Here is a 72,089-nt window from a genome sequence, read left to right on the forward strand (position 1 = left end):
TCTCTCTTCAAATTGTGTCCTACTTCTATGTTAATTGCGGTCTCAAGTGCGATATTTCTTGTGAACCAAGCTGTTGAGACACAACCTGTAGCTTTTGAGTAGAATTTGCTGGTGATTGGTAACAGTTCGACATGATTTAATGAATTACTTTATTCATCCAAAAAAAAAAAAGTCATTGTGATTTTAGTAGCTTAAGAACCATTTGACCTGACTTACATGTTAGGACAGACGGTGATGCCTTTCTGCGTCTGCCGTCTAGGCTTAAAAGAGCCCTTACCTCTTCTTTGGATCTGTGTTAATCATGTCTTAGTTTATTTTTGTAGTCTGATGCACTTTTTGCTGTGTCACAGGAAGCCAAGCTACTTTGGGAAAGAATCCAAGAAAGACAAGGGGTGAATAAGTGGCGCCCAGATCTTGAAGAAGAGTATGAAGATCAAGAGGGCAACATCTACAACAAAAAGACATACACTGATCTACAACGCCAGGGATTGATTTAAATGAATTTCTGTAGAGCTCTCATTCCATGTGGCGGTATGTTGCTTTATTGGTTTTAGTTGACTTGGGTGGAAATTTTCTGCTCCTTTTGCTTATGCATTTTCTTTTTCCTAGATGATATCGGGCAGACCAGATGTCTTTGTTTTGGTTGAGCAAGCACTTGTTTTCAGTGAGCGACTGTTGATGTATTCACCTGGTAACTCCTCAGAAGTTACTTGGAATTTCGAATTCACTAAGTTCGGACCTGGTTACTCCTCAGAAGTTACTTGGAATTTCGAATTCACTAAGTTCGGAAACTGAGGGACAAGAGAGAGAAACCTCTTTTTGGAATGTATGAAATGTCACGCATTGGTAGTGACGAGGATGTCTTTAGATGGGCTATCGATGTTGTTAGATTTAATTTTTGAAACAAACTCGTGGTCGTTGGTATTTGATCGTTCTGATGAAGACATCCAAATATTTTTGTATGCATCACTGTTTCTATACTTTTATAAGTTACTAGTTTCTCGACACATGCGCCGCACGTGTATGCCGAGTCATGCAATATACATTTTTATGAAATAAAATCAATATTGTTGATATAAAATTTTTGTTAAATTATTCATAAAAACATTAAATAAATACAAGTTTTTGCAAATGATCAACATGGATAATCGTGTGATGACTTGTTTGTCAAGGTCGAGAAGATTTGATCTCATCTGGACTTCTGAATACAAACAACAATCAAATTAAAATTTAAATCTAGGTTGAAATAGATGTTTGTTTAGTAGTATTTTTTGCTACTTTGATCACCATTATAGTTTAAAATTATATACTAATAACGCGATCAATTGAGTTGGTATCACTTTTTCTCAATCGGTCAAAATTTATTTTGGATTTACTATTATGCGTTGTGTGTACTGTTAATTATATGGTGAGTATAAACCTTTATGCAACAAAGTAATGTTTGAAAGATAACAGTTCTTTTGAAGGTGAATATCTCAACAACATGATTTAAAAGTAAACATAAGCTATGGTCGGTTATGGTTGCAAATGTTTCGCGTCTTAAAATTTTTGCCTTGTTTTTAAGAAACTTTAGCTTGTTTCTTACCGCTTCATACATATCAAGAAGTAGTTGTCGAATAGAAATTTAGTAAAAATAGAGGTATCACCCAAATTGTGTGATCGAGTAATTAAGTAACTTGTTTATAATTGTTGTAATATTAAATATATAAATTTCAAATAAAAGTTCATTTCAAACAGACACCAAACTTTATAAATGAAGATTAACTTAAGCCAACTAATAACTCGATGACCGTGTAAAACCTCCTCATATACAGGAGTTCGGAGCCTAAAGGGTATAAAAATACACGGTATAAACCAAAAGGGCATCATCAAAAATTTATATACCAAAAGGGGTATAACGTGCGCTGATCCGCGTTATACCCCAAAAAACTTTTTCCGTTGTCAGATGCCATCAACGAATTTTTTTTTTTTTAAAAAAAAATTGTATAACGTGGACTGATCCACGTTATACAATATATTTTGTATAACGTGGATCAGTCCACGTTTTACAAATATACTTCGTAAAACGTGGACTGATCCACGTTATACAAAATATATTGTATAACGTGGATCAGTCCACGTTATACAATTTATATTTATAACGTGGACTGTCCACGACTCTTCATCTTTATGCCCTAAAATTCTTTTACAATATTTATAGATGCAATGTCTATACAAAGCTTAAGCAGGACGACTGTTCAACACTTATATTATGCAAAATATAAACTTGCTATAAGAATCAACATTAAACAATTGTGTAAGTGGGCTTAGCTTGAAGTAATCAAACATTAACAACTACTCCTTTGGTTCAAAAAAGAGTGTCTACTTACCAAATAAAAAAAATATTAACCTTGTTTTTTCAAATTTACCCTTATTAAGTGAAGTGACCAAATCCCAATACTTAATTAGAGGTAATTCAGTCAAATTACCTATTTTTGTCTAGAAGTTAGTATTTTCTTAAGGGGTGTGCAAATAGCTAAGTGAACACTCTTTTCGAACTGGAGGTAGTATGAATTTCGGATCAATTTGTTAGACAATGAAAGTGATCACTAACTTCATATTAAATAGGAGTATATTAGAAGTTTGCTGCAACATACATGTAGGTTGAATACTTTACATATGCAAGTGGAAATCTAAAACTCGATAACATTCACAACTTTTTCAGTACCTACATGGAGTATAATATAAGACACATATTCCATGCCATTTTGCAGTCTCCACGTGTTTAATTACTCCTAGAGCAACCCATCAGCATGAAATATATTTTAGGGCATAAAGATGAAGAGTCGTGGATAGTCCACGTTATAAATATAAATTGTATAACGTGGACTGATCCACGTTATACAATATATTTTGTATAACGTGGATCAGTCCACGTTATACAATTTTTATTTTTATTTTAAAATTTTTCGTTGATGGCATCTGACAACGGAAAAAGTTTTTTGGGGTATAACGTGGATCAGCCCACGTTATACCCCTTTTGGTATATAAATTTTTTATGATGCTCTTTTGGTTTATACCGTGTATTTTTATACCCTTTAGGCTCCGAACTCCATATACAGAATGTTGATTAATAAGAAACTAATTTTTTAAAAAAGAAAAACGATTGCAAATATTTCATGACAAATTGATTCATTTCTCAGTAGTGCTCTATCACTTGAATATATCAATAACATGTATTAATATCTTTTAGAATATGAGTTCTTAAATTTTTACTCTTCGCAATACTAATGATTTCAAACGGGAACATATTGTGTATTTCCTTTACAATTTTGTCCATTTGGTTACTTCATTTGTATATTTAATAGGTTATTCAATATTTTGAGTTATCCAGGTGCCATCTTTTTTCAGCACATTGACTATTTCAATAAATTGATCGTCCAGTATTTAATTTGTTATCGCCAGATCAAATACCTTATATAAAAAAATATTCACAAACCCAAGTCGAACTAAGTCGATTTTGAGGAAAAAATAATTCATGTAAAACGAACAAATGGTAAAAGAAATTCAAAGAAGCAATATAATCATCAATTGAATTAGACAAAGATAAACATAGAAAATACTATAAAGTATTCTAAAATCTAGAACCCAACAATCTAAAAATAGATTAGAAGAAAGAAGAAAATACAACGTTAAAGTAAATGCAAGTTTATTTCGAAGCATTGACTTACCCAAAGTGTGTTTTGAAGCTTTTACTTCAATGACGAACCATTGTCCCGTTATGCGATATTTCTAATCTCTTGCTACCTTCGTCCAGGTAAAAACCACAAAAAAAAAAGAATTTGTGGGAGTATGTTTTAAGTAGGGTATTAATTAGGTTACTTAGAAGGGTATTTAGAATAAAGTATGCAGGCTTTATCAGGAAAAAATCACTTTTTGTATTGAAAGTAATACGGTTACATATGAAGTACAAAACTGTGATTAGGTAAGAAAAAAAACTACTCATAATTGCTTTTTCAAGTAACTATGGATCTAACTGCAGGAAACTTACTTAGGGTAACAATCCAAGTTCTGAATATTCTAAATCATCTCTATTGCTGACACATAATAAAAAAAAGCAACTCATAATTTTAAGGTGTTTTCTGCGCAGAAAACATCCTAAAATATCAATCCCTTCAAGCAATTGAATACTTTTCATATCACCGGGTATTTGCTATTTCTGTCACACCCCTTTTTTTTGAAAAATAAATATATTATATTAAGTTCACGTTTATATTTATTAGAAGGGTTTTTCCAATTAAAGTGATGTTTTGAAAAGGGATTATCTATTTATTAGAGAGTCGCCACTTGGAATTGAGTTTTGGTGTTCCAAGTCACCTTATTGAATCCCTAATCAAAAGGAAATGACTCTATTTATAGGTCTGCGAAACAAAAGATCGGGTAAGGAATTCTGTTGACCGGGGAGAAGGTATTAGGCATTCCCCAAATCCTGTGATTCTAGCACGGTCGCTTTATCGCCTTATAGCTGGCTAAAATTAATTCTTGGATAAAATCATGCTTGCCTTAATTCTTAACTACGTGCCCAATTTATTCGCTTAAACTGTGACTTATATTTTTGGCCTAGGAGCGTAACCGCATACAAAATGTTTTTTAAGAGTCGACCAAGGAGCGTATCCTCACACGTGGTTGAACTCGAATTGATTTAATTTATTGCGGTCTTCTCTTTTATATACTTTATTATTTTTCTGCGACGAGTGTACAACTCGTCTCACTCCCTCACGCATATTCTTTCCGCTCTTTCTTTTATTTGACAACGTGATTGAAATAAATTTGTATCCCACATCGCTCAAATTCAAAAGGATATTTCTTTTTAATAAGAAAAGCAGCACAACGTTTGGCCAAGGCTAATTGAATCCACTGCTTGCCCGATTATAACGTAAAAAATACTAACGAAACTATAATCAAATTTATTCATCACCACCCAACTACTTTTAATCAAATAAAATGGAACATGCATTTATCTCAATGAACAAAAAAAAAAAAAAATACTTAAAGCATGAAGGCTTCAACGCCATATGATAAATAAGTACAGATTGAAGTTGTGTGTTGTTAAACATGCATATTAAATTTAAAATAAATATTTTGGACCGTTTAATACAAGTAATAAACTTTAAATGTCTTAGTAATCTCAATAGCTAACAGTAATAGGAGACACGCTATACATTTAAACACTTGAAAATAATCCACATATCAATGACAGAAATTCTTATAACTAATAATTTGTTACTCATTGACTTGTTTTACATCCTGAAACTTAAAAAAAAAAAATTATCCACTTAAACATCTATTTCATTTAACTCAAAAGTTCCTAATCAATAAATATTAAGGCAAAGATTTAAACATATAGACAGGAAACCCCATATGAAATATTAAAGATAGAAAATAGCGAGAAAGAACCTTCAAATTCTTTCGATTAACAACTGAAAGCAAGTACAATCTACAGATTCCCAAAGCTAGCAAAGCTAACTTTAAAGCCACGAACTCGAAGCCGCGAATGAAAACCTCAAACTACAACTTACTGTTCTGTGCTTTGTGCGTGTGTTTTTGTCTACGTTCTGTTTATTTTTTTTGGTGTCTCCCCTTTGTTCTGTGTTGTGGGTTTATATTTATGTTGTATGTGTGTGGGTGTTCTTCATAATTAAAGGGACGTGTGGGAGTGGAAGGTTAGAGGATAATGTTTTGGGGAGAGTTTAAAGGGGTGAGGGGTTTAAAAGAATTGGGAGGATTGGTTTTGGGATAAGGATTGTGGTAGAAAGACGTAAAGGAAATGGGACTTAGGAGGATTTGAATTTGTAACAGATTAGTTTGTTTAGGTGAGTATGGATACTTTTTTTTTTTTTTAAAGATAAAAATGCTAACTAATCACTTTTTCAAAAAAATATAGAATAGTTAAATAGCTAGTCCAAAATAAAGAAAATGTAACTAAGCGAAATACTAAAACCACTAGCTTATTTATCAAAACCTAAGTTAGAAGAAAACATATATATATTTTTTTTTTGCAAATTTCTTTTCTCTTAAAAATAAAAATGAAAACAAGATTTATTCTGAAATGTGACTCTACTTTTAAAGTTTTCAATTTTTAAAATAAAACTAACTAAAATTGACATAAAAATCAAAATATCTAATCTAGACTTAAAGAAATATTTAAAGCTAAACATGGTGTAAAAACTTATGTTCGGTCAAAAATTAGGTGTTTACAATTTCAAACAAACACAACATAACCTGATCAAAATAGCAGGTAGCTGCAAATTAATACTCCCTCCGTCCCAAAAAGATTGTCCTCTTTTGACTTGACACAAAGTTTAAGAAATAAAAGAAGACTTTTGAAATGTGTGGTCCAAAATAAGATATTTGTATAACTGTAAATCATCTCATAAAGTTAAATTGTTTCTAAATATTGAAAGGGGGCAATCTTTTTGGGACAGATTAAAAAGGAAAGGAGGATAATTTTTTTGGGACAGAGGGAGTAATAAAATTGATGATAAAAATTGCAGTAGATGAACTTGTATCTATTATGTTAGTATTTCTTAGGAAGAAACTTCATGTTGTATTAAAGATGATTAATAAAATTAGTTCCCCCAGAACGTCATAGAGCAATTTATGATGTATCCTTCTGTATATATGCGGGTCACTGGATAACCTTTAATCCAATGGAAAGATGACATTGCCCAGGTTGTCAGATCAAGGCTTGATGGATTTCACTGATAAACTGAAGAGTCCGGAACCAAAATGCCCTCAAAAAATCATTTTGAATCAAAATACTCCAATAAAAAAAATGTTACAAAAGTACCTTTAGCGCAGTACAATACTGCGCTATAGCACTTCACGGAGACGGAGCCGTTAAGTGCTATAGCGCAGTAAAATAATACGCTATACAAATGTTTCTCTCACCTATAGCGTAATATTTTACTGTGCTATAGGACTCTTTCTCTCACCTATAGCGCAGTAAAATACTGCGCTATATGACCCAACTAAAACCCCGTCGGGTTCCACCACTGGTCCCTCCAGTGGCAAAAAAAAATTGAAAAACGCCATTGGAGGCGATACCAAGGTGGTCCCCACATTCAAAAAACGTCGTTTTCTATTAAATTTCGTCCAGAAAGTTTAGATTCTCGGTATATTCAAGTCAAGGAGCAAGATTCTAAGTTCGAATTTTGGGAAAAAGCGGCGTACAACTCAATTAAAATAACTCTACAAAAAATCTTCGATTAAGGTTTTCTACTATGAACTTTTGTTATTATTTTGTTATATACATTGTATTCTAAGCATGCTTAACATTTAATTCTTGTTATTTTCCAAAATAAAAAAAATTAATTTTTTTTTTGCTCTTGTTCGGACTGGGCAGTGGCTTTTGCCATTGTTACGATTTTTTTTTTATTTAATTCATTATTTGTTAAATGTTTATGAATTGTTAATTTGTTAAATGTTTATGAATTGTTAATTTGTTATATGTTTATGAGTTGTTAATTTGTTAATTATTTATGAATTTTTAATGAATTATTATTTTGTTAATTGATTATTTGTTAAATATTGATTATGAATTTATTAGTTGTTAACTATTGTTTATGAATTGAAAGAAGTTGATTGGTAATGAATTATTATGTTGTTAACACTTTGTTTGGATGATAGTTATGTATTGTTTTGACATTTATCGTATTGTGTTGTATTGTATAGGACCAAATCAGTGGTTACATAAAATAGGACCTTTCGTCGTTACATAACAATAAAATTAAAGTAACAATCAAAGCAAACATTTTATTTAAACTAATAACATAATATAATACAATAGGTAACAACCATCCAAACAAGTTGTAAATGATTATGAAATGTTAATCTATATAATTTTAAAAGCGTGAATATATATGTTAAATAAAAAAAGATTATCTTAAAAAGAATAGTTAAAGTTCTTCTTTTCATAAATACATAAGCTAACGAAAAAAATGTAAAGTTTGTAGGAAAATATGTGGTCGACGAATATACTCTTTTAGTTTAATTTTATCGTAGTTGTGTTGGCTATTTGGTCAACTAAAAATATATCACATATACAAAATAGAGTTCCAAACAAATATTACTGCTGAATTTCGATTCGCAAACTAATTAACTTAACAAGTCTTTGCCATCACATAATTCAAAAGTAATTAACTTAAAAATCTTTGCCATCACATATGTGTCCTTACTATCACATATTAAATTTACTGCATATCCCATGTTAATTATTCACAAGATATAATACTACATAATTCACATATTCCCTACAAATTATTAATTAGTTAATATAATTTATCTTTCATTTCAAGAATAATGACTAATTTAGTTTGTACAGACGGGACTCTTTCATGTATCCGAATGTTTCCCCTGGGCCCGATGTTCCCCCGGCACCCGATGCTCACTCGGGGCCCGATGATCACCCGGGGCCCATTGTACACCCGGGGCCCGCTGATAGATCAGTATTGTCTTTGCAAGACAATCATAGGTCAGAGTTATTATGGGTCGGTACTATAGGGATATCTACTAGGCTCCGTCCCCGTAGGCTGCAGAGAGCGTGGGCTCTTTTACGCGAGCACCCCCCACACCCTCGCGTGTTAGAGATATTGTTTCGGGGCAGCATCTACCATTGCGTGTCCGTTGGTCGGGTGCAACATGATTGGGCTCTCATCACGGCCATGGTTGAGCGGTGGAGGCCAGAGACACATACCTTCCATATTCGCACTAGTGAGGCCACGATTACACTTCAGGATGTGGATGTTACACCTCGGAAAATTTTTTCGTTCATGCACAGTGAATAGACTGACGAAGGGTACGACGTATGCGATGTTTTGATGAGTAAGAAATAACATTTGATGATTCTAAATGAGATTTCAAAGACATTCGAATTAAGAGAAGAAAGCTGCCAAGAGGAGGCAAGACATATGAGAGGTGTCGGAAAGGATTTACGAATAACGAATTAACGATGACTTAATGATGCTTTGGAGAAGAGTTATAACGTCCCCTAGATTGTTAATGAAGTGATAAAAAAGTGTCAAGAAGGTTCTATAAGGATTGGAGATCAAACGAGTCGACGAAAATGATTTTCGGAAAACTGTGGATTGTACGGTCCATTATACGGACCGTAGGTATGGCCGTATATTTAGCCAAGATGGGCAGTGTTCACTGGAACCATTATACGGTCGCACATACGGACCGTATAAATTGTACGGACAGTATGTGTGTCCGTATAAATGGGCCGGGACAGAATTGTGTGTATTTAATAAGGGACCAAGTTCATTTCATTTCATTTCCCTTCACTCCCCTTCTCTCTAAAACATCTCTCTACACTTCTCCAATAAGAATTCAAGGGATATTTGTGATCAATTACATCAAACCAAGTGAATCAAATGTAAGAAACCCATTAAAGTTCATCTAAGACAAGGAATCCAAGTGAAGGTGAAACTAGGGTTTTGCTCAAGTGAAGTGCTTGCACTCAAGGTTCATTCCTATACCATCTAAGGTAAGTTTTATGGTATTTACATGTTGTTTAAGTTATCTGAAAGTTGAAGCACTTGGATTGTGAAAGGATATAGAAAATGGGTCATGAAAGTGTGAATAGTGTCAATTTGAGTGATAACTTGAATTGAGTCACAATTATTGATGTGTTGTGATATGGTTATGTTATAAATGATATTAAGGACATGGGATCAGCATTATATGTGAGAAAATGCACTAGTATACTATGACTATGATTATGGATGAATTGAAGTGGAATTATGAAACGAGGGTAATGTAGATGAATGAAGATTGTTGGTTATGATATTGTGAACATTATTATGAATGTTTGGGAGTTGATATACAATATGGGAAAAGTTGTATAAACAAAGGAAATGCTGCCCAATTTTCTCTAGCTCTAGTAGGCAAATTCATATAATCAATTAGCTAATGTGAATGCGAATTCTCTTGAAGGTAGAAACGTGAGCATTGAAGGAGAACAACCAAGCGATGGAAATTGTTAAATAAAAGAGGTATGTAAGGCTAGTCCTTTCTTTCTAAGGCATGAATCTTATGATATGAATCCTCCTATCTCTCCAGGATTTTCCTACATATTGGGAACTATGAATCTACGAGTATAAAGGTCTTCATATGAGATAAAGAAAAGAGATACATTACGAACATGACAATACCGATGATGAATCTAAGTCTAGAAGTCATAAAGCTCATGATATGATATTCTTACGAAGCTAATGATCCTTATATGATTCCTATGATAGTATTTTCCTTACCTCTCCATGACTTCCCTACCTTCCGGAAAACTAAGAGCCTATGTTCATGAATAGCCATATGGGATAGGATAAGAGGTATGTTACGAATGCGATAATGATGATGATGAGTCTAAGTCCAAAGATTCTAAGGCCTATAATATTGTGGTTCTACAAGGCTAATGATCCATATTTCGATCCATTGATGTTGTTCATTGACTACACTCACCTTATATGCTAATTCCTTCAAGGTGGGGCAAAATGCTTATGAATGCTCCATAAAGGAATTAGGGGTTCTTGACCTTATGTCACCCCGACATTGTTATATATTGTCTATAAGCTCTATTGCATGTCCTATGACCAATGTTCCGAAGAGTTACGGGTTTAGGTTCATAAGGGGTTCCATATGAGATTAAGGTAGGAGATATGCCATAGATATGATGATGGTAACGATGAGCCTAAGTTAGAGATTATAAAGTCTATTATGCGATGTTATTACGAAGTTCATGCTACGGATACGATGCGATTCTCATAAATTGTCTTTAAATCCAAACGTATGCTCTATGAAAAGTTATGATAAGTTTATGAGATATATGTGATGATAATAATGACGATGTCGATATTGATGACGATGATAATAGTGATGACGCTAAAGATATTTATGGGATTTTATGTATATATGTGCCTATGTATGGCTATTATGAAACCCCGAGCTTATAAGGCCGGGTAGGATATGTATATATTCATGTAACGCGTGCGCACCTCTGCAGTTGGGTACGGATAACCCTGAAGCCTTGGTTGGCCAGGTATGTGTAACCCTAAAGCCTTGGTTGGCCAGGTATGTGTAACCCTGAAGCCTTGATTGGCCAGGTATGTATATGATATAAATATGTATATGATATGGATATGTACATGAATATGATATATGTAGGAAAAGCCCGGAAAATATGTATGTGATATTGTCAAGCCACTACGTGGCCTTATACAGATAACGTTTAATGTGTATGAGCAGATGCGGTGTTGTGATATATATATATATATATATATATATATATATATATATATGTATGATACGACGATGTACGAGCTATGATGATACATGTACCGTGATATTATATGATATAGGCATGAAAGGTATCCTTCCTTAAAAGTTACGCAGGTTATGTCTTCATCTTATGTCTTATGATTCTCTATTAGGTTTATTTCATTTATGCCTTACATACTCAGTACAATATTCGTACTGACGTCCGTTTTCTTTGGACGCTGTGTTCATGCCCACAGTAGACAGGGAGGCGACCCAGATTTATAGAAGCCGATAAGTAGAGTTTTGAAAGCACTCAATTATTCCGGAGGTGCCATTGATTTACCATTTTATGTACATGTATGTTTGGGGCACGACGGGGTCCTGTCCCGTCCATATGTCTAGTATTCTAGTAGAGGCTCGTAGATACGTATGTGTGGGTAGTATGGTCTCACGATTTTGATAAGCGTATATATGTATATATGTATGTGTGTATTATTTTGATAGCCGAAGGGCTTATGTATATAAAGGTAATTATGTTTCCAAATGAAAAATGATTTTCTATGACTTGAGGATGAATTTGATGAATGAACGTTTAACGAGTATGATAAGTAGCAGAATGAGCGGTGCTCGGTGGATAGCCCCGGGTACCCGTCATGGCCCCTAGTCGGGTCGTGACAGGATGTGGAGGTCCTCTTTGGATTGCGGGTAGATGGAGAGCCACTATACACTCGGTACGAGCCTCCTCCTGGTCAGACGTGGGTGATAGAGTTGACTAGGCTCACCCACTTCGTGCCTGATGTCGCGGCCTAGATATCGGGACAGAGTCGGGTTCAGCTTAGTGCACTCTGCACTTATTTGGAGGGTATGGATCCAGTTGTGGACGACACCCCGCAGGACGATGTTGATCGTCATGCCCGTTTGTACCTGCTTATTATATTCGGGGGCATCTTGTTCCCGAATTCATCGGGTGCCTTTGTCAGTTTACGTTATTTGGTTTTTTTGGAGCATCTGGACCGCTTGGGAGACTACAGCTGGGGCGGTGCTGTTTTGGCGTATCTTTACAGATGCCTGTGCCGAGCGTCTATTGGTGCTGTCTGAGATGTGTGTGGATTTTTAGCTCTTCTCCAGGTAATATTTTAAGTGTGCGTTCCTTTAATGTAAACAATCCTCATGAAAGGATGACTAAAAAATCGTATTTTCTAATATCGCTTACAGTTATGGGCGTGGGAGAGAATGCTGCCTTTTCAGCCCGTACCTAGGCATCACCTCGAGATTGACATGCCTTATGCGAGGAGGTGGACAGCGGGTTTTGACCAGGATGTGGATACGCACCACAGTATTTTTCCATTCCGGGACCAGCTTGATCACATGACGGACGATGCGGTAAAACTATTTAAATTTACATTAATAATTTAATTAAACGTCTTTTCTACTTGGTGATCACTGATTTGTATTTATATGTTATGCAGCTATTTATATGGACGCCGTACGCTGCTATATTAGATGGTTTGCCACCTTTCTGTATGGCAGGTCAGGGGGTTTGGAGGTCGCGGTGTCCATTGATACACCTGGACATTGTAGAGGATCACATGCCCGAGCGTGTCTTACGACAGTTTAGGCATACACAGAGTATACCCCCTGATGTCCGTCATGAGCTCCGACACTATCAGTGGGACGATCGGGCTGCCGTTGATGACGATTTTTTGGCTTTCATGGATGTCCAGCTCCACCGTTGGGAGAACAGGTTGGGCACTTTAGCGGTGGTCGGCCATTTGACTCCCATTGAGCATTACATACGCCGGTATCATCAGATCACACGCGGATTGATTGGCAACTCAGCTTTGCGTCCCCCTAGGGATGTAGGATACTCAGCACTCGCGGGGCAGTACGAGGCATTGGTAAGTTTATCGTATTTAGATTTATTTAATTGCATTAATTGTTAAGTTTTAAAAATAAACTTTTTTTTTCTGTTAAACACAAATGCAGCTGGTGGCCGTACAACGTTTACGCATCTTGGGGTTAGAGCATAGGCCTTACCCTGGGCTTGCCGCGGAGATGGTACGGATATCCGAGGATGGTATCCGGCAGGCAGGCGAGATTAGGCGCATGGCGGAGCCTGAGTATCAGGCAGTACCGGGAGGAGGACCGGGTGCTCCCAGATGAGGAGGCCGTGCTGGCAGAGGACGATGTGCTCGTAGAGGACGCGGCGCTGCTGCTAGAGGACCTGGTGGTGGAGGACACCATCTGGTAGATGAGGCGGATGAGGCCGATCCCATTCCAGAGGGCATTCACGGTCTAGTCCATCCACAGCCGTTCCAGGCCGATGGCAGCTCACCTACGTTTACGCCGACGCTCTTACTTGCTGAGATACCCGGGTCTTCATCACAGCCGAGCTAGAATGCATACATGGAGGAGCGTGATAACGTTGATTGGGCAGCGTTACGCGCTTCATTAGCTGATGAGTGGTCTGTGAGGAATTTAGAGGGAGCCAGGATTCTTGACTTCGATGAGTTTTTGATCCCGGTTAGTATTTAAAATACTTATTTGTTCCTTCAAAATTATTTATTTTAAATATATATATGTTACTCATTATTTAGTAATATTTTATATTGTAGGATTCGGCGCCAGTGGGTTCACCAGAGCCACCCACTCAGGAATTTTCTCATGGGCCTGCCGAGCCAGCGATGTCTTCCCATGTGACTGTCGAGCCACATATAAGTTTTTTATTAAAATTAGTTTTATTCAATATAAGGTCAATATTTAATATACATATTTGATTATTTAAAGTACTTATTTAAATATGTATGTTACTTATTATTTTATTGTTTTCATATTTTAGGATTCGGCGCTAGTGGGTCCACAGGAGCTACCCATTCAGGAGCATTCTCATCAGCCTGCCGAGGCAGAGGTGTCTTCTCATGAGACTATCGAGGCGCATGTAAGTTTTTTTACTTAAAACTAATTTTATTCAATATAAGGTAAATATTTATTTAATTTTTATAACCTTTACTTGGACTTCGAACAACATCTCGTCCAGGAGACTACCTCATATTCACCACCACACCCATCTCAGGAGCCTACAGACCCATCCCAAGAGCTTACTCAGGCGCCCGTTGACACACATGTTTGATTAAATAAATAACGTTAATGTATTCAACATAAATAAGAAATGGTACTAATATTTATATACTTTTCAGGTTCATCCTTCGGCGCCTGCGGTGGCGACTCCCGACGAGGAAGAGGTCGAGTTTCCAGACCCAGCTCAGCCTGAGGTTCTGAGTGTGCCAGCGGGACTAGATCCCAAGAAGAAGCACGTTCTAGTTAAGGGCGCAAGGGCTAGGGGAAGAGGAGATGATCATGACTTGGAGCGCCCGGTTATTAAGAGGAAAAAGGGCGATGGAGACGATAGCGAGGGCGGTGGGGATGGTATGAGCCTTAGGCCTAGGGATAGTCTCCGACATATTACATGCGGGACCCATCCTCGATAGTGTATATACATTAGTGTTGTACAATTTATCGTAAATATTATCTATTTTTTGCATATTTATAAATATTATCTTAGTCTTTATTATTGTTTATAGTTTCACATCCTAAATTGATATTAAAAAAAAAAAACGTGACACATTCGAAATAAAGTTACGCATTAATATAAAAATAAGACGAAACCCTAAAAGATAAATAACCTAAAGCTAATGACTACAAGTCTTCAAACAAAAAAGGACTTCGAGCACTTTTCAACCACTAAAACGACAATCCGCAGTATTGCGTATTCTTGATGTGTTGAGCCTATTTTATTAATTGTACAAATATAACTAAAGTTCTATATAAAATATTGAAGTTCCGGAATCTCAAAGCATGATTAATATACAGCTAAACTACATAAAAAGGAGTGAAAATGTAATGTTGTGGAAAATGGCGGAGTCCTATAGCGCAGTAAAATACTGCGCTATAGGTGAGAGAAACATTTGTATAGCGCAGTATTTTACTGCGCTATAGCACTTAACGGCTTCGTCTCCGTGAAGTACTATAGCGCAGTATTTTACTGCGCTAAAGGTACTTTTGTAACAATTTTTTTTATTGGGATATTTTGGTTCAAAATAATATTTTTGGGGGCATTTTGGTTCCGGACTCTAAACTGAATCCATATGTTTTTTTCAAAGTAGTCTAAAAATTATTTATCCTTCAAACAGACTTTGTCAAGCACATGTTGAGCAAACCTTACCAAGTATCTCATAACCAACACCAATTGAATAATATAATAATAGCTATTCTATATTTTTTTTTTTTATGATAGAAAGTAGGAGTGTATAAAGTAAACCGACAAATCGCACCAAACCGATAAACCGAGAAAAAAACCTGGTTAGTGGTTTGGTTTGGTGTTGAAAAAAAATATTCGACCATAATTGGTTTGGTTTGGTTTGGTTTTATTTAAAAAAGGTCAAACCGAACCAAACCAACCCGACATTACATGTATTCAATTTTTAAAATATTTTATACATAAAAATATTTATTTGTAATGTAATTTATAAATATTTCTTAAATTTTTTCGTAATTTTTTTTATCTATTATCATATTATTCAAGCTTGAACTTAGAATTTTGAATGTGAATAAGTTTTATATCTTATGAATGTTAGTAATTCATATAAAGTCCAAACTAAAACCAACTCAACACTAATACTAACAAAAGAAATTCAATTTACCACTAGGAATGACAATAATGTTGGATATATATTCTTTAGTTTTGCATAATTGGTTTAGAGAGTGAAAATACATAACTTAATTTTTTTTCTTGTCATGTAATTAATACTTCTTATTAGCCGTACTTAGTTTAGCATGACTTATTATTTTTAGATTATGGTCATTTTCTTTATGGCTTATTAATTAGCAATATTTATTTTAACCGATTTTATTATCTTTTGTTGAATATTTTGATACAATGTCATCACTCTTCTCGCATTTTGTGTTATTTTCTTATGAAACACCTTAATTACATAGTTGTATCTTGCTAGGACTAAAGAAATATTTGAAGTAAAAGTTACATGTTTTGTATCAAGACTATTTTGGAAAAAAAAACCTGAATAACCCGAGAAAATCCGAGGTTGAAAAACCCGAATTTTATTGGTTTGGTGTATAAATTTAAAAATCTGACGCAATTGATTTTGGTTTGGCGTTTAAAAAATCTGAACCAACCTGATTCATGTACACCGCTAATAGAAAGACCTCCACTTTATTGTTTTTAACTGATGCATCTTTTTTCTTGGGGAGGGGGGGGGGGGGGGGCTTCATTGCGAGTAACGTTATTATCTTAATTATCACGTTGTTATAAAATGATGCTAAAAGAGTCACAATATTAATGGATGAAAACCATAGAAATAGAATGACAAAAGAGGAGAGATTTTTACTATTCTTCCAAAATGTGTTCAAGTATATACCATATGAAAACTTATGCCTCTATTTATAGTGCTACATATGCATTCAATATATGAGATAATGGAAGATAATGGAAGAACCATTAAGATGGTGGAAGATCCATTAAAATGGTGGGATAATGGAAGAGGCATTATATTTGTGTAGTGGACATCCATACTCTATATTTACTATATTTCATAACACTCCCCCTTGGATGTCCATATATGTGCCTCGTTACACATTATTTGTTGCCTCGTTAAAAACCTTGTCAGAAAAACCCAATGGGATAAAATCTTGACCAAGGAAAAAAGAGTGCAGCGCGTATTTTCTCCCCCTGATGAAAAGATCACTTTAATTCTCGAAGACGACGCATTCCAATCTTGTATATCAGCTTCTCAAATGTCGAGGTTGGTAATGCTTTAGTGAACAGATCCGCCAAATTATCGATCGAGCGAATTTGTTGAACATCTATCTCACCTTTCTTTTCAAGATCATGAGTAAAAAAGAACTTTGGTGAAAAAAGAACCTTCAGTTGAGCAATACATGCAGCATTATCTTCGTACAATATAGTTGGAATATCCCTTTTCAAAATAAAACCACACATTTCCTGAATATGTTGAGTCATTGATCTCAACCAAACACACTCCCGACTAGCTTCATGAATGGCTATTATCTCCGCATGATTTGAAGAAGTGGCAGCTATTGTTTGTTTCATTGAACGCCATGATATAGCTGTACCTCCATATGTAAATAAATAGCCTGTTTGAGATCGGGCTTTATGTGGGTCAGATAAATATCCTGCATCTGCATAACCGATCATATCTGACTTGGATTCATAAGAATAAAATAATCCCAGATCAATTGTTCCTTGAAGATATCTGAATATATGCTTAACACCATTCCAATGTCTTTTTGTTAGGGAGGAGCTGAATCTTGCCAATAAACTTACTGCAAAACATATATTTGGTCGGGTATTATTGGCTAGATACATCAATGCCCCAATTGCACTGAGATATGGAGTTTCATCACCAATGAGCTCTTCATCATTATCCTTAGGTCGAAATGGATCTTTATTTATGTCAAGCGATCTCACAACCATCGGGGTACTCAACGGATGTGATTTATCCATGTAAAAGCGCTTTAAAACTTTTTCAGTGTATGTTGATTGATGGACAAATATTCCATTTGTCAAATGCTCAATTTGTAGGCCAAGACAAAATTTTGTCTTACCTAGATCTTTCATTTCAAATTCTTTCTTCAAACACTCTATAGCTTTTGAAAGCTCTTTAGGAGTGCCAATGATGTTCAAGTCATCAACATACACAACTATTATGACAAATTCAGACCCATATCTTCTTATAAAAACACAAGGACAAATAGGATCATTTTTATATCCTTCCTTTAGCAAATATTCACTAAGACGATTGTACCACATCCGCCCTGATTGTTTCAATCCATATAAAGATTTCTGAAGTTTTATTGAACAGGTTTCCTGCGAACTTTTGTATGCTTCGGGCACTTTGAATCCTTCAGGGATTTTCATAAGAATTTCTTGGTCCAATGAGCCATATAAATAGGCTGTGATAACATCCATCAGTTGCATATCAAGCTTTTCACGAACTGCCAGATTTATTAGATACCTAAAGGTAATTGCATCCACCACAGGAGAATATGTCTCCACATAATCAATGCCAGGCCTTTGCGAAAATCCTTGTGCCACAAGTCGTGCTTTATATCTTACGACTTCACCTTTCTCATTTCGTTTTCGCACAAACACCCATTTGTACCCCACTGGCTTGACATCTTCAGGTGTTCGGACTATTGGTCCGAAAACTTCACGTTTTTCAAGTGAAGTCAATTCTTCTTGAATTGCGTCCTTCCATTTTGGCCAATCATTTCTCTGTCTACATTCATCAACAGATTTTGGCTCAAGATCCTCATCTTGTTGCATTATCTCAACAGCAACATTATATGCAAAAGTATTGTCGACCACAATATCATTTCGGTTCCACCTTTTCCCCGCCGAGACATAACTTATCGAGATCTCTTCACTATCATTATTTTGAAGTATCTGGACCTTCTCTGTGGGCTTATCATTTATTATGTCTCGGGCCTCTTCTTGAGCAATTTCCCTCACAGGATGATCATCTTGATCATTTATTTCTTTTCTTTTTCGAGGATTTTTATCCTTGGAACCGATTGGTCTACCACGTTTCAGACGTGGCCTGGAATCATTTGCATTAACCGTTTGTCCTACCGGGACATCAACTCGAACTGGAGTATTTGCAGCTAGAATATGAGATTTAGTAACTCTTGGAAGATTAGTAAATGCATCTGGCAGTTGATTTGCGACATTTTGCAAATAAATCATCTTTTGAACCTCTTGCTCACATTGATTTGTTCGAGGATCTAAATGAGATAGTGATAATGCATTCCAATCTATCTCCTTTTCCAACTGCTTATGTTCTCCCCCTAATGTTGGGTATACTGATTCATCAAAATGACAATCGGCAAATCTTGCTGTAAATAAATCTCCAGTCATCGGTTCTAAATATTTTAAAATTGAAGGAGATTCATACCCAATATATATCCCCAACCTTCTTTGGGGACCCATCTTTGTGCGTTGTGGTGGAGCAATTGAAACATATACCGCACATCCAAAAATTCGAAGATGGGAAATATTTGGCTCTTGACCAAAAGCCAATTGTAATGGGGAGAATTCATGATAACTGGTTGGCCTTATACGCACAAGTGCTGCTGCATGCAAAATAGCATGTCCCCATACCGAAACAGGAAGTTTTGTCCTCATTAGCAATGGTCTAGCTATCAATTGTAGGCGTTTAATCATTGATTCTGCCAGACCATTTTGAGTATGAACATGAGCAACTGAATGTTCAACTGTTATTCCCGTGACCGTACAATAATCATTAAAGGCCTGAGATGTAAACTCACCAGCATTATCAAGACGAATTTTCTTTATCGCATTATCTGAAAATTGTGCTCTTAACCTTATTATTTGAGCCAACAATCTCGCAAAAGCCATATTGCGAGTTGATAATAAGCACACATGTGACCATCTTGTAGATGCATCAATCAAGACCATATAATATTTAAATGGTCCACATGAAGGGTGAATTGGCCCACATATATCACCTTGTATACGTTCCAGAAATGCGGGGGATTCAATCCCAACCTTAGTTGCTGATGGTTTAATAATCAATTTTCCTTGAGAACAAGCAGCACAAGAGAATTCCTTAAATTGAAGAATCTTTTGGTTCTTCAAAGTATGCCCATGTGAATTCTTAATTATTTTGCGCATCATACTAGAACCGGGATGGCCCAACCGGTCATGCCAAATGATAAAATAATTAGAATCATTAAACCTTTTATTTACTACAACATGTGTTTCAACCGCACCAATACTTGTATGGTACAACCCGGAAGAAAGTGCGGGTAATTTTTCATGCACAAACTTTTCCCCAGCTTTCATTGTAATAATATAAAGGCACTCAACTTTTCCTTCATTGGCAGTCTCAATGTGATAACCATTTTGGCGAATAACCTTGAAACTTAATAAGTTTCTTCGAGACTTGCTGCAATATAGTGCATCACTAATGGCCAATATTGTTCCTCCAGGTAGTAATAAGGTCGCTTTTCCAGAGCCCTCAATTAATTTTGTACTACCAGATATTGTATTAACACAAGCCCTTTTCATAACCAAATGAGAGAAATATTTCTTTTCTCTTAATATAGTGTGAGTTGTAGCACTATCCAAAAGGCACATATCTCTATTACTCATCTTGGATCCAATTAAAGACTGGGGAATTTTATTTATCTTCATAAAAACAAAAATACATCGTAAGAAATACGGAAACTAACAATATAAAACTTAATTACTAATCCAGAAGATAAAACAACATAGAGAATTTAAGTACTTCTCGAAAATAAAACAACATAAAGACAACTTAAAACACATAAATAAAAATAATAACATAACACATTCCCCAGTGAAACGATCAAATCTCAATTTCGATCTCCAAAGAAGTCTTCAACTTCCAAATGAGTAATATCATCAAGCCCATCAAAATCATCATCTTTCAAAGCCAAATTAGCTTCAACATTATCATCATATTTTTGTGAAGGCCCTGCCTCATCGTTATTTTTAAAAGTCATGTGTGACTCCACCCGGGAATTAGCAGAAGAGGCACCACCTCTATTTGCCTTTCTTTTGAAGGAATTTTGATAAAGCCTGACAAAATGTTCAGGCGCCCGACATTCATTTTTCCAGTGACCTTTCAAACCACAACGATGACAGTTGTTCCTTGAAGGATTGCCTTGATAACCCATATTGTTCTCCCTTTTATGGTGACCACCACCACGACGATTATTATATCGTCCCTTGCCCCTGCCACGCCAACGCTCATTATTATGGCCTCGATTATTTTGTCTTCTTTCAGTTGGGCCATGTGTTGCTACCACATTCGCTTCCGGGAATGGAGCAGTTCCAGTGGGACGGGCTTCATGATTTTTCAATAAAAGGGTATTGTGCTGCTCAGCCACAAGAAGACATGATATCAAATCAGCATGCTTTTTAAAACCCCTTTCACGGTACTGTTGTTGTAATACCAAATTGGAGGCATGAAAAGTCGTAAGAGTCTTTTCCAACATATCCTCGTCAGTTATATTATCCCCACATAATTTCAGTTGGGAAGTAATTCTATAGACAACAGAGTTATAATCACATACAGTTTTAAAATCTTGTAACCGTAAGTGAATCCACTCATAACGAGCCCTGGGCAATACCGTTACCTTAATGTGGTCATACCTTTCCTTCAAACCAGTCCACAATTCAAGTGGATCTTTCACTGTCAGGTATTCAACCTTCAATCCTTCATCCAGATGATGACGAAGGAAAATCATTGCCTTCGCTTTGTCCTGACTTGATGTTGTATTATCCTGAGTAATAGTGGCACCAAGACCTTTGGCGTCTAGGTGAATTTCAGCATCAAGTACCCATGATAGGTAATTCTTTCCCGAGATATCAAGTGCCACAAACTCAAGCTTCGACAAATTCGACATGATGATCAAAACTATCATAGAAATATTTGAGTTAGATACAGTTAAACAACATAATCTCAAAAATAGTAAGTTTAATTTCCACAAAACAATACCTTTTTACAAACACAGTACCTTCCTTTTTTTTTTTCACAAAAACATTATTTTTTTTTTCAAACAATACTTTTTTTTTATTTTTTCATAAAACAACCTGTTTCTTCTCTCAAACTTGTAGTCAATATAACCCAATCAAATTAACAGTAACATATAATCATGGTCTTATTAAAAGAACAACTAATCCACAACCACCAACCAATATATATATTTAAAGTACTGTTTTATAAAAATTACCATATTAGTGTTGTTAACTGTTAAATGTTTACTACTATAGCACATAAAGATTTATTATTTCATGAGAATACTAAAAGCGAATTGGCAGCGGAATATCAATTGACAGACCAAATGTATGGTACAAAAATATTTGCATAAAAATAGAATTGGCAGATGACTTAGAAGCTAATTAACTTTCTATTTGCATAACTTATATTAGAAGGGTGGTAAAAACGCATACCAGATGAAAAAGTAGATTCAACTTGGAGTGATTGGAGCGACGGTAATGAAGTTAGAGACTCGTGCTGATAACGTGTTATAAAATGATGCTAAAAGAGTCACAATATTAATGGATGAAAACCATAGAAATAGAATGACAAAAGAGGAGAGATTTTTACTATTCTTCCAAAATGTGTTCAAGTATATACCATATGAAAACTTATGCCTCTATTTATAGTGCTACATATGCATTCAATATATGAGATAATGGAAGAACCATTAAGATGGTGAAAGATCCATTAAAATGGTGGAAGATAATGGAAGAGGCATTATATTTGTGTAGTGGACATCCATAATCTATATTTACTATATTTCATAACAACGTGATAATAAGCCCCTTTTTTGCGTGCATTTTTATAAACCCTTCTATCTTCTGAATCATGGCATCACGCTCAGATGCCAAATCGCATAATTTCCCTCCACGGAGTTTTTGCGATAAATAGTGGAAATCGGTGAAAAAGGTTATTCTATGCCTTGTCCGTGACTATTTAGGCCGAAAATCAAAACATAACAGAGAAATAGAGAAACAAAGTAAAAAAACTTAAATAGATGGACGAATAGTAGCAGTGCCGGAAATCTAACGACCAAGGAGAATAGGAAAAACCTGAGAGAAGGAGATGACAATTTGATGAAGGGAAGGTTAACAAAGAATATCATGAGGAGAAAGTGACAGCAAAACGCTGGCAACTCTTCGGATGACAACTTATTACAAGTACGACGACTCTCTTCAAATCAGGGTGTAAAGGCTTGTGGCAACTGTTCCTACAGCAAGAAGCGTTTAGGTCTATCTGTACTTCTTTTTTTATAATTAATAAAATAGTAATAAGCAATTAATTAAATAGGAAAATTAGTTAAATAAGAAGGGTATTTACGTAATTTAACTTTCAAGTTAACGAGTTAATGCTTTTAATATAGTATAGATAGATAGATTGTAGTACAGGCATGCTGGCGCGCGCGTCTGCATTGCCGGGTCTAGTTCATCAAATTCTTGGAGTCGTATCACATGAATGGTTACTGAATTTTCCATGAACATGCCTGCAACTTTTTTGGGGCCACAAATGTTTGTCGCGTGTTCTTTTAGCCTGGTTAAGGAAATATGTGGAAAAAAAAATTACGTTTCATTTTAATATTAAAAACTAGATGTCTTGTATTAAAAGACAAATCTTTTAGTATTAAAATGAAACGAACTTAGATTGATTGGCATGGTGGATTTAACTTAGTTCTAGCACGCCATTAATCTGTCTGTTAGGGATTGTTTGGTAGGAGGGATAAGTTATTCCATATAGATGGGATTGGGTGGGATACAACGGGACCTTTTATCCATGAGATTGAGTGGGATGTCAAAAGGAGTTATTCCACCAACCAAACATGGGATAATTCCAATTACTAATAATGCAATACCATTCTATCCCTCCGACCATTTAGTTGCTCCATTCCTTTATGTGTGATTAAATTAGCCTATGAAACCATGATCCCTTTAACTACCCCCAAGTTTGGGTAGATTATTTTCATTTTGATCTGCCCATTTAAAAATTGAATTGGTATGTAGCTTAAATTGATCCTGAAAAATCTTGTCAAATATTTTTAGAATGATATTTTTGTTGGGTGTTATATAGGAGGATAATCGTAATAGTCGTTTAATTTTCTTAATTAAAACTTGGCAGTTCATTTCATCCATAATAGTTATATTTATCAACTCTGCATTTTAACCCGTCCATGTATAGCCCAATCTGTTCATTTGACACTCACACCCTCATCGGATAATAAGCCGTAGGATCCGTATTTTCCTTCAACACTTGTGATGCGCATAGATCTTTTGCTAGAAAGTGGGTGACATAGTAAGAGAGATTAGAAGAATCTCTGTGATCTAAAATACACAAATCCTGGTTTCAATTCTTACCAATCGCTTGTTTGCTCCCTGTTAGCAAATACAGAAAACTAAAATATGATCTTACTTACAAAGTGGATGAATAATTTTTTTTAGTCACAATCAACTGTCATTTGTACATCTAGTAAAAACGAGGGCAGATCCATTTACACTTCGAAGCACAAGCAATCTTGAATCTAAATATGTTCCGCAAACGATTTTTGACAGATCAAACATTTCAGGAGGTATTTGAGTGCGTACTTCTTGAAGTGCTTTCTGTGCAACTTCCATGTTTCCACTCAGTGGTTCATTAAGACTCATCATCACGTCGATTTCACTTGACACAAGCTTAGCTACAGAAAGGCTTGAAGGGACTTCGTTTATCGGGATGGCTTTCCTCCATTTCTTACTGGATAACCTTTTCAGGACGGAAGCTTGAGCATCTGGTGTAGCTGAGGGAGATGTCGAGGTGGTAGTTTCCTCCTTAAGATATAACCGTCTCCCAGCTCTCAATCTGGAAAATGAATTAACTTGCAATTTTCCACCTACACCAGACTTGTCATGAGCCCAGTCCCTACCAGCCATAACAGTGAAGCTAATATGCGAGGCAGCTGAAAATGTTGTGTTAGGTTTTGATACTTTAGATATCGTTAGGTATGCTTCCCCAATGAGTGCTCTAACAGAAGGCTGTCGAAGGGTCAATCCTATATGTCTACCAGTACAGTATAACAGGCGCCACTTTCCAGGAAGCAATCCCAGCCAATGCTGCAGATCAGTAGATACTCATTCAGTTGCAAGCGTAAGCACATTGCTCAAGGCATAATAGGTATCATTTACAAGGAAAACCAATTCTTTCCAATTGGACAAACGCAAGCAACGAATTTTACAAAGAATCAGTACTAAATAGAGTTCAGAAGCAGATCAAGTGGAGCATATTTAATTGAATAAACAGAACTCAAACAAAGGGCAGCAGATATTAGGTGTTATTCAGTTTGCAAAGCAAATTTGTAACAGTTGGGCAGCAGAGAAGGACCACTAAAGAAAGTTAACAAATAACCGTCATACTCTTAACATCAGTGCATGGGACCTTGCAATGCAGGTAATTGCACAAAAAGAACCAGCATGAAATGCATAATATGTGCGATTTGGAGAAACTGTAAAACAAACACTGCAAACTGCTATAACTGAGAAACAGATGATGCAGAAGTTCTTCACTAACTAAAGAATGTAAAAATTTGAAATAAAGAAGAGAGATTTTTACCTTTGGCTTTGGATAAGGATTTAGCATCTCCATTAGTTCAATGAAATGAGCAAGCCTACTTCGCTGGAAAAAAGAAGAAACACAGAAAGGAAAGAATAGATTAACAAATCCTTTAGTTTCTGATCCTGCTGACAGGTTTCACCATGTGAGGACTAATGGACACGGCAGCCCGGTGCACAAAGCATCTGTGTTACCAAGTGAAGACTGATGACTAAAGAAATATAGTAATGATGAGCTAAATAGAACTATAATTTGATGATGCTTGAATGAAAAAATTTGAGGGGCATATTTTAGCAAATCTAACAGTAAATAAGAACTAATACTACAAGAAAGAAGCAAGCTTAACTACAGATAAAAGGAGTGAAGACATTCGAAATTCCAGCTGAAATAAAAGGTATGTTTTTCAAATAGACCGTTGAGAAACTAGGAGGGGAGATAGAAGTGATTATACATTAGAAAATCAAACACTCTTTGTAGTATGAAATCGACAGAAGAACTACTTTTCACGATCAGCTGACAGTTATTACCTGCTGCTGCCCATAAATGTATTCCTCTGCAATTCGAACAGTGGTTGAGCCAAGACTCCATCTGATTAGATCAACTGATGGATTCACACGCCATTTTGGTCCACACAAGAAGGGGTGCCTCAGAGCATTTAAGCAACTGTGAAATATCAGTACAGATCTTCATTAATGTTGATGTAATTATACATTAATGTCATTCACTTAACTATCTATAGTGGTGCTCTAGTTAATACTGCTGTTGTGAGAAGTAAATATCACCACTAGAAATAAAGTATCTAAAATTATGAACATTCAACCTGTCATGCTTTTTAACTTAATGTAAAAATTCTTCTAAGCTACTCTATTAGAGGTCACAATCTCTCTGTTTTACCAAGAAAACTCGTCATCATTAGAAGTTGCTTCTCCTTGATCAGCCCCCAAAATGATTTTTGATGTTCTGATAAGAAGATACATATTTCTCCAAAAAAAATTCAAATATTTAAGTAGCAAGTGTTCTTTATGCAGTTCATCAATTCTGTCATCTTCAAGAAAATTTACTCTAATCTCTTGACCATAAATTCTCATCTAATAGACTGGTTTTCATTAATACTGCATAGCTTGTAAGAAATTTAAGATCTGATGCATGCATATGAAGTTTCCAGAAGGCATCATCAACCCACAACGACTCAGTTTACCTTATCCTGTCAAAAGGTTTAGGTGCAAGGAGTACTGAGAGCAAATGCCAACCAGCACCCCAGTTTCTATCGAGTATCTGCAAGAACAACAAAATTTAGTATATTACCAAAAAAATGGAAAGCAAACAGTGACGAGGAAGGGGAGAGAACTTGTCCTGAATTATTGTTGGCAATATTCCCAGCGGGAGAGAACTTGTCCTGAATTATTGTTGGCAATATTCCCAGCGGGCTTCTTATCAGGACTTTAGGTTACTAGATATAAGACGATATCAAACAACATGAAATACGTAAAAAGTTGATAAAAAGGGAGAATTACCTAAATAGGTGAATTACACCCACCTTTACCTAAGTGAATTACCTAAATAAGGCTACACAATAATAAATATTTTACCATGTGTCACAATATTCACCCTTCATTATAGCAAGATGAACTAACCAAGTAACCATGTGATAAAAAAATTACTCATTTACATCCACCTTCATATATTTGAATCTCATAAACTCAATTTTCTAATCTAGTAGGGAACAGGACAACCTCATAAGAGTCCTCAGGTTGAGACATGACTTGTAAAACAAATAGAAGAGTGGTTTGAGTTAAGCTAATTGGGCTATGACGCTCTTACTAAGTAAATCTCAGACGAGTTGAGACATAACTTGTTTATTAACTCAACCACTTATAATCTCCATACCCGTCAATTTGACACCTTTTGAGAAATGTGATTATTTCACCGACACTTTGAGCACAAAAGAACTTACATAGTTATGTTCATAGAAAGAAGGAAGTTAATAAATATAGCCTACAAAAAGAATTCATTAGTCATAATTGATTTATAACTATATTCAATTCTCTTGACTTTCAGCAAACAACAATGGAACAGTCGACAATAAACAAGGGATTGGGTACTAACTTGTAAACCAAAATTTTCCGCTGAAGAATTTCTTTTTACAGCATGCACAAGAAACTCGCGCAAACAGGAGGGATCATTTCCCTGAAGATGATGTGAACAAAGTTATTGCATGTGAAAGCATGTATATGGGAAACATCTAAGAATAGTGCACAACCTTGGTGAGGAATGCTTTGAACTTGGCAAAGATCGTTGGGTCCATGAGTTCCCTCAAAACCATTTTTGCCATGATGAATCCAACACATCTTTGCAACAGGTAAAACCAGATAGAAATTCATGACTAACTTGCTTCACGCTAAATTAAAAAAACATAAATATCTAAGTATGCACGACATACCTCATGTCAAATGCAATCATCATTCTCCTCCTATCCATATTGTCATCAGATGTGTTATCCGCAGGATCAGCCTCATTAAAGTCAGCAGCATTTCCCAATATACCTACCTGATAAGAAGTGATCAGTTGGACACTCAAGACAAATAAAAATAGAACTCTTCTTCCCAGATAGGTAAAGTTGAAATGTTAAACTATCAAAATGCATATTTTGGTTTAAATTTTGAAGTATAGCACAATGTTTCCAAATGGAACCATATCAGCAATAAGTATCAGAACCACTAGCCATCAGAAAGAAAAACAAAACGTAGGGATTTTTGTCCTTTGGCAAAACAGCTAGTATCCAAATCTAAGTAAGCACTCTTGCAATATCACAATAATTAGCATCTGGATGAACTAATAGAAGAGATTGTATACCAGAGTAAGTATTGATCAAGTATGCTGAAGTATTGTCAAATTTATGCGTTATGGCATGTATTCTAGATGTAGTAATAATTAAGACATGGTTCGTAGCTCTAGTTTCACAAAATAAACTTGTCTCCCACCAGACAATTTGGAACCTATAGAGAGTATAACCTATCCGTTTTCATGATAATTGTACATTTTCCTTTATAGTAGAAGGTGAAAGTCTAACCATTATGGTATGCCTATCACAAAATTTAAGCATGTGAAGGCATCCAAGCGTTAGTTGCAGTACTTTGTCCTTAATGTACTAATACCATCCAATCCCTACTACAAACAGGCAATAAGAATGACACTCACTTTAATATGTTTATCCACCGCGCTAATGTGCAAATTTTCAAGCCTCAGCTCTGTATGAGCAAGGCCATGGCTGTGTACATAGTTCACCTGAGAGACGAGAATCAAGGATCAATCAGAAAATAGAGGAAAACTTGTTATCTGGTACCTGTTCAGATAAGAATGAAAGCACACAGCACATACTCCAATCAAGAGATCCCTCATTAGAATTCGGATTAGTCGCAATTGTCGAGAAATAGCTGGCCCTCCTATAGTATCATCCCCCACCCTTCTAACAGACTCCTGATCTAGAGAAAGAGTAGCTTCCAGAGTTGGAAGCCAATCGGATCGTTGAAGCCAGTGTCTCAATGAAGAACTTCCATGATGCTGAGAGAACAAACCAAGGTCCTCAAGGATGTCAGCTATTTGAAGGTCTAAAATAGGAAACATAGATAGTTTAAATACTAATGCTCACTATATGCAAAGAAGAAAACTCATTACGTTTCATTTAAGCAGGTCTACAGTACTTGTATTAGTTATTTCTCAAGCACCTGCGTGGAGCTAAAAAGTACTCGATTAGAACTTTTGAGACTAAGCAAGTATAATTATCTTCATTATGTTAAGTCAAAGAATAGTCCCTTAAAAATAAAGAATGAGCTTAACATCGAAATCAACATACCCCATGGACTAGGGTGAATGAACTGTTCTCATCTATCATGGATGAGCAGATATACCCATGCACTTGCATCGAGTACGAATGATACATGAGCTTACGACGTGCCAGTCTCTTCAACACCTAAAACACATGGACTATCAATAATTAATGGACAAAGCACGAGACATCTCCGGAACTGATACACAAGTACAAAAAATAATGGCTAGGTGCAATATACCTCTATTGCACGACGTCCTCTCCGCTTTGCTCGAGCACTAAGAAGTTGTCTAAGTACAACTCTGGTCTTATACAATGGACTGCATTTATCGTTAAAATCAGGAAATGATGAGTTTTACTACTATAATTCGGTCGTCCACTCAACATTGTACCACAAGGAAACACTCACCTATGAGGATCATTCACCATTGCTTCAAACACTATTTCATCTCCCTGCCACAAAGCACAAAATGCAACCCAAGATTAAGTATTCTATAACATTTTACTTCCAAACCAAAACAAATTCACTGTTCTAATAGAAGAATGAGTTAATGGTCAAAAATACACCTAAACTATCACTTTTTCGTGAGTTTCATTACTCTAACTATCCATTGTTTCCTTTACCTACCTAAACTATAAATCCCTTTCTATTAAAACACAGACCTCGATGCTGAGTTGGCCAAATATTTAAAATCAACCCACAATAGGCGTGTGAGGTGCAACTCAACATGGAGTGTGTTTTACTACAGAATGAGTGACAGTTTAGGTAGGTAAATAGAACAACGGACAGTAGTGGAGGTATGTTTACAGTTTAGGTGTGTTTTTGACCATTGGAAAGTTCATTACCTTGCCACCAAGGCCAATGCTGACACGATTCCGTATCTTAAAATCAGACATTTCAAATTTCGTCACGTGGCTGAACTCATCCTCGAGGGAATCACTGCTAGTTAAGGTTGCATTGTCCTCTGATCCTAATGGAGACAATGTATTTGGCAATGAACAAGTCACTTGTACCCTTTTTCGCCAAATTGGAAAGTTTTTTCTCGCAATCATAGGCCATAGTTTTAGACTAGTCGACGAATTAATAAAACTGAAGCAACCTCCTTCAACATATTCCATTTTTGGACTTGAATATACTCCCATACCCGCCATTTTACGTCGACTTCTAAATGATACACAAAACAGTTGTCAATTCTCGAATAGCAAATAAACATAAGAATTTGAATAGAAAATTAGGAAAATAGTGCAGAGACGTCGAATTCTAAACGATCAAAGACATACACAAACAATTCACAAAGTGTAAAAATAACAAATAAACATAAGAATTTGAATAGGTAAATTAGATTAAATTTGAGCTGATGCAACAGTGGTAGGATCGTCAATTCGTAATCATAAAGTCAACTGGAATCAGCTCAAATTTAATAATTTACCAAACCTAGAAACCAAAAAAGGAAAAAGAAAAAAGAAATAAAGTGAATTTGACTTACCAGAAAGAGAGAGATAGGAGAAGTGTAGAGAGGAGAGGCAAATATATAAATAGTGAAGAGAGAGTTGCAGTTGCAGAGAAGAATAAAGGAAGCTTGTGAGAGTGGCGTGTAACACTAAGTTTGAGGCGTTTCCACACGAGTCTACCGCGTGTCTACGTCCGCCTACCCAAATATCTACTACTACTAGTACATAACAAGCCCAATTTATCCCGTAAAATTTGATTAGACACCGAGTTTAATTTTAGAAAGAAAGAAATATTTTTTGAAATTTGTGATTTAAAATAAATTATACATATATATGTGGTCGGAAATCATTTCATTTAGGGTAAAGAAGAAGTTTGAAGTTAAATTATTTCTAAATATATATATATATATATATTTTTTATTCGGATTAAAAAAAAAACTGTATAAACAGAGTAGTAGTAAGTATACCACTACTAGAGTCTAGACTAGCAGTACTAAACTGGGAAGAGTTTTCTTTTGTTTGGATTGAGGGAGCAGACAGGCATGGACTCCTCAATTCGCGGTGGCACAGGTGAATTCATTGCTTTTGACTCTGAATTGTTACCTATTCTCTCATTTTCAATTTATGAACCATCGTTTTATGGGACATAAAATTTAAGAAGGAAATAATTTATTTTTACACTTATGATGAAAAACAAGTCATAAAGATTTGTATAGTTATTGATATATCATTAAAGGTAATGTAAATAGAATTTAACTATTTTTAAATATAAACGATATTATTCTTTTTGAAATAAACTAAAGACAAGAATTTCTATATAAATTGCTATAGAGGAAGTATATAAATGTATATAGAAAACTGCATCCACTTCGTATCCTTGATTCCAAATTAGCAATTTAGCATGTCTCTCACAAATCAAGATGGAAAGCAAAGGAGACGTAACACTGTTATTCCGTATTTGAGCATGTTATCTTTTTCATCACGAGTCCGAATTCCAACAAGGCAAGCTTGATGAGATATACGAATAGTTTATGGAAATTAATTAAAATACATTGAAGACTTAAAACCTACTCCTTCCGTTCACTTTAACTTGTTCATTATGAATTTTGCACACCCTTAAGAAATAATAAATGAAGTGTTTAATTTACCATGAGATCTATATTAATTGATGCATATTTTTAATAAATTTGAAAGATTATTTGAAATGAGTATAATTCATACTATGGGTAAAATAGAAAAAAAAGAATTATCTTCTCTTAATATGTTAAAAGTAACTAAGTAAAAGTGAAAATATATTTTTTAAAATAGTGAACAAGTAAAAGTAAACGGAGGGAGTAAGAGATACGGTGTAAGAGAGAATATGGCAGTTTTCTAGGGAACATTTACTCTTGATTATGGTGTGTTAATGCCCCAATCGAAGTGTATGTTTATCTGACACTGTGGATGGACAAAACTAGGTTTTGGAAAACAAGAAGGACGAATCTGTTCATTTGCAGACACACGAGGGACTAAAATTGCAATATCTCTAGTCAATCATCACATTAATTTCAAAATAAATAAATGTCAAATTATGTACACCATTATAACTTGCAATATATTAAACAAATTCTGCTTTAGCCCTATCCTCTTGTTACAAAAATGTTTCTCCTTTTTTCATCATATAATCTGTCCATCCGATCTAGAGAAATGGCTGACGTGCATAAAACAACATAGGGGAAACACAGAAAGGTCGGGCTAGCTCAAGTTGCAGACGAAAATCCTTTCATCTCGAATTGGAAGCTTCAGATTTGGCTATAGCAGAACCCACAAATCACTCCACTGATCACTTGAAAAAGGTACATCTTTTCTAGTCCTCTTACACCCCCACCCCCACCCCCACCCCCCATCCCCGTTATGTTGCCAACGTTTGTATGAAAAGAAGTGGTAAATGATAATTCCTTTTTTTTATTTTTAGTTCAGATCAGTTTGTTCACAACTCGACTATTACAACTCGACTATTCTACAGGATAGATTGTATAATAATCTATAATTCCATAATTGTGTCACCGCCCACCGGTACAACGTGTCCACTCGATTATTCTACATAGATTGTATCGCCCTGTAAACGATAATTCCATAATTGTATCGCCGCCCACCAGTAAGTGTCCACAACTCGATTATTCTACATAGATTGTATCGCTCACCTGTACGTGTTCACAACTCGATTATTCTACATAGATTGTATCGCTCACCTGTACGTGTTCACAACTCGATTATTCTACCTAGATTGTATCGCTCACCTGTACGTGTTCACAACTCGATTATTCTATAAGTTTTATCGCCCACCAGTACAACGTGCCAATAACTCGACTAGTCTAAATGATAGATTGCATCGCCCACCATAGGTACTAACTAACTTTGCTCATTTTTTTTTAATCTCTGCACGAATTGCCTTGCTTCTCATCCAATTGACCATACAGCCACATTTGGGGGTGCAGTAACTTGTAGCTTTTCTTATCTCCTTTTATTCTATTGATTTTTTTTGTGTGTGTGGTGGTTAGGTGTGTGGGGGGGGGGGGGGGGGGGGGTGAGTAGGGATTCAGATTTCTATGGAGAAACTTGCATCTTTTTTTTTTTTTTTTTTCATTTGTGTTGCTCAAAGGAGTTTACATTTGTATAACGGCAGAAGGATGCAGAAAAAATATCTGCCTTGTCTGAATCTATACATAATAACTAAGACCCAACTTTCCCAATATTATTGACCCAAATCATCTATGGAAAGACCGCCCTAGAAGAAACGTAACACTAAGAATTACATATATTCTCTAGAATCACTAATTAGCAAGCTGTGAGGTCAGGTGGCAGAGCTAATGGTTAGATCTCCTTGTGGAGGCAAAAATTAATGGGAATGTGAACCTAATTCATGAACTTTCTGCAGTTTGGAGCTTTACACAGGCAAGGAACCTTAAATTCCTCACATTCGTCTGGATCAAACAAGTAGTCATACCTGTCAGTATAGCCAAATAAAATTTATCAGCGGCGGACTTGCCAATATGTAGGCATTAATGTGTGCGTGGATGCGAGAGAGAGAGAGAGAGAGAGAGAGAGAGAGAGAGAGAGTTACGTTAATTCATCACCAGCAGCCACATTTGCCTTTGCGATCAGTACAATCCGACTCTCATCGGCTCCTACACTCATGATCCTTGCATAGCAGTTTGGCATGCACTGTGAAAATAACAAAGCAAAGCCGTGAAAAGAGTCAGTAAGAGGAATCATCAATTAAGGTAACTTAAGAATGAAAATATTGCATCCATAGACTTGCTAAATTTGTTGACCACAGATAAATTATAGAGCAAATATGGCTTGAAAGGGGCACATAATTTCTAGCATTGCCAGGTCTAAGGAGTCTGCCATGATAGGACGTATATTGAAACATATTAATCAAATTAGGATTATATTTAAGCACATTTAATCTGGTCCAATATAAGGCTTCAGTCAGACAAATCTTCACTGATATTAGATCAGATTCAGATTACAAACAAGCTTAGATATCCTACTATAATATTGTGCGCTATGATAGATATTCAATTTTTTCCCTGCTGAAACCATCGATAAGGTTAATATGATTAAAGCACTAACCGCATAATGGGATGAAACTGATCTCCTTCAGTTTTAGAAGACGAATTACACCGGTGAATCTTATTTACTTTTTACCTAATTCACTTCACTAGTCTTTGCTTCTTCATTTGCAGGTTTTGATAACAAAGAACAGCACAAAAGTCGATAACACGTGAAAAGAAAAAGGAATAAATGATCACCTTTTCAAGAAAAAAGAAAAGGAATTAACAAGATCTAAAAAGCATGGTGGAAGGGAGAAGCACCACCATCAAATACATAATTCTAGTTTGATGCCACAGATGAAGAGAAACATCAGGTACAATGAAAGATAAGTGATACTTACTGAATGGTTAATTAAACGTGCAATGTTCCCCTTATCAGTGGCATCCACCACAACTTCTTCACTAATCTTAAATAGCTGCACAAAATAATTCAACGGCATTAATTGGTGCTTGTGACAACGGACAGGTTGAAGACAGAGCACAAAGAAAGGAGTGAAAAGAACCTACATAGCAATCTTTTCCCTCAACACGGTACCGTGCCTCCCTTAAATCTGCAACACTGCGTCTGACTTGCTCGCCCCGATACTCAAGAACCTGAAACAAGTAAATGTATGCTGCACTAAGTAACTTCTAGATTTGATGCTGAAGTAATTAGCATTACGAGCACAGGTTATGACTCAAAAAATGATTGCCTATCGAGAAAAGCTCCTCAGTATGAAAAGATATAGGACTCCATTTTCATGCGATTACTCGGACTGCCATTTGTTTCTTTTCCTAATATGATCAAAGCATTAGCTAGGGGTAACCAGTTACAACTAAAAAAAATTTATATACCATCTCTCCTTCAGGGATATCTCTACGAGCAAAGAGACCCCATCTATGTATCCCAGATCTACCAAAGCAAACACGCTCATTTTCTGTTCTCTGCAATTGCAAAATAAGATTTAGAAGTTGAGAAATTTAACTGAAAAACTGTTAACTTGATGAACAGAGGTGTTAAAAAGAATGCCTGTAATTCACGAAGCCGCTCCCTAAAGGTAGAAAATGTTTCAGATCCCTCGACTTCCTGTTAAAAAGGGAAGAAAGGAATAACATTAAAAATCACCATAGAAGCAAAGAGAATTGACAGGAGAACATCACTTTACATAGGAAGTAGGGATATGGGAGATATTTACTTTTATATTGTTCAAACTTCGTATTGAACTTGAAGAATGGTGACAGGGTCCCCTCACATGGTGGGCAATGGCCGTTTCTCCAGCTCCCTGACAAGCAAAAGATAAGGAGAGTCATAACTGGCAATCCTCTAGGATGATTAAACAACAGGACACCAGCTACTTAAAAATTTGCAATCAGAAGGCAGATGTGTGAATGTCAATTAAAAACTTAAACCACAAACATAACATACTAGGAAGCGTGACTTTATCAATACCAGGGAGCATAACTAGAAAATTTAAATTAAAAAGCATGATTAGAAGCAACTATGGTTATTGGACTTATAAAAAGAACAAACTACGGGAAGATATTAAGAGTCAACAAATAAGCAAATTGTAGTGCTAGACATTATAGCATCCCTGTAGTAGGATCTTGGGGAATGATTCGACTTTAGCTTTTTGCGTAAGTTGTAAAGTTGACTTAGCAGTCTTTGTGCTACACAGAGAAAATATTGTTACCATTCTCAAAATAAGTATATAGTAGATAGATATTCACAAAAAGTTTAGTTCTTATATCTCTAATAATGTGCAAACGGATGCTAATAATGAAATCACTCATTAAGAATCTCAACGGTTCAAAAGCCAAAAGGGAACACCAGTTTTCAGTTGCCTAGTGTCATAAAGACGTCAGTAGCTTAAAAAACATAAATCTTTCATTCCTTCCACCAATCCTAACACTGCATATCCGTGGCATGGTGTTATACCTTATCACGCGATCGATTATAAACACGGCACCTTGCTGCAGAGAATGGCTCAATCTCTTGTATCTCTACTGCTGGAGCTTCCTCAAGTTTCAGTCTGCTTGTTGAAATTAGACGTGAACCTGTGCGCTTATTGTTTTGAAGAAGGCTTCTGGCAGAGAATACCCCTTTGGGAGTCTGAATGATGAGAACAGTATCCGGATTAGGAGCCCTGTAAAACCACAAAGCCATTAGATTTGAAAGCCCCCATTAGATGTCATAGCTTGAATAATCAAGTATCCATTATTTTGACTGAATCAGTTTTCATAAATGACTTTCTCTCTTTCTTCTTTCTCACTTTTTAATTTTTAATCCAGAGAAAATGGAGCAGTACCTATGGTAGGCACAATATGAAACCATTCTTGTGACCTGTTTTCCATTTTTCTCCAAGCAGTGCAGCTGCAGGAGGGAATGACAAAGTAAAAAGATAGGGGTAAATATAGCTAAAAGTGTTGAATGCATTGACTAAACAGATTGAAAAACGTGCTGGCAGTCAAAATGCCAAAAGGACATCCCAATGAGGAAAAAATAGAAGGAAAAAGATCTGCTTGTACACATGCTTGTTAGCCAAATGATGATTCAACAGTTACCATAAAACATGTTATAAATATTTCACACACGAGTTGGACAACCGTGTTTCCTTTCAGTGGGCACTGAAAGGAATGACAGGCTCTGAAACTAAGGCAAGTTGGATATTCTGGAAAGTACCTCCTAAATTTTAGTACCTAAATCAATGACAATAACAGATTAACTAGATAAGTTATCTCACCTCCATGCGATAGCCAGCCCTTGATGCGCACATAGCATGGTAATAAGTAGAGCACTTGCAACATTGTGTGCAGGAACCATGAATTTGTTTGCAGATCACACATATCTGAAATTTACAAAATCAAGCTGATCATATATTACATTATAGATGGCAATCGATGACCATGACAAAGTAAAGTCATATAATTGTATGTTTGTTAATATATATATCAACCAAATAATTTGGTGAGGAGCTCTTACGACGGGATCCAGTGTGTTAGTGTTGGGGTATGATTGCATCCAGAGGAGCTCTTTCCATTCTTTATAAGATACCGTTACAATGTTTACCTATGCTAGTAATGCTCTTCTTAACAAGGGCGGCTGATTAATTCAAATTGGCAAGCACCCACCACATAGAATTGCCAATTTTCTTTTCGCCCATGTCAATTATGAGGTCTGAATTAGTAAAATAGCCATAGAGATATCTAAAATATAATATTATGTCCTTTAAATTAGTGAAAGAAACCCGGCACCTAAATTATCGGTATAGATAATGTCAAATTTAGCATGGATGAGAAACAAATATTACTAGAAACTTTTCATTATATCCTGTTACAAAATTACAATGAATCACGAAGAAAGATGTAAGGGTTATGAACTTCATTTTTTTTTTTTTTTTTAGATGAGGTGAGGAAAAATTGAGACATCTTCAAAATTTCTTGCTTCCCTCAGCTATCCAGGATAAAAATCTCCAAAGCAAATGATCGGAAATGTGATATGTTACATATTTTTTCTTTTTTAAAGAAGGTAAAAGGCTAATGCTACATGCTATTGTGTCACTCATAACACAATATTTTCTGCATCACTCAAGCCATTTTCCTTCTGGAACAGTGAAGTGAGGTCACCTTACCCATAACAAAAAACTTACCTTCACAAAAGAATTTGAAGGGATTCTCAAAATTCCAACCGCAGGCTCCATTTTCTCATCACTAGCAAAACAAACTTCAGGTTGGAACCAAGCACAAGTAATATGAACCCACAATTGCTTAATATCTGTGGGCTTCAAAGCACCTCCTAAATTAATCAACAATCTAAGGTTAGTAATAGCAGGTGAAAGGAAATGGGTTTAAGAACAGTTTGGTCGAATTCTGACAGCACTACAATTAATGAAAAACATAGTAACCAGTGACATGCCTTTCACAGGACAAAGACAACACTCCCGTTCAATCTCAGGAGTCTCGCAAGATCTGCAGACCCATGAAGTGAAATCACGAACATTTCTTGCTCCATAGCATTCTTGATGAACAGCAATTTGACACCTGATGGAAAATAGAATTTCAGTACAATTGTTTTCCCTAAGAAAAGAATTGGAATATCATCTTAAGATTAAACAACCTTTGCAAGGAAATCTACAAGGAATCATGAAATTACTTGAGAAATCCACCAAAAAACTATAATGAAGACCTAGCCAATCACATATCCTATTTCAAATCAAAATCTTTTCCAATGAATAGTATCAAGAAATTGGTTTTCAAATCAAATAACAACGAACAGACTTCGAATACACATGAAAAGTTTCCACTAATCTCCCACCAGGCGGATTAGCTTTTCGAAGTTTGGTCATACCTAATGCATATAATAATTTTGTTGTAGTCCCAATCTTCAACCCATCGACATACTGCACACCTTTCCGTGGTCCACTTCGCATAAACAGGTTCATATTTTTCTGTAGCATTAAAAAAAAGAATTGCCAACCGATCAATGTTTTAGTTATAAAGCCGCACATGTGTACAACTACAGATACGGATGCAGAGGTCAGATACATCAAACTTAAATATTACGATTCAGATAGAAATACAAACATGGGTATAGGGGATTCAGTTCTTTAGGCTTCTCTAAATTATTATTTTGTGAAAAAGAAGTGGTTACTAGGTATGTCTCTGCCAAAACAGGTAAATTCAAGCAAAGCATATACCTCCGAGAAAGCTAAGCAGCTTTTGTCTCCGTACTTTTAAAGGAGGCCGTTTAGCCGATTTGGTAGAAACAACATTCTGTGCATGATACTCTGCCATTTGCAGCATCTGTGGAGCAAAACAAGATGTTACCTCTCTTACATCATTTCTACAGAAAAACAGAAGACCATATTATGGCTACAGCATATAATAAGATTGAGCTAAAGAATGTAACTGAACTGTGACTTTACATAAAACAATCTGAGAATGAACCCATGCCATGTAATACTGAGAGCATTGTTTCCCTTGACAACCCCCTCCCACAAAAACAAGAGAGAGCACTTTCCAACAAATCTTCATAATTGATGGACTGTAAGAGTTCACAATTTTTTTCCATAAAAAGCAAATGAATGAATCCCACTAAGACATGAAGCAATTTCAGATCAATTCCCAATAATTAAAAACCTTCCCTTGTTTGAGAATATGAATTTCATCAACCCCCCTGGACAGTCAAATTTGCAGTATCAAAGGAGAAAATTTACTCTTTCCAATTTTTTCCTTCATGAAATTCATAAAATTAAATATCATTCCACCAAAATACTAGAAAATATTAAAACAAAAATGAAAGGGATAGAATACTTTTAACTAAATGTGGGACTAATTCGCAAAGCTGTAACATCAATTGTTGATAGTTTCCAATAAGAATGAGTAGTCCATTTCAAATCACAAGCAGCATAAGAAATTGAAGAATACAAACCCATTGTTCTAGAGGTAGCATAGAACCCTTCACCCTGACACTGGTCTTCCAGTTTTTTATTTTAGAACCTGTGTGCCGCTCCCATTCACTAAGTGCCTGTTTTTGTGCTCCACAATATCCACACTTGCAAACAACTCTGGAAAAAGAAAGACAGCCTGAGTCAATGATAGGCAAATCCTTGATCTCTTAATGATCGACATTGCCTTGAAGAGAACGTAAGTCCACCCAGAAAAATCACATGTAAACAACTGGATAGATCAACTTTCCTAACAGTGACTTGCATTCATATTTGCTGTTTTGCTTTCCACAAAGATTAGATAGAAATTCTTTTAGTAAGACAAATTAGATAGAGTTAATTCCAGAAGTTAACATCTAAGTGTCTGAACCTCCACTTGATCATAAAAGTAAACATCTAAGTGTCTGAACCTCCACCTGAACATAAAATCTGAGATTTTCTAAAGGAAACACTAACAAAAAACTACTTTTTTTTTTTTTGAAATTGAAAACACTAACAAAAACTATGCTCCAGATTAAACATAAGAATCCAAAAAAGTGTGCCTTTCTTTGGATTGATTCATTCGTTAGTGTCCACTTGTGATTTGACCTACGGCTGATTTAAGGATATATCACATACAACTACTTTCATTGAATTAAGGATCCTACTCGAGTGCAGTCATTCATAAGTGCAAGATAATATTCAGAAGTATGAGAGCAGACAAACAACTTAAAGGAAGTTACGCACAGCATCAGACAGAGCCAACGGCTGATAAGTGATAAAAAAAGCCCATGTACACTTACAGGTGAAGCCTTGGGAAATAAACGCCTTCCACTCCTGAACAGATAACAGAAACCTTATCTGGCAATGCTACTGTCTGACAATCATTTTTGTTGTTTCTGAACCAGGAAACAGTAACTCTTTAGTTCAAACCACAAGCTGTCAACTTAAACATAACTGATTGATGGGACTTACTTAGCCTTAGAATTCATGTTTTCTGAGTCTGACAATTCAAAGTTGAATCTTGCTCTGCATTCTGGACAATAGTAATCAGAGGTACTCAGCTCCTGTAAATATACGAAACAGCAGATTATGTTATCAAAAGAAGTAATAAAAACATGGATATTGAAAGGGAAGAAAAACTTTCAGCAAGATTGAGATACTTTTAAACTTCTGCTTGAAATTTTGTCGCACTCAGCATGCACCCACACTTTGCAACCATCACAACGTACCTAAACCAGCAAAGAAATTATAGCTGCTTCTATGAAGAAATATCACCATAATTAATTTCATGGAAAGAAGTCGAAAGCTATTACAAGCGACCAGCAAAAGATAGCAAATTTCTCACCCAAGTTCCACTATCTGAGGGATTCCGAATCTTCTTGCATATGCCACAAAAATGTTTTATCTTCTTTAGCTGGAATACAAGTCACAAATTAGTACTATTTATGACATCAACATCTAGATCTTCCATGAAACTTAGTCAAAGAAAGCTAGAAAGATAATTTGAAAGCTGTAACAGACCCTCGCACAAGCAGTACACAGTCGATGACCCTCGTTCAATTTCCTGGATGGCTTAGAAGAAAGACTTGATCCACAAGCATCACAAGAGTCAAGTTCTTTCTTCTTCAACAATTTCTGCACAGAGATTCCACACATGATAAACTTACTGGAAGTACCCTATAACCTGAGACATTTGTTGTTTCTCTTGGTTTTAGGGGTGTGCGTAAGGGAAAGTACTGCAATAAAATTTTAGCAGAATCTTTCCACCCAGATCAGTATAGGAATGCTAACTAAGCAAAAGTTACTGGAAGTCCCTTGATGATAGTATGCTAGAAAAAGCAGGGTAAAAAAATTTGAAACGTGCCTGGCTTGGAGAGTAACACTCTTGGTCCTGATTTGAGTCAGAGGCCTCAAATACTCCTCGGGGAAGAGACCGGAGATAATCTAGATTGCCAGCTGCTGCATTTATTTCAACCATCAACATCTCAACAACGCCATTTTCGGCAAGAAATGCCTCTTCTATGGCAGCGCGAAGATCAGCGGGCGTGCTGTCGTTCAAGTCAGTCTGGCCCTGAAACCTAAATGAAGCAAAGTTTCACCACACCCTGACAAATACTAAAACTTTACATCAACACTAACATATATAACCGTCACAAACCTGTCTACATGTTCCAGAAATGGAAACAGCATCCCACGCCTAATCCATGCATAATCCTGCTAATTAAAACGTGTCATCATAATAGATATATCACTTTGATACTTTTGCATAACGCACAAAAGATAAGTCTTACCCTTTGAGTGCCATTCCCAGAGTAACCAAAGAACATGACACAGACTGTTCCAGCAACACGATAATTCAGAACTTGTTGAGGAGCTTGTGTTTCCGAATCAAGAACAATAGCGGGCCAAGCAGGACAATGTCTTCCAGATATCGCCCAAACTATATCACCTGAACTAAAATCCTCACCACCAAACTTATCACCTCTCTTTCCTCCCTCCACCTTCACCATTTCATCATCTATATCTTCATCAAACTCATGTAACGACGTTAATATACTACGCGAACTAGAATACTTCCTCTTCGACCCATTACACCCGATTTCTACTGTTCCATCGGGCGAAAACACCCGACATTTCTTAGTTGTTCCAATTTCACGTTTAGCATTTCTCAAGCTAACCTTTTCTCTATAGGGATTAAATTCAGGGTCCAAATTCGATTCTTTAACAGTAGTTTTACTCTTTTCTTTCTTCCAATTATCAAGTACCGAATCATTAAATTTAGATGGAAGTACCTGAACACGCCCACGTGAAGTCCTCACTAATGGTGGCCGTGAAGCCTCATGTACTGGATCATTCCTCCTCTGTTTCGGCATAGAATTTAACGCCGCCGTAGCTCCGCCGTTACCTCCACCGCCGGCGGCTGATAAAATTCTCTGAAAACCGAACGGAATTATACCGGCTGCCACGTCACCAAGTAGATGTAAAGGGTAATAACCACTACTACTACTACTATTACTCTTCCTTTTCTTTCTATTAATAGAAAAGTCGTCGTCATCTTCATTTATACGACACCGTTTCAAACTCGGCATTACCGTTTTCAAGCTCTTCTTTATAATCATCAGACAAAGTTTCCTCTATTCGAAACCCTAATTTTGACTGAACAAACCCAGCAATTTTTTTATTTTTTTTTTGGTTCACACCGAAGAAGTGAGGAATACAAGAAGAAACAATCGAAGTAACAGAGATAGAGAAAAATTGAAGTAGAATTATTTTTTTTATTTAAAGAAAAAAAAAAGGATAAAAGAAGATATAATAGAGTGAAATCGAGAAGAAGATCTGATTAGCTGAAAGAAATAGGGATCTCTGTTTCACCAAAGTTTTCCCCAAAACTGTTGATGAGAGAGAAATATAGATTGAAGGTAACGATTTTGTATTTATATTAAAAGAAAATGTAAAATGTATGTGACAAATGTCGAATTTGACGGGGGAAAAAAATTAATTTAGGAACATTTTCGTATATATAGATATAGGTTGTGTGAATGTATAGATAGACTGCAAGTTAGAGAGGAAAGGGAATAAGGATGAATGACATGGAAGGGGGGTTGAGTTGGCGTTAGGAGTAAACCAAAGCAATATAGTAATGTTACAGATAGAGCGTGAGTTTTGACAACTTGACCAGACGTGCTTGGAGTCCAAGATTTGCATTGATATGGTTCGAGACATTGGCCAAATTGACGTTGGTTTTTTTTTTTTTTTTTTTTGAAAAAAACGTAAGACATGGTGTTTTTAATTTTTCGGTTGCAGAGGTCGTTGTTTTTGTTACAAGAGTGCTCTCCAAGAAACTTGGAAGAAAAAAGTGAAATGGATAATTCATGTCTTGTCAATTTTAATTTCTTTTATGTTTGTTTTTTATTTTTTTAATGGGTTCAGAATTTGGAAATCTTGAATTCGATTCTCTGGCAAAAGAAAAAAGGAGGCTTCAATTTGATCATTTTCACTTTGATTTGTTGAGTCAGCTTGATTTTTCACTAGAGTTACTTTGCCAATGTCTGCAAGGAGTAATTACGTTGAATCAAGAAATTTTTTTGGAGGTGAAGGCTGCAATATTCCGATTGAAGAAGCTCCCGTTACGTCCTTACCAAAAAAAAAAAAAAAAAAAAACAGAGTGGGGTTGAAATTGATTATTGATTAATTTTGTAAATCTTAATTCATTATTTAAGTAATTTGCCCGTGAAAAAAATTAAGAATTGGTGGTGAATAAATTCACGGGTCTAAATGGGTGATCGAACTCCCAGTGTGGAAGAGCAAGATGGAATACCAAATTTTGTGAATAGATTTTTCTTTTTATTTAGTCAATGGATCGAATTGGGTGTTTGAAGAAAGTGGAGATTTTTGGTAAAGATTAGTGTTTCTGTTGGCTGGTCATTCACCGGAGTTTTTGTAGTACTTCTACCTGCCGGACGAGGGAGTGGGAGAAGAAGTTGCAAACGATATTTGTGGTACTTCGAGTTATGAAATCTGGAAATGTAGACTTGGATATATTTCACTAACAATTTAATTAGTAGTGCTTTTGTTTTTCATATTTTTGGCCGGCACTCCGCTGTAGAGGTCTTCGTTTGTGAAAGAGTTTAGTTTGGGACGTGTGAGAAGAGGAGAGAACTTTGTTTAGTGACGATTTGTACTGTTCGTTTTTTTTTTTTTTAAAGAAAAATTGGTACCTTTTAGTTATAAATAGTAGGATGGCAATTTGGAGAAGGGGGGTCCTGGTGGTTTTGTGGTTGGGGGTCTTGTCAGTGATTTCTGTGGTGTTGCATAAATAATTAGTATTTGTAAAGAGTATTTTCTGGACAAATAATTATTCTTCAGATACTGTTGCGATGCGAGGCATAGAATGTTGTCTAGTACTAATCTCCTATCTGCCGATGAATGGTGATGGTTTTATTTTTCATTAACTTTATTTAATAGAAAAAGAAATTCTTGTTTGTATTCCCTTGCGATTACTCTCTACTCTCTTTCTGATTTCTTTTTCCTTTTTTTTTTCCCTTATAATAATTGCTCTCTTTTCATGAGGCTGCTGCTACTGTAATTATGTGGATCTAGATCTGGCTTGATGTATGTTACATATGACAGAAAAAAAAAAAAAGGGAAGTCTTGAGGTTTCAAAGGTCTTTCTGGTACAAATTCTTCGATAATAGGGGGGACGACTTTTCTTTGTTTTAGGTTGAGTGGGTGGTGGTGAACCTGGTATTCTTTTAGTCAAATACTGCAAGTACGATTCTATTTATATTATTTTATTTTTTGGTGGGTGGGTGGTGGAAGTTGGAATATGGTAGTTGTAGACTGAAAATCGGAAAGGAAAAGATTCGATAGTTGGAAAAAGCGCTTGGGCAGATTAAACTGATTTGTAGTTGGAGAAATTAGAAGAATTAGCAAAGGGGGGAAAAGAGAGAAAATCTAGGAAGGTATTGTTGTATACTGCTCGTCTTCTCAAATTCTGGCAGGGCTAGAAATACCACAAAAGGGCTATGGTTTATAATTGCAGAATATTGGAAGCTGCATTCCAGCTTTACTACACGATGATTGAAATAAGTTCGTTTGGAAATATAGTTCAAGCAGCAAACTTGAATTCAACAAGAATCTCAAATTTTTGTAGTAAGAAAGGGAAAGTGGCCCAAAAATTCGACAAGAGTAGAGATGATCTTGGACACTGCCGGCTTTCTCACCAAACCGTTGTGGGTCGTCTGGAAATCTGACTCTAGGAATCCAAAGAAGGCTACAAACAATGGCGGAAGTCTAGTTTTTTTGTTTGTTCCTCCCCCATTTGTAAAACTATTCTGTTTGTTTGTGCTATGAATAAGCCACTGTTTTAGTGGCACTTAGTTTTAAAAAAAAATAAAAAAATCATATGTATATATACTATATATTGACTTTCTTTGGCATCTTCGTGGGTTAACTCATTTATATTTTGACACTACTTAATGAAAATCATAACGTCGCAACCGACTAAAAACCAATAATAGGCGACATTGAGATTCGAGTTTATTGTAATATTAGAACGAATGCAAGCAAATGAACTCCGTAGAAGACAATAAATGGGCTGATGCTATTATAACATTTTTATGGAGTATTCTTATGCTTCCTTATGAAGCGTTTACTGCTATGACTTTAGCAGAGACCGTATGTTGTCTGTTCTTTTGTTGGGTCTTTACCATTTAACAACAATATCCCTTCGAGAAGTGGACGCGGACTTCAATGAATTCAACATCTATATCTCGTGTAATCGAGGGGTTTAAGAAGTAGTGATAAAAAGAAAAACGAATAAATTTCATAATCCACTTCATTTTCAAGAAAGTACGGTTAAGGTTTCCTTGTTGAATTTGGTAATCCTGTCTATCGAGTACTCATATTAGTCCAAAACACGCGATGGCTCAATCCCCTATATTTAGAAACTGGGCTGTGTTTTGCGCCCACAAAAATAGGATTCGACATAGGAACTGTTCATGGTTTAGCTAAAAGTATTGCAGAGTTGTCCAAACCCCACTCGAAGGTCATACGGGATAAAACGGCTGGCCCGTGGGCTTTAAGGTTCTCCAAACAATCAGCAAGTAACTTCCATTTTGATACTCGAATTATGATCTGTTTTAATTGATCACATGAACACATAATATAATGTTCCTATTAGACACTTTGAATTGAAATTCTTGAAAAACTTTGCGCTTGGTCTTCAGCGTTTATTAGGTAGTTAAGTTGACCACATAAAATATGTCATTCTCATTTAATTTTACACATTGGCTTCAATTGGAACATGCTTGAGGTTTTGAGCCCATTTGGATTGGCTTATAAGTTGCTTATAAGCTGTTTTTAGCTTTTTTGAGTGTTTGACTGGCCAGCTTAAAGTCATTTTGTGCTTAAAATAAACTCAAAAAAATAATTGAGCCCATTTGACTTAACTTATCTAAAGCAGCTTATAAGCTGTTTTAGCCAAAAAAAAAATAAGTTAGACTACTCCAACTTATTTTTTTTAACTTATAAGCTGCAAACAGCTTATAGGCATAAGTCCATCCAAACAGGCTCTTATGGCTTATATTTGCTAATGTTTATAAGTAAAGAAAGTGACATTTTAAGTGGCTTACTTATTTATGTAATTGGCACTTGAGAACAAGCGTAATTTTTTTTCCGAAATTTGAACCAAAAGTGTCGAATAAGAACACTTTATCACATATTTAGGTACTCAATTGAAACTTGCCGTAGTTGGAATGTCTAAATGAAATTTACTGATAAGTTTAAAATATTATCAAAATATTAAGTTTTTTTTTTGTTCCAACTAGTGTTCAGTACAAGCACTGGGGCTCGACTAAATCCAAATTTATATCAGGAAATCCCACATTGAGGGGTATAATGTTCCCTAACAAAGGCACCTATATGTTGAATATGAAAGTCAAAAGGATCCAAATGGAAAAAAACTAAATAGCAATGATTGATACAATAGACTCAACTGTAGGCGGTGGCGGCGGGTGGGGGTGGGGTGGGGTAGGGGAGGGGAGTAGGATACGGGGTAGCATCTCTATAAGTGAGCCGCTACTCAATCCTATGGTGATCAATAATGGAAAAAGGTGGGCAGCATTAATAACAAGGTTTTATTTAACAAACACTATATACAACACTAGTCGGTTTGTCTCATCTACAAAGATTATTGCCGCTACCCAAAGATTTAACAAACTTGCAAAGATGTCGGATGGATCCCCCAGCTTATTTAAGCAGATCCTATCTAAAGCTAGCTAGCTTCCATTTGCTATTTATATCAGCATCTAATATAACCAGTGAACACTTTTCCCCCCATTACTACCTTACTATTTAATTCTCCCAACTCATAGACAGTTAATCAGTTAATGCTTCTTCGATGTGTCAATTTCTTCGGTCTTGGCGAACCTTCCACGGATCCTTGGTTGGCTATCAGCCAATGCCTTTCTGCAAGCATACTGCAAAAACATATAACAAACGCATAAGTCATTTCGCCTTTGTTGCTCTTCACTACATGCATACCTCACTTCAAGTATAACACTAATGTAACGATATCATAATTTAGTAAGCGGTGTCAATATTCTAAAAAATGAACCAAGTGAATAAATAGCGATATCATAATTTACAAAAACACGTTTCAAAGTACCCATAATGCACTTCATAACGAGTTTTCATCTTTTGAAAGGTACCCATAATGCACTTCGTTTTCTATATAAGCCACAAAACAACTATTTGAAATCTTCTCTCTACATAATAAATTATTTTTTGCACAAACACAACCATGGTAGGTGCTGGTTCACATTGTTTAGCTACCTTTTTAGGGTACGAGTCAAAAGGATCAAAACCTGGTGGCTACAGTAATTTTTGGAAGAAAGCTAAAAAAATTATAAGTCAAAAGGGCTTGGCAGGATTCTATCCCTTTGACCTCAATGGTAAAACTGAGAGCCATTGTTGACAAGCGGTTTCATTTATCTTATGTAGTAACTATTTAGGTTCGCACATTATTTACATATACATAAAAGTCGAAAATATTTTTTGCCAAGCGGTGTCGGATGACACCGACTGAATCAACGTGCCTCCGCCCCTTGACATAGATTTCCTAAAAATCAAAGAGAGAAGCTCTATGGGGGTCCCTCTTCTTACCAAATGTATGGTTTGATTCAAGTCAATTTCACACTTTCAAAAGTTTGGAACTGCAGCACCAGGCTAATTATTAGAAGTAAAGAGAAAAGAAATTGTTGGCAATACCTTGATTTTTCTGCCAAAATTCCTTTTATTCTTCTTGTTCCGGTATCTGGAGAGCTGTTCCTTGCGAAGGGTTTCAGAAGTGGAACTTCCGACAGTCTGTGGTTGACCCCGTGGAGAATGGATCAGATTTATGTTGCCATTACCCAGAGTCTGCAGTACAAACTCAGTATCAGTAACCTAATCCCATTTTGTTGAATAGGCCAAAAATATCTATACATTTCTCAACTATCATTTACACCTCAAATCATCATTTAACCAGTTCACTTTAACAAGAATTACTGAGAATATCATTGAATTCAATACCTTTTCTATAACCATACTAGAGGCACTTTTATGTTACTAAAACATAGATCTTCCAACTATCTTGTTCTTACTCTCAAAATTCAATTAATGACTCGAGATCATAAATCTATATTATCCTGATGGACAGAATGACTGTTTATCTCTGATTCCTTTTAGATGTTAACAAGAAAACATTGATATCAAACTATAAAGAAAAGGGACTTTCATTGTTTAAAGAATAAAGAATACTAATTCAGCTTTACCAAAAGAGATAAACAAGGACAAAGATGGAACACAAATAAATCATAATAGAAACAACACATGAGAGTAACTGAGTAAGTAATGATGGACCTTTATATCTCCTTCACTGAATGCTCTTCGCATACCATAAGCAGCTCCGAAGTCCATTCCACCAAAATCTATAAAATTTGGTCTCATTGGAGGTCCATGCATCCAGTCCATGGAGCTTAGACACCCTGAACTAATACTTTTCTGGAAAGATCCCTCAGAATCCAAGTTTTCATCGGCCTTCACAATAGGAATTTTCATGTCCAAGACTTCAGAGAGCGGCATATCAAATGCATCTTTTCCAAATAGATCGTTTTTGCATTCATAAAAAACTTCACTGAGGAGCTGTTCATTCTCAAAAGAAGTTTCTAGATCCGAAACTTGGAGTCCCTGTGGGGAGATGGCATCTTCTGAACAAGAAATCATAGAAATAGCAGCAGTCATAGGATCAAGGCCCATCAGTGGTTCTTCAATAATTGGTTGTGGAGCTTTAAAGAGATCCCCTTCTCCCCCAAGATCATATTCTGATATGTTCAATCCCTGTTGAGATTACCCACATAAGAATTCAACATCGAAGCTATAACGAACATGGCAAACAAAATGCTTCAAATTGTCATCTGGGGTACACATATTTAGCACAACAAAGTTCAAAGGCATAGAGCTGTCAACTCATCATGGCATTTAAATGTCATACTTGATGCTTCACGGCGAGGAGTTTAACTTAAATACACCAACAATAAAGAAGTAGAGTAGAAAAAATCATTCACTCAAATGCAATCAGACTGTCAAGATCACTCAAACCTGACATATATTAATAAAGTACACCATCACTTTTAGCAAATCAAAGGGACTTGACATTTGTGTCATGGCAGAAGCACAAATATAAACCACATGAACTTTTATATAACTTATCATCAGCTCACCATCAGGTATTTCTGACAACTAGAGCACACGGATTCTTGTCTTAATGGAAGAAAAAGGAACAAGGATTCTTGTGACGAACAGATAATTAATTGAGGAACAGTGATAGACAATGGTAGCACTTGGTTATCTCTCTTATGCATATAAAGTTAATAAAAGGTGGAGTAAAAGAACTAAACAACTTTCCAAGAAATTCAGCCTGCATACACCCCTAAGAAAGAAAAAGCGGAGAGATGGACAGAGATAGAGCACATTCATACAGATAGTGGAAACCCAATAATGTCCATTAAGTTAAACAAACCTGAAAAAGAACAAAACCAACAACTAATGACAAGAGAATCGACTCTTGTCGTTGGTACATTTCAGGCAAAGATAAGATCCGACCGAATCAACCATGAATTTGATGTTTCCATGTAAAAATAACTTAAACTAAGTGGTTTCCTCATACTAAATAGGTTCTCTTACTACCTTCCGAAAGCTACTAATCTTTTAACCTTTATGCCCCCAAAGGCATTAGAGTTAGAAACTGCGAAAATTCTTACAAGAGAGTATAGGAGAGACTTAACAGAAGTCCTTATCCTCTAACAAGAAAGGTGAAAACTTAACTTTTACTTTTCTCTTTTTTCCAACTTTCCTCAATCTTTCAACTCTTTTAAGTGGGGTGAAAAAGTGACGCCTTAACGACAACTTGGCTGCCCAAAAAGGAAATGAAGAATCAAGAAAAGGGAAATACATGGGAAGTAAGTCGTGGCCACTTATGTGTTTTTTTCTTTTATATGAAGAAGGCAAATAGAATAATGAACACGGAACTTGATGATTTTGATATTCTGACTTCTTTCTCTTTGTTCAATATACAGATCCAGCACATGCCATGAAACTTACATGTTATCAATTTGAACTCTATAATACTAGCATAACACATCAAGAGATTTTTCCAAGCAATAATCAAACATTTCTCGTTCTTCTTCTCTTAGTCAATTCTGATAGCAGACAAAATACTGTCTCCATTAATAATTCAACAACTCCTATTTAATTAGCAAAAACAGGAAGATTTTAACACAAAAAACTGATTTTTTGTCCTTCATTTCTCCAATTACTGAGGAAAGGGAAGCAAAATTGGTTCTTTATCCTTCATTTCACAAATCACATGTAAAAACTATAGGAAAAAAGCTTCAATCCCCCACAAAATATATATATATATATATATATAGTTGGAGGGATTTGGACTCTAAAGACCAGATTTTTTTTCACCTTAAAAGATTAAAATCAGTAACCCTAAGTTTACAGCCCCACACTTAAATCCAAAACTGAAAACCTACTAACCCTAAGTCTACATCATCTCACATTTTTCAAAGTTCAAATCTTTTGCAACTTCAAGAATCAAAAAAATGCCTATGAAAAAAAAATCAAAAAAAAAGGAACAAAACCCCACAATTGACAACAAAAAATTCTACTAGAATAGGCTTAAGGCTAACTACCATTGAGACATTTGGTTCTTGAGAGCAACAAAAATCTTCAAGTTGTTGAACTTCTGATGGGAAACTCTGAAAATAAGGAAACATTAACCCTGTCTCTGCATACATTTTTTTTCTTATTTTACAGTCTTTTCAAGAAAAGCTTAAAAACCCTTTTTTTCCTGATGTGTCAATAGAATAAATAAGGGGTATTTCAATGAAGAAGGGGGGGAATTTATAGGTGTCAAAACAGAGCAAAAAACAAAAGTAAGTTACTATAGCATATAGCAGAAATACAAGCAGCTCAACAGAGAGAGAGAGAGAGAGAGAAAAAGTAAAGAAAGGGTTAAAAAAAGAATCTAATTTTGGCTGGTTCTTGGAGTCTTCATTCATGAAAAAGAATTTTAGCAATTAAAAAAAATAGAGAGTTTCAATAGGGAATTAAATAATGATGTAATCACACCAAAAGCTAGCAGCCTACAAAAGGTCATTTTCTAGGTATTAGTCCAACTTGATGAATTAAATTCGCTACAATTATCAGTGATTTGACAGATTAAAACTGATTAAATAGGTAGGCTTATCTTTGGGCAAGTCTAAACAAAAATGATGTACCTCACGACTTTGATTTTGTATAGTCCCACATGACAAAATCTTTGTACTAGTACTACTTACCACTACAAAATTACTACTTACCACTACAATATTAACTTCTATAAGGTCGTATACATGCATAAATACAAAAACATGTGAATGAAAACAAGGACGAAAGAATAAATGTTAGTTGCCGAACAATTTATTAGCTATTACCCTATTATTAATAGACTAGTGAATTTACCCGCGCTTTACGCGGTTTAATATAATATTGGTTAAGAATTCTATGTCATCATAAAATTTCTTATTTATCTAAAATTTCTTATAAGTTACATAAATTACCTGATGACAATTATATTAGTCAAAACATATATATCAACTCCTGCATCACGAAAAGCTTTTTTTATTAATATAAAAATTGTTCCAACACATATAAAGTACCAAGTGATAAAAGATGAAAAGTAGAAGAGGGCTAGAAAAAAGAAGCACCAATTACTCATAAGAACAATAACTCTAAAAATAAATTAAATGACATCACCAAAAAAAAGACATGGGAGTCGCATATGATGCTTTCCTTCAAATAAGAAAATAATGGCTTAGCAAAAGGATAAAAATCATTAATATGGAATATAAGGTCTGTAAACACTCAACAGGCCTTTGAGAGGGTAGTACTATTGCATAGACAGAAACATTTTAATTATGTTGCCTTACTAGAGCCTTTCCAGCATGTTAGACATATTGACATGTACAAATTGTGGTTAAATATGGGGACATCATGGCATAATGTGAATGGGAAGATTTGGATTTTTGTGGATGCAGAAATTCAAGTAGAAATAATGAGAGATACAGAACAACTGTTATCCTGTAGATTCACTCATTTGGGTGATGGGCAAGAGTTGGTGCTTACAGTTGTTTATGCGAGTACTGATAGAAGTGGGAGAATAGCTCTATGGGAGGATCTATATGACATGTCTTCACACATCACCATCCCATGGCTTGTGGGTGGGGATTTTAATGTCATTACAGATGACATTGAGAAATTTGGGGGTCTTCCTGTACAGTTTGCAGAAATAGAGGATTTTAGACAATGTATAGACATTTGCCAACTGATGGATCTTGGTTTTACTGGAAGTATGTTCACATGGTGGAATGGGAGATCGGATGAGGCTTGTATATTTAAAAGACTGGACAGATGTTTGGGAAATCAGGCTCTGCAGAATTGTTTTCCTAATTTGGAGGTAGAGCATCTCATTAAACAAGGTTCTGACCACTCCCCCTTGCTGGTAAATATGAGAGCAGATAGTAGACCAATTAGGAAATCTTTCAGGTTTCTTAATTTTTGGGTGGAGCATGAATCTTTTCTAGATGTAATCAAAGAAAATTGGGTGGAATCTTATGGCTCAGACCCCTTCTTTAACTTTCATAATAAGTTAAAAAAGGTGGGAAGAGCTCTCTCTAAGTGGAGTAGGGACACTTATGGTGATATCTTCAAGCAAATTGCAACTCTGGAGGAAGTGGTGCAGGTGCATGAGCAAGAATTTGAACAGAATCCTACAGGGCTTAACAGGGAAAGGCTACAAAGGGTACAAGCTGATCTGATCAGGTTTTATGCTATTGAAGAAAAATTTTGGAGACAAAAAGCAGGGATGCTGTGGTTTCAGGATGGAGATAGGAACACAAAATTCTTTCATGCTCATGTCAATGGAAATAGAAGAAAGCTACAATTACAGAGAATTCAAGATCATACAGGTACATGGCTGGACACTGAAGAGGAGATTGCACAGGAAGCAATCAGATTTTTCTCAGACCAATTCAAAGAGGAAAATATCCCTACAGATTTCTCTATGCTTGATAAGATTCCTAAAATGGTTACAGAAGAACAAAATCAACAACTCTATGAAATGCCAGATGAAGCAGAGGTGAAAAGAGCAGTTTTTGGTTTAAATGGAGACAGTGCAGGGGGTCCTGATGGTTTCACAGGAAGATTTTTCCAAGCTTGTTGGGAAATTATTGCAAATGACTTGGTGACCATGGTGAGATCATTCTTCTGTGGGCATGAACTCCCGAGGTATGTAACTTGTACCAATTTGGTTTTGATACCAAAGAAGAAAGAAATTAATACATTTTCTGATATGAGGCCAATCAGCTTGAGTAACATCACTAGCAAAGTTATTTCAAGAATCATTCATGAAAGACTGATATATCTGCTACCTGAGATCATTTCACCTCAGCAATCAGGATTTGTTAAAGGCAGGAGTATTGTAGAAAACATTCTGTTGGCTCAGGAAATTGTACATGATATTAGGATTAGAGGAAAGCCTGCAAATGTTATCATTAAGCTTGACATGGAAAAGGCTTATGACAGAGTATCATGGTTATTTCTAACTAAAGTCCTGAGGAGAATGGGGTTCGGTGAATTTACTATTGATCTGGTGTTTAGAGTTATCTCAAATAATTGGTATTCCATTCTGATTAATGGGCAACCTCATGGATTCTTCAAATCATCTAGAGGAGTAAAGCAAGGAGATCCACTGTCCCCTACTTTATTCATTTTGGCTGCAGAATGTTTGTCTAGGGCTCTCAATACACTGCATACTGAGGATGAGTACAAGGAATATGGGATGCCAAAATGGAGTCCATATGTCAATCATTTGGCATATGCAGATGATACTATCATTTTCACCTCTGCTAATGAACAGTCTATGAGATTAGTGATGAAGACTTTGAGTAATTATGAGAAGGTGAGTGGTCAGAAGATCAACAAGCAGAAAAGTGTTGTTTATATGCATCATTTGACATCTCATAACATTAAGGAGCTGGTATTTTCTGTCACCCAGATTCCTAAAAAGGATTTTCCATTCACATATTTGGGTGTACCAATCTACTATGGGAGAAGAAGGAACATTCACTACAAGGAGATAATAGAAAAGATTCAGAATAGACTGAGCTCATGGACTGGTAAGCTGTTATCTATTGGAGGAAGGACAACACTGATTAAACATGTTTTACAGAGCATGCCTATACACCTACTATCCGCTTGTGACCCTCCTAGTGCTATACTTGCTCAGATTCATAGATTGTTTGCTAAGTTCTTTTGGAGCAACTCTGTGGGAAATTCAAGTAAGCACTGGGCAACTTGGACAACCTTATGTCACCCACAAGAAGAAGGTGGCATGGGGTTTAGAAGCCTACAAGATATATCTAAAGCCCTCTTTGCTAAACTGTGGTGGAACATGAGAACCAAACAATCCTTATGGAGAACTTTCATGAGTAATAAGTACTTAAAGAAGTTTCATGCTGTGATAGCCCCTAGCGGATCAGGTACTTATGTGTGGAAGAAGATGATTAAATACCGAGATGAGATGGAACATGAGATATGGTGGAAGCTTCAACAAGGTAATTCTTATTTTTGGTTTGATAATTGGACAGGACTGGGAGCCCTATACCATATTACTCCACCAGATTTTGAGTGTGATCCCACAATCATCCTTGTAAAAGAAACTGCAGAAGTGGGGCAATGAGATGAACAGTTGCTAAGAAGAATCCTTCCTGAGGATCTAGCAGACCATATTGTGCAGCACATTAATCCACCAAATGAAAATGGCCAAGCAGATAAGGCTTTCTGGAAATTAGATTCGAGGGGGAAATTCACAGTTGGGTCTGCATTTCAATTGCTCAGACAAAGAAAAGACCCCAGTAATTTGTATAAGCAGATGTGGATCAAAGGACTACCAATAAAGATATCTTTTTTTATGTGGAGATTTTGGAAGTTCAAGCTACCATTGGATGATAAGTTGAAGAAATGGGGACACCAATTCCCTTCCAGATACTATTGTTGTCAACATCCAAAAGTGGAAGATACCTCCCATGTTTTTTTACACTCACCAACAGCTCAAGCCATCTGGAAGTATTTTTGTGGACCAGTGGGAATAAATACTGAGAATTTGCAAGTTACCCAAATAATTAACAGATGGTGGGATATGCCTAGTAGACTACATGCCAAATGCATCAACCAAGTTGTCCCTGCAATTATTATTTGGGAACTCTGGAAGAGGAGAAACACTATGAGACATGAAGGGAAGGTGTCAATCACAAAGCTCATTTACCAGGTGATGCATACTTTGATTCAATTCATGAAGGTGAGAAGGAGAAATTTTAGGTATGCACCATATAATTGGAGTGTGATTGTTGAGGCATTACAGAGATATTCTCCAAAGATAAGAGTAACACCAGTGACTTGGAGAACTCCAGATATTGGATGGATAAAAGTCAATACTGATGGAGCCTCAAGAGGAAACCCGGGTAGGAGTTCATGGGCCTTTTGTGTAAGGGATGAAAGGGGAGATGTGATACAAGCACAGGCCAGAGAAATAGAGGATCTTCAAAGCACCAACACCGAGGCAGAGGCCCTAGCCATTTTACAGGCTCTCAGGTATTTAAAAGACAGTCAATGGGATCAAATAAGGATAGAGACAGATTCACTTTTGCTGAAGAACTCTATTCAAAGGACATGGGAAATTCCTTGGCAAATCATTACTATGGTGGAAGAAATTTGGAGAATAAGTGAGGAAAAAGTGGTGGTGATAGAGCATATTTATAGGGAAGGAAACAAATTAGCAGATCACTTGGCTAATTTAGCTTTGGACACAGGGGACATACAATTCAATTCCTTTCATGACATGGAGAGCCACTGTAAAAGAATTGTGAACAGTGACAAATTACAGCTGCCCTGTCTAAGAATTAGATCATGTTAAGGAGACTGAATATAGGGGGAAGATGGGACAAAAGGAGGTCCTCACACTCAAATCCTTTGGGAGGAGAATGTGAAGGATTTGGTTTACACTAACTGTTTGCTAATGGTTGCAGGTACACAAACTAACATAAATGGAGGATTTTAATTCAACAGGTACCACAGAACAACCACACTGAAGGAATACCAACAAGCAGCGAAACACAGTGTAATCAGGATGTTGAGAAGTTTTACCAGCATAAATTGCAACTGGTTGGAGGCACGTTTGACAAATGACATGAAGTGGAATTACTGCTCCAAATGATTGAGCACATGAAACACAACAGACCTCTTGAGTACACATGGGCATACAGTTTCTATTTAGTGGTTGTTTCTTAGTTGGTGGTATTAGCACCCCGGGATGCTCATCCTACTGAGAACTGGTCATTAGTTAGAAAATGTACTGCCTTGGTGCATATAGAGGGCCAAATATAAAGCATGTGAGATATAGAAACAGAAGTTCTTTATGGAGCAATTATTTCAAATTTCATTCTATTAGTAATTTTTTAACAATTTGTAATATCAAATTAAGACAAGTTATAAGTCTTAATTTGATCATTAGTTTAAATTTTGTATTTTCATTAGCCTTTTGGCTAGAGTTGTACAAACTTCTGGATTTTTTGATAAAATTTATAAAATTAGCCCTAGGCCAAAAGCCTAGTGGACTTTTATTAAAAAAAAAAAATCATTTGGCAATTCACAGGTTATAATTTCATATAATTAAAAAAAAAAACGGTTGTATATATTAATCAAAACTTTCATATCTCATTGTAAGTATTTGAGTTTCTATGATCACCCTTAAGCTGAAATAAAAAAATCCTTTTAGTAATGTTAGTAATATAAAAAGCATTATAGGAGACTTGCAAAAGTTAAAAAATTTAATGTCTCTAGTTAGCAACTTTGTTCTGCTTGTAGTTTGAAAAAAGAAATACAAGAGAAAAAAAAAAGTGTCACATAAGATTTGTAAGCCGCAATTGAAAATTGGTTACTTCATTTACTTTGGATGGAGAAATGAAGCTACAACTCCCTACCTGGAATGTTGCCTGGGTAAAAGATGGTTACCCCATTTACTTTAAAGAGAATAATCATAAGTTCATATGTTTCAAGTCTTTTGGTGTGCAAATTAATTAGGAAAGAAATTAATGAGAATAAATGTTAGAGAAGAGTCACATATAATATCTTTAAAGTAACAGAAAGGTGAAAAGATTGAAGAAGAGAATGCCAAAAAACTGTAAATTCTTGGCCAAAGAATTACTATCACTGTTACTCTCAGCACCTAACATGAAATATGTTCCCATTGATAACTTTTAGAAATATTGGACTTTCAATTGCAAATCAAACCAATCCATGATGATAAATCAATCATTTACATATTATTAGGAGCGGAGACACGATTTTCACTAAGGGGTTAAAAAATATAAAGAAGTAAATACATGAAAAAAGTCAATGAGATTCAACATCTACTGTATATACGTTAAAAAAAAACCTTATACCTATAGTGTAATATTTTGCTGAAGGGGTTCGGACGAACCCCCTTGTCTCTACCTAGGTCCGTCCCTGCATATTATAAAGTGTTCAGGCATTTGAGGGAAAAGGAAAAAGGAACTTATATTACACAAGTACAAATAACAATATTTAGATGAATAAGTGACGTGTTTGAGATAAATGCTCACCATGCTTCAATGTTAATCTTGCATAAACATTAAATTGTCTCCAATAAATCAGAAACATCAATAGGAAAATAGAGTGTCTCTTTGCAAAGAATTTCTAATCTATAATAAAAGCCAAAGTAAATTGAACACGTCAAACTAAAAAGCTATACTAATATCTCACTACTAGTAACGGAAACAAAGCACAACATTGTTACCAAAAATCAAAAGATATATAAAAATACATCATACTCCTATATATTAGATAAATAATATGATATGATTGCAAATTATATTATGTGAGCCTTGAAAGTAATGATTCCAAGAACAAATAATTGCCATGAACATTGCAAACCGGAGTCTTTTCTTTACTTTGTGCGATGCAAAGCCCTTTTACCCTAGAAGCATACATTTCAAAGTTAATCACCGAATTGGAAAACGTTTACTTCCATAAAAATGCACACTTTAAAGAAAACAAAGGAAAAAAATCAAAAGGAAGTTGTGACCGGAAATGTTGGCATTATCATATATAATATTAGTATCAAGGAGGAAGATGGTAGTAATTAGTTACTATGAGATACCAAAGGACACAAACTGAAAACGGATAAAACTAAGATAAGAAAGGATCGAAACGCATATTGGCAGTAATGTATGAGACTTTAATTGGGGGCTGCTTTAATATTAGGTGACATCGTGACCTTGTTTTCTTTCTTGACTTGTGTTATTGGCCTTTTAGTATAACCCATTAATTAATTTTAAAATGAGAAAAAATTCAAAAAAAGGAGAAAAAGGATAAATAGGATTGGAGGTCATAGAGAGGTGCCACATCACCTTGTCTATGCCTAGCTTTATATTATATATAGATTACATTAGTTTATTTACAACGGGTTGTCTTTGGGAGATTTCTCGTCAAAACATTCATTTTCTTGAAATTTCCATATTCTGTAAAATATTCCCCTTTTTTTGTAGTGTTTGAGTATCAAACCAGAATAATGTGCACGCAGCCGTTATAATGGCACACACCCTTTGGAATAATGTAATTGCTCCATTTCATTTTATATGATGTGTTTGACAAATAAAGATTAAAACAAGAATAATTTGTTAGCATATCAAAGTATTCTTAATAACTTTTGTCTTAAACGTAGACATTTTTATGTATAAGAGCGTGTCATTAACGGTAATGAGAAATAAAAAGTAAACTTAAATTCTTAAAAATGTGTCCTTCTTTCTGAAACATAATAAAAAGGAGATAATATCATATAAATTGAATAATAATAATAAATAAAATTAAAAAAAGTTGAAACCTGGCGAATTTATTTGATAAAGATATTGCACTGTGTATGATATTGACTACTTTCTAATTACTCTAATATAATATATACTAATAGTTATTTCTAATTATTCTATTGTATAAATTACTTCATCTTCTATGGCTTTCAAAAGCTTGCTAACTCGAGGACTTTTTTAACCTTTTCTTTTTTAACGTTTTATTATCCAAATGAAAATCTGATCAATTCAAGCTTTAAAGCTCTAGGTCCACTTAAGGGAAGCTTAGAGTGAATTCAGTTCTTTGAATACTGAAACACACATGAAGGCAAAAGTAAATATCTATAGAATGTTTTTAGGTTTTAAGGAAATGAAAAGAAAAAAAAAAGGAAGAAGAAAAACATTTTTTCTCATCCGGCCTAACACCAATGATGAAGGACGAAAATCATGAGACACTGTAGTTTTGATTTTAGCGGAGATAAAAATTGTTAGATAATTTTTTTTTATCTGTCATAATTTTAATGAGCACAATTACCAAATACATATCTTAATAAGAGCATTAGATATTTAATCGAATAATGAAATGGAAACCGAGCACTTTTTTTTTTTTAATTATTATTATTGTTATTATTATTTGAAAATGATGACCGAAGAAGGCAGTCATTGGCATGAAAAACAAAGAGTGTTCATGAGGAGAAAGCGTACAAAAAAGAACGTCAACATCATTTATTATGTAATTGTCCCCATTTCTGTGATCACGCTTAATAATTTAATCGCAGCTCAATGTATATTTTATTGTTTGTATATGGAGGGTACTGGTGAATGCATCAAACCCTTTTCTTATTATAGATCAAGTGGACCTTTTTGTGGAGTTTTACAATAGTCATTTGGATCTTCGTAAAGTCCAAACAATTTCATAGTCCGGAACCAAAATGCCCCCAAAAAAAATATTTTGAACCAAAATACTCCAATAAAAAAAAATGTTACCAAACTACCTTTAGCGCAGAAATTTACTGCGCTAAAGCAGTTAACGGGGACGGCTCCGTTAACTACTATAGCGCAGTAATTTACTGCGCTATAGTGTCCCTCCTTTTTTTTTTCGGCCCTTTTGGTTAACCCTTCTTTCATTACACTTTTTAAAGTACTTTGACCATAGATTAATCATGCTTCGGGACCTCGAAACTTCAATATTTTATATAGAATCCTACTTATTTTTGTGCGATTAATAAGGTAGGATCAATACATCAAGGATACACAAAAGTTCAGATGGCCGTTTTAGTGATTGAAAAGTGCTCGAACGCCGTTTTCATTTGAAGGCCCAGTGACATTAGCTTGAAGTTCTTTACGAATACTTAAACTTGGTCATTAATAATTAATTAAAAGTTAGTCAAAATGGCAACATTCATACAAAAAAAAAAAACTTAATTAAATTGCATCATTCATAACTTTGAGTAGATGAAAATACTTAACATACTAATATTCTTCAAAATAACAGCATAATCATAAATTAAACTTAAAACTAAAATTACAACATTCTTAATCATCATCAGAGTACAAGTCCTCATATCGTCCTCAGAAAAATATTGGCGGTTTCTTAAGACACGTCTTTTTTCAGTAGCAGTTAGTTCTCTACCGGTTGATGATGCTTGTTCTTCGGCCAACTTTAGCATGTAAAATCTACATCGTCTTGCCAGCATTCTGTTGTTTTCTTTTCTAATCCTTTGCACGACAAGCTCGCAAGTTTCTGGACCTACTTGAGGCATGGTTAAGGAGTGCCTTGTTGGGATTGGAGCGTTGAGATTTTTCAAGTCACGAACAAGACGTTCTGATTCGGCAAGCCGATATGACCATTCTCGGCGTAAACCGCAATAATATTCCCGCGGATCTGAATATTTCACACTGCAGAAATCATCATTACGCTCTGTAAGAACGTGGGGATTTAGCTCATCTAGTTTGAAATCACTGGTATCGCTCGAAAAACTGTTACGATTTGAACTCTCATCATCACTGATATTTGGTTCTTTTGGAAGGAGTAAAGACCAAGCTGAGTTTTTACTACTCGACATTGAATATGGTGTAGTCTAATGACAAAAGAAAGATCTACTTATATAGTTGCAAATCCCTAAGTACCCTCGGGGGGGGGGAGGGGTCTTTATGACCCTACCTACTTACCTTATTGTAAGAAAAATACTAATCTTCATCGGACATTTCACAGTCCGAATCCCACTTGGATCTAAATCTAGTGCCACCATGTATACCATATTCTACCCTATGGTAACGTATTTGCATCCGATTGTTCTCTTTGCGAAAACGATTAAGAGCCAAATTAAACTCTTGTGGAGTTCCGCGAGGCATTGACATAGTACGTTTTTTTGGGCGTTTAAGCCCTACTGACGCTAACTTGTGCTCCAGTGCCGCAGCCTCCCTAACACGCCAATCCCACTCCTCTCTCATTTTATTATTGTATTCTCGATTGAATATATCGTTACGGTTATTTGAGTAATGAAAATCATCATCATCTAGTTCCCAGGTCCTACCCATTGCTTCAAATATGTTTGCTGGAGTGAACGGTATAACACGACTATTATCTCTAAATTGGTCAAAAAAATGACATAGTAACTCAATTTTGTGTGGAATGTTGTGTGGTTGGTAACAACTATTCGTCAAATTACATTATATAAAGTTTGATTCGAATCATGACGTTTTTCTGTTTGACAGTTGAGGTAACGATATGTTGTAGGGGTATAGCGCAGTAAAATAGTGCGTTATACTAGTATAACGCATTAAATTACTGCGTTATACTGTCATAACGCGGTATTTTACTGCGTTGTGACAGAATAACGTAGTAATTTACTGCGCTATTCTGACATAACGCAGTTATTTCATGCGTTATGCAACACTCCGTTCTTAATTTGATTTGACGTAACACTGCAAGACATTGTAATTGCATGCATGCGTTGGTTCTATATTCAAACTTCAAATCCTATTAATACCGAGTTCGTATAAGGCAAAAAAAGCAAAAAATTCGAAGTTTCATCTAGTTTTTGCATTTTGTATTCCTCCTAAATTATTCAAAATATGACAGATGTTCCAAGAATTAGAGTTTCTTTATTCTGGGACGGACAAATTATATTCGAGAAAAATAATTTGCGCTAGGATTCTTCCCCAAAATACCATGTTAAGTTTCCACTTGACTTAAAATTCTCAAAACTACTCCAAGCCTTGTATAATAGATTACAATATCCAATGTCATTTACGCCGCAAGGTGTAACTAGTTATGGACAGTGGTACATTCAAGACGATGATTCTTTGACTGATTATTTGAAGGCGCCTTATGATTATAGACAATGCATAACTTTAAACGTCCTTGAAATGTATATAGAGAAGATCCTCATTAATCGACTTAAATTCATGGCTAGGGCCCCTCGGGAAGCCCGAAATAGACCTCGTCGGGAAGCCCCGTCTATAATTCAGGCCGAAGTTGTCACGACCCGACTAGGGGCCGTGACGAGTACCCGATACTTGTACCGAGCACCCCTTGGTTATCCTGCACAAACAGTGCCATATTTTTTTCCACATTAACATTAGCAGTAATCTTTCTAATATCGCGTCACACCGGAGCGTGAACCATTCAGAATACAATACATTAAACTGTACATAACTGACTGTGTATATCTGTCTACGAGCCTCTAGACATAGTACATTTATACATAGAAAGGGCCGAGTACTGTCGCGCCCGAAAATACATACACAAAATAGTACCAATGATATGAGGCTCCGGAACGACTGGAGCGCTGTACAATGCTGCAGATAGAGCCCTAGAAACCCGGTCCGTATACCTGCTGACCTGCGCGGCATGAACGCAGTGTCCACAAGAAGGGACGTCAGTACGAATAATGTACCGAGTATGTAAGGCACGGAAAACAATGCAAGCAGTAACATAGAGTGCGATCAATAATAATATCACGGAATCATAGCGCGTATAACGAGGCAAGAACGTAACCTGTACATAGGGAGGCCCCTTTTCGGGCCGGCTGTCATGTAGACTTGCCTTTCCGTCTTTGAAACGTTTCTTTTCATAGGCATAGGAATCAACATTTTCATATTACTTATTCTCGTGTACAGAAATAAAACAGTACGTTTCAGTAACGGTATCTTTTGCTCACGTTTACGGACGCCGAATACAATCGGCTCTCCCAACCCCCTCCCCAACGATGACCCAACATAGTACATCACATATGTATCACACATTATATATATATATACAGACGCCGCGTACGGCTCATCCCATATCCCGCGTCCGGGCATCCCGCGTCCAGGATGGAATCCAGCTGATCAGGTGGTGATATCACAGTGGCCCTTCCCTTTTCCCCATATACACATACATATACATTTACTCATCTTTTATGCATATACCTGTCTCATATACAATTACTTTATCTTATATATATACATATCCATACACGTATACCCGTTTTATATACATATATCATATAGGCACACAAGAGAGCCAAGGAAAATCATATATCCATCGGAGTGACATAAAGTCGGTGATCTCCGATTACTTTACGGAATGCTAGTGATAGCTTTGTCTCACCTTGAAGGAACAAGTATTTTAAGGTGAGACTATCAACGGAGAATAATGTTACAGTAACCAAAAATGAAATCGTAGGCATTTTAGATGACAGTCATAGGTTTTGGGAGTCTTAGAAAATAAAGTTATAACTAGGAAATATAAATATGATTTAGAAATTAGTTTATGAATTTCATATAATATTAGATCCTTAGCTTAGAGATTTCGGTCGTAGGATCATTCCGGTCGTACTTATCATAGCTACCTTCTCTTATCTGACATTGCCGTTATCATTATCGTCATAGAAACACTCTCGTTAGAGTAGCCACAGTACTTATCACTTGGTGACGGAATCGGGATCAGAGGCCCCCTTTGGATTCACTTCAAGTACGTCAACCAAGGCTATAGAAAGATTCGAGAGTAACGGGCCCACCTCAGGCCGGATGAGGTAGCGTATACAATTTACCCATATTACGTGTCATAACGTTACTTGTATGAGTCTTAGGGTAATCGGGTCCCACTTAGGCAAGTTATAGGGGTCTAGAAGGTCTTTTCGTCATTTTGCACACTTTCTACTTCAATTCAATTGAACGAAAAGTTGAAAATTTTAGGTGCGGATTCCGGGGATTAGGGTTGTCCCCGAGGCTCGTACCCGACTTCTTTTAGTTAAGACATGCCATAGAAAGAAGAGTGAAGCCTTACATACCTCTTTCCGCTCCTTTTGCTACTCCAAATTCACGTCACAATCTCGTCGAAATCTGCGAATTGGTCATTTTTACCAAAACTTTCATTAGTACACTTTGAGTTAGAATCTTAAGGAAACACTTGGCTACCGAAATTTTGGCAGCATTTCCTCTGTAATTATACCATCCTCGACATTCAACATATTCAAATTCGCATCAATCACAATCCGGGAATTCAAACCCGGCCAAACTATCGATATGAATTCAACGACTACACTAGCAACTTCCATATTCAAACAATTCACTACTTGTTTTTTTCAAAAACCGTCCAACTTCAATAAACTCAATAACGAGCTCATGCATACGTTCCAACGACATCACACTAATCATATAGTCTTTCATGCATACAAAGAAACATTACATTCCATTCGTTTAACTTCTAAAGCAAGTCTCCACCATTTCAACTTTGCTAAGGTTCATATATAATCATTAACACAAAGAATCCGCAACATAACGACAATCAAAGCACTACATAAAATTGACTCGTTCTCCTCCATATTATACCACAACCACACGGCCACACCACTACACACAACACACGACCACATGCATGCATACTACAATCTCTCCTAAAATTCATTCAACTTCCATTTTCCACATTTCATTCACAACCATAACAACCAACACTAGGCAAGATAATTAAAACACACTTTCTACACACATATATATACATATACATACACGGCCATGCTTCATATTCCTCTCCTTCATGATTTTCATCAATTTTAACATACTACTACACATATAAACCATGCATAACTCATAAAACAAGATCAATACTCACCTTTCTTCTTCAACTTCTCACTTGCCTATCTTTTGGCAACTTGTAGGATTATGAGTTGTTCTTGCTCCAACAACAACTCCACCTTGTTAAGCACCTTTAGCTTGGTAGGAAATGATTTTTGGAAGAATTTTATCAATTTTCCTTGGGAAATTTTTCTATGGCCGAAACCCCCATGGTTTTTCTCCTTCTCTCTTTGCTCTTCTTTTTCTTGAAATTTCTAGAGGTTATGAGATAATTATGGACCTTCTCCTCTATTTAATTAAAAAAAAAATAATTCCCACATGGGCTTGGACCCCTATCAATGGCCGTTTGGGCCTTTAATTTTTTGTCCACAAAGACTTTCAAGCCCACTTATATTTTTGGCTAATTCTTGCAATTTTTAAAAACAATTTTTCCGACTTCCAAATTTGCCCTTCGTCTTTCTCCATATTTCCACGAGTCATGTCATGAATTCCCCTTTATGCTCTTAACCAATCTCATTGTCTTTACTTCTAAATCTTTCATAAACAACTCATGTATCCAACAACATAAAATATTGCTTTGCTTGTCGTATTCCCGCGATTATCTTGAATTAACCAATTTCACAAAACGCGGGATATAACAGAAGTCACTCAAGCGGAACCTACTTATCAACATAATTACCCTGACATGAGTACCTATGAAAGCATTTTGACTAGCCAAATGCCTCTGGATAGTTTAAGTCGGCAATTTGACAGGCAGTGGTAAATATTCATTTTTTACAATATTATTATTATTATTATTATTATTATTATTATTATTATTATGTGTAGTGGCACTTGAATGCTACTAATGATGTCGATTATATTATTTAGGGGTTATACACCTGATATGGATCATATCGGACGGTCTCCTCAATCGGGATGGATGAATCGGGTTGGAACATCCTCAGCCTATCCAACAACTCAAAGTGATGATCCTTTCTCAGGTTTCGGTGCAATTGATTACTATCGGTACGTCTATTTTTTTTAACATCAATAGTGTTATTTGATGTGTAGTAGTTAAAACACCCTAATTTCTTATGTAGGGAGAATGTGGTTGTTGCACCAAATTATAGGCAAAGGCCTGCTATGGATGGTCCGGATTATCCGAATTATATAGTGACATCATCCAGCGATAGTGAGGAAATACCTAATGCGGAGGAAAGTGACGATGAGCAAAGTGACGATGAGATTGAGGTTGGAACTAATACTCAACATCAAGTAGAACTGTTGCAAGACATGATGAACAGTCTGGCACACGAGGAGGAACTAAATTCACAGCAACCATTTGAACAGCAAGAGTCGACTCCGGTTCAGCCGCAAAGCCAATTTCAACAGCAAGAGCCGACCCCGATTCAGTGGCATTCCGATGAGATCCCCTATCTTGATCATCTTCAAGATCGCCCAGATGACTTTGTCTTTACTAGGGATGATGATCATATTCGGCGAAGTTTGTGGAAAGAGCCAGTGGATCTTTTAAAACAAAAAGCTCATATTGAAAAAGGAATGATTTTCAGCTCGAAAAAATCATTGCAAAGGGTTGTTAAGATTTATTGAATCCAGGGGATGAGGGAGTTTAAAGTTGACGATTCCACACGAAAACTTTGGCGATTGGTCTGCAAGCGAAAATATTAAGGCTGCGAATGGATGCTCCGTGGTAAGGAAACTGCTGAAAAGATGTGGACTATTTCAAAGTTCTACACAAAGCACACTTGTCATATGAGTGACCTCCCAGATGATCATTGCAATCTAGATACTAATTTGATTGCGCGTGTATTAGTTGGCGACATTAGAGAAAACCCAAGGCATCCCCTTCGCCTAAGTTTATTTTATTTTTGGTGTTAATATAATGTTCCTCGCTATTATATGCTGATATTTCAACTTTTACAGGTTCCCTATTAAAGATTGTATTAGAGCCGTCCTGAAAGTATATTAGCAAAACTGTTACTAGGAGGAAGGCGTATCTTGGGCGTAGGCGTGCACATGGGATAGTCTTCGGCAATTGGGAGGGCTCTTTCAAGACGTTGCCGAGATACATGGCGGCTCTACAACACTTCAATCATGGTACTGTTGTCGAATGGAAGCTCAAATCGAAGCCTGGTGTGCCCGGTAATATTTTTGATTTTGTGTTTTGGGCCTTCAAACCATGCATTGATGATTTTGCTCATTGTTGGCCTATAATATCAATAGATGGAACACATGTGGACGGGAAGTATGATATAAAGCTGCTAATAGCAGTTGGAATGGATGCAAATGGAGCTATATTCCCTCTAGCTTTTGCAATTGCAGCTAATGAGAGCATTAGTACGTGGGGTATGTTTTTGGACTACTTAAGGCAACACGTTATTAAGGATCACATGGGAATATGTGTGATATCTGACAGACATGCTGGCATATTGCACAATATGTTCAATTTGCAGGGGTGGCAGCCACCCTTTGCCTACCATCGTTATTGTTTAAGGCATTTGAAGGCAAACTTCCAAAAGGCATATCGAATCCCAGCACTTTGCAATTGGATGTGGGCGGCTGCAACAAAGCATCAGGAGAAGAAGTTTAACCTGCAGATGGACAATATTAGGCGGGCGAACGAGGAAGCCTTCCACTGGTTGAATGCAATTGATAAAGACAAATGGACATTACACCAGGATGAAGGTAAGCGATGGGGTATGCTGACAACAAACAGCTCTGAGTCATTCAATGGCTTGTTAAAATCTGCACGGGGACTACCCGTCACCGCAATGGTGAGAATGACATTTAAGCAAGTTGTGAAGCGGTTCGTCAGTAGATCAAAAGAGGCCAAAGCACATGCAACAGCAGGTCTATGATGGATGCCAAAACCGTCAAAACTGTTCGAGTACCACAAATATAAGGCTCAGAAACATGACCGGATAGAGTACAACTCTACAGAGCGCATATTTGAACTCACAACAAGTGTGCACCAAGGTAAAGGAGGTAACGTCCACACAATTTGTGAGATTCCAAGAACATGCACATGCGGCAAGTGGCAATCATATCACATGCCATGTTCTCATGCCTTCAAGTGTTTTATCGCAATGGGAAAGAACGCCTCCCCGTACATGGCTGAGGAATATACAATTGAAAATTATGCAAGAACATATGCTTGAAGATTCTACCCACTTGGTAGTGAGAGTTATTGGCCACCGAATCCATTTTCAATGGTTGCAAATAAAGCATTTATCCGTAAATTCCGAAAGCATGCATACTCGCGTATTCATAATGAAATGGATGTTTCAACGGAGAGATACACTCGAAAATGCTCATTTTGCAATTATGTTGGTCATGATAAGCGCAAGTGTGCCTTACGGCATGGTGGTCAAACTACATCTCGCGGTAGAAGTACTTATCGTGGTGGAGGAAACTTTCGTGGTGGAAGTACCTCTAGTGGTGGTGGCACATCTCGCGGTGGTGGCACATCTCACGGTGGTGGCGGAAGATCAACTCAAGGGCATTAATTGATGAATGTTTTTTAAGTTTTTTTCTTACTTTGATGATTGTATTTTAAAAAGTTTGGGTTTCTTATCAATGAACAAATTTAAGTATTTTCATCTACTCAAGGTTATGAATGATGCAATTTAATTTTTTTTTTTTTGTATGAATGCTGCCATTTTGACTAACTTTTAATTAATTATTAATGAACAAGTTTAAGTATTCGTAAAGAACTTCAAGCTAATGTTACCGAGCCTTCAAACGAAAATGGCGTTCGAGTTTTCAACCACTAAAATGGCCATCCGAACTTTTGTGTATCCTTGATGTATTGATCCTACCTTATTAATCGCACAAAAATAAGTAGGGTTCTATATAAAATATTGAAGTTTCAGGGTCCCGAAGCATGATTAATCTATGGTCAAAATACGTTAAAAAGTGTAATGGAAGAAGGGTTAACCAAAAGGTCCGAAAAAAAAGGAGGGACACTATAGCGCAGTAAATTACTGCGCTATAGTAGTTAACAGAGCTGTCCTCGTTAACTGCTTTAGCGCAGTAAATTACTGCGCTAAAGGTAGTTTGGTAACATTTTTTTGTTGGGGTATTTTGGTTCAAAATGTGTTTTTTGGGGGCATTTTGGTTCCGGACTCGCAATTCCAAAACAACCTCCCAAGCTTGTGGATGGAAATTTTCCTCCTATTTTTTGGTTTTCAATTCCGTGTACTGGGTTTCTAAATTTAGAGTCGCACTCGGAAGTCCCATATTTGAGATAAAACGCTCAGCAACAAAGGCAGTTCATACGCAATAGAGCTTGAACCCAAAACCTTTAATTTAGAATGAAAGACTACTTACCGTTCTTCGTCTGTATTCTCTGTTGGTGCTAGACAAGAAACTGACACAATGTCTTGGAATGGCCTCATGTGTTAGTATAAGTAGTGCAAATGCAATGAATAAATAAAAAAAGTATTTAGGTGTGAATTCAAATAAAGTAATAAGGATTTATTTTTTAAATAGATCTTTTTGTAGTTTTTCTTAGTAATCATAAAATAAGTTATCGATCGGACCAAGAAAGTTTGGTAGTGATTTTGAATAGTGGACGAGAACGTGACTATATTAGATTTAGAGTTATGAATTGGGATTCCATTATTGTGGGGATACCATAAGTGGTAATGCATCGCCCCTGTTCACGTGCGTTGTGCATCCACTTTGTGGGAAGGATATTTAAAACTTAGTTATAAAAATTCAATAATGTTGGGGATCTTGTACAAAAGTGGATCTAGCCATCACGAGAGTAAATGATTGGTTTTCTTTTAATACTATGTCAGTTTGAGTGCACGTCAACTAATTTACTATGCAATCTGTTAATCCCCTTAAACACTCGTCATGCCAAGAAATCATGTTTATCGAAATTGAAACAAATGAGATCACTAATTCAATATTGTAATTAGAATTTGAATACGTAATCTTCATCTTATTAATCTTATGCTTCGACCATGCATTCTCTTAATGGAGAATCGTGTGGTTAAATCGTTATAAGCGACGATGATAAGGCGAGTGACTAGCCCTCCTAATCTCAAGAAATCTTTCATAGGTGAGTAATGATTAGTTCTCCTTATCTCAAATAATTACCTCTAGAGTGTTTTTATGTTGTCACGTAAAATCAGAAATTCGTTCTCAAAGATTTTGGCTATAATACTTCCGATAATTAAGTTAGTAAACATTGTGAAAATTGCATCGGCATATATTTTAGATAGCGGATATGAATGCACTTGTTGTTTTCTTCTCATAAAAATATTTTCAAAGAACATTATTTCTATGTATATTAAATATTCATCCATTGTATATTAATATATGCGGTCATAATTCTTACTTCAACTCTGAACAGTTCCCTTGGCTAAGAAAGTATATATGTGTTTCAATCGCCTTTTAATGAAGAATCATGTAAGTAAGCTGTTTGGATAGGCTTATTTTAAGCAGCTGTAGGGCTTATTTTAAATAACTTATAAACTGCTTTAGATAAGCTAAGTCAAACGGGCCCAATTATCTTTTTGATCTTATTTTAAGCACAAAATGACTTTAAGCTGGTCAATCAAATACTTAAAAAACCTGAAAACAACTTATGAGTAACTTATAAGCCAATCCAAACGGGCTCTAAATCATTATAAGTGATGATGATTAGGTGAAGGCGGGAGCAGGGAGTAGTGACTAGCCCCCCTTATCTCGCAATCGTCGAGTAGAAATGATTAGTCCTCCTTGTTAGAAATTCTCTATTAAGTGGATTCGCATATTTAATATAATTGTACATAGATATGTTATTAATTAAAGACGCTCATTTTTTTGATCTAATAAAGTGTTATTTTTATGGGTTATATACAAATCTTATGTTATAAGGTATGAATTCTATATGCGTAGAAACCTAGTAAACTCTTCAGTTATAATTGATGTGTTCATAACTGAAGAGTTACATCTCTTCTGAAAGGTTATGTATGAAGAGTTATGTCTCTTCCGAAGAGGTGTCTCACTATTACACATATTGGTTGTGGTCCCTATGTCTGTTACTGATTCTTTTCTTCTCTGCCCCATTAAGAAAAGTGTCATAAAAATAGTAATAAGACTTAAAAGATCATGACTTCATTCAATCGGTTCTTATCAATGGATTAAGATAAGTGCCCTAACTAATCTTCTAGATTGATATCTCCGTTTAATAATTTACTTGCGATTCTATATAGATTGTATAAAGTTTTCCAACACTCCTTAATTTA

The 72,089-nt window shown here is 35.9% G+C and overlaps 5 protein-coding genes and 1 long non-coding RNA gene across 10 annotated transcripts in view; 2 read left to right on the forward strand and 4 right to left on the reverse strand.

The window, feature by feature from the left end:
* LOC132632067 (splicing factor SF3a60 homolog) overlaps positions 1-1,007 on the forward strand; it is a 10,097-nt gene extending 9,090 nt beyond the window's left edge. The window contains exons 12-13 of the mRNA XM_060347862.1: positions 351-531; positions 610-1,007. Of these exons, the coding sequence (XP_060203845.1) occupies positions 351-497 (147 nt within the window). The 3' untranslated portion in view covers positions 498-531; positions 610-1,007. The remainder of the gene's footprint in view (positions 1-350; positions 532-609) is intronic.
* Positions 1,008-20,506: 19,499 nt separating this feature from the next.
* LOC132634064 (uncharacterized) lies at positions 20,507-23,328 on the reverse strand. Its single transcript, XM_060350380.1, has 2 exons — positions 22,970-23,328; positions 20,507-21,791 (listed from the first exon to the last, which is right to left on the reverse strand). The coding sequence occupies exon 2, from the start codon at positions 21,778-21,780 to the stop codon at positions 20,725-20,727; it is 1,056 nt and encodes a 351-aa protein (XP_060206363.1). The 5' UTR covers positions 21,781-21,791; positions 22,970-23,328; the 3' UTR covers positions 20,507-20,724.
* A 1,000-nt stretch (positions 23,329-24,328) lies between these two features.
* On the reverse strand, positions 24,329-30,963 carry LOC132632068 (probable plastid-lipid-associated protein 14, chloroplastic). Of its 2 annotated transcripts, none has more exons than XM_060347863.1 (14): positions 30,807-30,963; positions 30,166-30,484; positions 29,729-29,772; positions 29,561-29,639; positions 29,347-29,463; positions 28,872-29,054; positions 28,692-28,778; positions 27,934-28,040; positions 27,754-27,841; positions 27,600-27,680; positions 26,692-26,768; positions 26,021-26,156; positions 25,494-25,556; positions 24,329-24,997 (listed from the first exon to the last, which is right to left on the reverse strand). In XM_060347863.1, the coding sequence occupies exons 2-14, from the start codon at positions 30,469-30,471 to the stop codon at positions 24,356-24,358; spliced, it is 2,010 nt and encodes a 669-aa protein (XP_060203846.1). In that variant the 5' UTR covers positions 30,472-30,484; positions 30,807-30,963; the 3' UTR covers positions 24,329-24,355. The 2 variants fall into 2 exon arrangements, with proteins under 2 accessions (XP_060203846.1, XP_060203847.1); XM_060347864.1 differs by having other exon boundaries at positions 30,166-30,481; positions 30,807-30,961.
* A 1,375-nt stretch (positions 30,964-32,338) lies between these two features.
* Positions 32,339-35,223, forward strand: LOC132632070 (uncharacterized). The gene is made up of 3 exons (XR_009579239.1): positions 32,339-32,606; positions 34,503-34,684; positions 34,837-35,223. It is a non-coding gene; the product is annotated as an uncharacterized LOC132632070 (long non-coding RNA).
* Positions 33,403-43,861, reverse strand: LOC132632069 (histone-lysine N-methyltransferase ATX4). Its single transcript, XM_060347866.1, has 23 exons — positions 42,067-43,861; positions 41,934-41,989; positions 41,640-41,853; positions 41,297-41,410; positions 41,121-41,189; positions 40,936-41,004; positions 40,748-40,839; positions 40,576-40,671; positions 39,778-39,913; positions 39,044-39,149; positions 38,695-38,794; positions 38,263-38,387; positions 37,997-38,142; positions 37,091-37,195; positions 36,656-36,720; positions 36,286-36,493; positions 35,546-35,632; positions 35,380-35,436; positions 35,205-35,294; positions 34,878-34,964; positions 34,712-34,786; positions 33,875-33,975; positions 33,403-33,757 (listed from the first exon to the last, which is right to left on the reverse strand). Exons 1-23 carry the CDS (start codon positions 42,892-42,894, stop codon positions 33,667-33,669), a joined length of 3,117 nt encoding a protein of 1,038 aa, XP_060203849.1. The 5' UTR covers positions 42,895-43,861; the 3' UTR covers positions 33,403-33,666.
* A 3,530-nt stretch (positions 43,862-47,391) lies between these two features.
* LOC132632071 (zinc finger protein CO3) lies at positions 47,392-51,787 on the reverse strand. 4 transcript variants are annotated; one of them, XM_060347868.1, is made up of 4 exons: positions 51,514-51,787; positions 49,178-49,654; positions 48,545-48,694; positions 47,392-47,754 (listed from the first exon to the last, which is right to left on the reverse strand). In XM_060347868.1, the coding sequence occupies exons 1-4, from the start codon at positions 51,616-51,618 to the stop codon at positions 47,662-47,664; spliced, it is 825 nt and encodes a 274-aa protein (XP_060203851.1). In that variant the 5' UTR covers positions 51,619-51,787; the 3' UTR covers positions 47,392-47,661. The 4 variants fall into 4 exon arrangements, with proteins under 4 accessions (XP_060203851.1, XP_060203853.1, XP_060203852.1 ...); XM_060347870.1 differs by lacking the exon at positions 51,514-51,787 and adding an exon at positions 50,504-50,633; XM_060347869.1 differs by lacking the exon at positions 51,514-51,787 and adding an exon at positions 50,337-50,571.
* Between the last annotated feature and the right edge of the window lie 20,302 nt (positions 51,788-72,089).

The sequence above is a fragment of the Lycium barbarum genome, chromosome 3 (genome assembly GCF_019175385.1).
Source record: "Lycium barbarum isolate Lr01 chromosome 3, ASM1917538v2, whole genome shotgun sequence".
Classification (NCBI taxonomy): Eukaryota; Viridiplantae; Streptophyta; class Magnoliopsida; order Solanales; family Solanaceae; genus Lycium; species Lycium barbarum.

Excerpts from the sequence above, each read along its gene's own strand:
- LOC132634064 (XM_060350380.1), bottom strand. The coding sequence starts at position 21,780 with ATGTCGAATTTGTCGAAGCTTGAGTTTGTGGCACTTGATATCTCGGGA.
- LOC132632068 (XM_060347863.1), bottom strand. The coding sequence starts at position 30,471 with ATGGCGGGTATGGGAGTATATTCAAGTCCAAAAATGGAATATGTTGAA. Across the intron at positions 26,769-27,599 it reads CGGAAAATTTTGGTTTACAA|ATACTCGATAGAAACTGGGG; the intron begins GTTAGTACCCAA and ends TTGTTCTTGCAG. Across the intron at positions 24,998-25,493 it reads ATCCTTATCCAAAGCCAAAG|CATTGGCTGGGATTGCTTCC; the intron begins GTAAAAATCTCT and ends ACTGATCTGCAG.
- LOC132632069 (XM_060347866.1), bottom strand. The coding sequence starts at position 42,894 with ATGATTATAAAGAAGAGCTTGAAAACGGTAATGCCGAGTTTGAAACGG. Across the intron at positions 40,840-40,935 it reads TTTCAAGCAGAAGTTTAAAA|GAGCTGAGTACCTCTGATTA; the intron begins GTATCTCAATCT and ends GTATATTTACAG. Across the intron at positions 33,758-33,874 it reads GCTGCTGGTGATGAATTAAC|GTATGACTACTTGTTTGATC; the intron begins GTAACTCTCTCT and ends CTATACTGACAG.
- LOC132632071 (XM_060347867.1), bottom strand. The coding sequence starts at position 50,178 with ATGCATAAGAGAGATAACCAAGTGCTACCATTGTCTATCACTGTTCCT. Across the intron at positions 49,655-50,037 it reads GTTGTCAGAAATACCTGATG|GGATTGAACATATCAGAATA; the intron begins GTGAGCTGATGA and ends TAATCTCAACAG. Across the intron at positions 48,695-49,177 it reads TCAGTGAAGGAGATATAAAG|ACTCTGGGTAATGGCAACAT; the intron begins GTCCATCATTAC and ends TTTGTACTGCAG.